At 40.6% G+C, this 61,999-nt stretch overlaps 2 protein-coding genes and 1 non-coding gene across 3 annotated transcripts; 1 reads left to right on the top strand and 2 right to left on the bottom strand.

The window, feature by feature from the left end:
- The first annotated feature begins 11,110 nt into the window (after window positions 1-11,110).
- On the top strand, window positions 11,111-38,949 carry mrps5 (mitochondrial ribosomal protein S5). Its single transcript, XM_034101247.2, has 12 exons — window positions 11,111-11,208; window positions 12,211-12,360; window positions 15,393-15,518; window positions 15,616-15,729; window positions 16,470-16,589; window positions 20,199-20,233; window positions 32,808-32,898; window positions 33,309-33,355; window positions 34,497-34,554; window positions 36,682-36,744; window positions 37,564-37,700; window positions 38,385-38,949. The coding sequence occupies exons 1-12, from the start codon at window positions 11,160-11,162 to the stop codon at window positions 38,607-38,609; spliced, it is 1,215 nt and encodes a 404-aa protein (XP_033957138.1). The 5' UTR covers window positions 11,111-11,159; the 3' UTR covers window positions 38,610-38,949.
- A 438-nt stretch (window positions 38,950-39,387) lies between these two features.
- On the bottom strand, window positions 39,388-39,480 carry trnai-uau (transfer RNA isoleucine (anticodon UAU)). The gene is given in 2 exon segments: window positions 39,388-39,423; window positions 39,443-39,480. It is a non-coding gene; the product is annotated as a tRNA-Ile (tRNA).
- A 5,589-nt stretch (window positions 39,481-45,069) lies between these two features.
- On the bottom strand, window positions 45,070-52,763 carry LOC117460040 (myelin and lymphocyte protein-like). Its single transcript, XM_034101252.2, has 4 exons — window positions 52,636-52,763; window positions 47,704-47,868; window positions 46,590-46,768; window positions 45,070-46,131 (listed from the first exon to the last, which is right to left on the bottom strand). The coding sequence occupies exons 1-4, from the start codon at window positions 52,720-52,722 to the stop codon at window positions 46,053-46,055; spliced, it is 510 nt and encodes a 169-aa protein (XP_033957143.1). The 5' UTR covers window positions 52,723-52,763; the 3' UTR covers window positions 45,070-46,052.
- Window positions 52,764-61,999: the final 9,236 nt, after the last annotated feature.

Raw genomic sequence — 61,999 nt, 5'->3', positions numbered from 1 at the left:
GTTTTGGCAGACCTTCATTGGCTTCCTGTCAGTTACAGGATCCAGTTAAAGTACGTACTTGTTGTTTTTAAATCATTGCATGGACTGGCACCACATTACCTGCCTGAGTTGTTGCACCGCCATGCTCCAGCTAGAGCAGGGGTCTCCAACCTTTCTCCACCTGAGAGCTACTTTGAAAAAATGAAAGTGGCCAAGAGCTACTTGCATCGCATTGCTTACATTTATTCACATAGCACTCATCAGTTGAATTAAGCTACTTTTGTGTGAAATTGCAATACCTAAAGCTTATCTAAAATCTTAACTTCACATCAAGGTCCAAGAAAACGACAATTTCTCACATATTAATATGGACAACATAGTAAATACATCACTGAAGATTCACATAAATGTCCAAGAGCAAATTACAATGTTTTCACTTCTTATTATGGCCCACATAGTAAATACATCGCCTTAATCACCACCTTGCAAGCATCTTATGGCACGTGTAAAATAAGTGCATTCACTCTTTTTTACAGTTAGTGAGATGACTGGCGCTGCATGGAGTCTACCATACAGGTGTATGCTGGACCCACTTAGGTTCACTCTAATAGAGTCATTCATGTTCATCAGTCGGTCTTGTTCTGTATTTAGATTTCATTCATGCCAGAAAAAGCTGCTTCACAAAGGGATGTATACAGAACCAAATAAAGCAGACATGTTTAGTGCTGCTTGGTGAATGTTCTTATAGTTTTCTGGGTCTACAAGGCTCCAGAAATGTTGTGAGTTTTGCTGAGACTTAAACTGAACATGATTTTGGAGATTTATAACCTCCATCTCCATCTCCACAGGATTGACACTGAACAGTGCAGCCATCTTTTCTTCTTCTTCGTGTTGACATGAAATTATAAACCATAATTAATCAATTGTATAGGTCTAGCCTCCCTATATCTGTGTGTGACATTTTTCCATCCTCAAAAACAAAAAACTAATACTTCTGCAGTCTAGCTGCAGCTTCAAGCAACGGTCTTCTGTTAAAAAAAGGACACTGAATGTCTTGAATGAGGCATCACACACATGACTTAAGTCTGAACACAGCAGACAACAGGAGTATTTACAACAGCATTATAAAAACAAAAATAGTGCATGTGGATGCACACTTACATTCTCTGTCTTACTGTTACATGAATCCCATGAATGTATGAGATTAAGTTAGCTTCATTATCTCAATCAGTGATTAAGTGAATAATAAAGTTTCTATCAGCCTGTCACTCTTATTAGTAGTTATTTTTCAGGAGGGGGCGGGGTTTGGAGGAACGGAGAGGAGACGGTGATTGAGGAAGCTTTCCTCCTGCCTTCACAAACTTTACACGCGTATTTATCAACTGAAAATAGCAAGAGGACATTCATACTCTGCAATCCAAGACTTGATTGAATCCACCAAAAACCTGACATTACGATAATGAGTGTTTTTCAAAAACACAAATCCCTCCCTGTGTGTCTGAGCCGCAGCGACGCGGACTGATTCAGAGCGGGTCATTCTGCCGTTGGTCCTGCTGGAGAAAGCAGACTGCTCCATGTGTGGTGTCGCGCTGTCACATCTGCTCCTTGATCTCTGCGTCACGGACCAATTTTATATTTGTGTGACAGAAACAATTCTAAAATAAAAACACTTTATTACTTTATAACGTTACTACGCTATAATCGATAATCGAGCGGCGAGCTACTGAAAAGCTGCCCGCGAGCTACCGGTAGCTCGCAATCGAGGTGTTGGAGACCCCTGAGCTAGAGCATTGCGCTCAGCTCAGCAAAATATGTTGGTGGTTCCTAGGTGCAGGAAAAAAACCAGACAGGGCTTTCAGTGTTGCAGCTCCCTGACTGTGGAACAGCCTCCCAGCACATATCCGGACTGCTGAGTCTATTGAACTTTTTAAATCTCAGGTAAAAACTCACCTCTTTGCACTGGCTTTTAATACTAGTTGAACATTACATTTTTATATTTGTAGGCCTATGTGTTTTTATTTTATTTTTTATATGTTTCTAGTTGTTGTGCTTTTTATCATGTTTTTAATTATTGTTTTATTATTGTACTCCCATTGTGTTATTTCATATTGTAGTTATTGCCTGTACAGCACTTTGATCAACTGAAGGTTGTTTTAAATGTGCTATATAAATAAATAAATAAAGATTGAGATTGATTGAGATATATAACTGACCCCTGACCATCTTTTAGTTTACACTATATCATCATAGAATGATTTTAAGCCACATTTTACAGTCTGATGAAAAAATTGTGGAACAAAAAACTTACATTTTAATTAATACATATGTTTTATAAAGTTCTTTGATTTTTAAAATGTAATTGTTCATCGTGACACGATGATACTGATCATCTTTACAAAGTTTGATTACTTTTACCATGGAGCAGTTTAGCATCCAAAAGTAAATGGTCTAATTACATAATTAAGTGCTTCAGTAAAATAAAAAGAGAAATTAAACATACACACATTTGTATACATTTATGATAAATCACAATTCCACGGATTAAATTATTCCCATATTCATTTAACTATTTGTATTCGTATATATTTATCCTTACTTAAAATACAACATCATTGTTGTACTCATTTATTCTGTCATAGTCTGCTCCATCATTCACCAGTAGTTTTCCATTCACCTGTCTCACCTGTTTTCCACACCCACTCGTTAACTCACTCTCTTTCTCTTCTGCACCCATTAGCTTCTGCCAGTATTTAAACCCGCACCTGACACACATTCTTTGCCAGATTGTACTTTGCCTCATGCTTGTCTCTCCCGCGTTCAAAACTAGATTGCCTACCCGGTTCCGACCCTGCCTGTCCCCGACCTGCCTGCTCTGCCTGTTTCCTGATCCTGCCTGTCCCTCGACTATCCTGCCTGGCCTGTTATCCGACCCTGCCTGTATCCACGCTGACCGCCTCGCTTACTCCCTGACCCTCTGCCTGTCCCTGACTCACCTTCTGCCCGCTGTCCTCCGGTGCGTTATACTGCCCGGTTGGTATTCCTCCGATCCAGTGGAATCTCCAATAAAGTATATTACCAATTCTCCTTGGTTTCTCGAGTGCTGCATTTGGGTTCTCCTTAAGATTGTGACAGAACAATCTGGCCAGAACATGGACCCAGCGCACTCCTCTTCACCAAGAGACCGTTTCGAGAGAGTTGAGGACGCTCTCCAGAGGCAGGAAGCCTCGATAGCCATCCTGGCCACCGAGGCTCATCATGCTACATATTCACAGGACCAGACGCTAACCTATTTAGCTGCGCAGCTACAGCAGCTAACGGCTACGGTGCAGCAGCTAGTGGCAGGAGTGGCCACTCCAGCGCCTCTTCCTATGCCGTCAACACCCGCTTCTGCATCACCTCTGATGGGATTTACCCCGGAGCCTCGGGTGGGCAACACTTAAGGAGGACACCAGGGAATTTGTTAATGCCTGCCCCGTTTGCAATCAGAACAAGTCTTCTCACCAAGCTCCTGCTGGTCTCCTACGACCTCTGCCTATCCCTCATCGCCCCTGGTCTCACATTTCGTTGGACTTTGTTACTGGTCTGCCACCGTCCAACGGACACACTGCCATCTTGACGGTGGTAGACCGATTCAGTAAGATGGCTCATTTTGTGCCGATACCCAAGCTCCCCTCAGCTAAAGAGACGGCGGAGCTGGTCCTGCTCCATGTGTTCCGGCTCCATGGGCTGCCTACTGATGTGGTTTCCGATCGTTGTCCTCAATTTACCTCGGTGTTCTGGAGGGAATTCTGCACGCTCCTTGGGGCCACGGTCAGTCTGTCATCCGGTTTCCATCCGCAATCCAACGGTCAGACAGAAAGAAAGAACCAGGAGATGGAGACGACCTTACGCTGTATAGTCTCCAAGAACCCAGCGGCCTGGGCTAAACAGCTGCTCTGGGTCGAGTACGCCCACAACACTCTGGTCAGTTCGGCCACCAAGCTGTCCCCATTTCAGTGTGCTTACGGGCTTCAACCCTCTGTTTCCGGCCCTGGAGAGGGAGGTTACCTGTCCGTCCGTCCAGGCTTTCATCCGTCGTTGTCGACGGAACTGGAATCAAGCCCGGAGAACTCTCGTCTGTTCGGCCAACCGGTACGCCTCCTCTGCCAACCGCCGACATTCCGAAGCACCTGTCTACCAGGTGGGCCAAAAGGTATGGCTTTCCTCCCGGGATATTCCTTTACGGGTGGATTCGAAGAAACTTGCACCTAAATTCATTGGACCGTTTGAGATTGTCAGGATAATCAATCCTGCAGCAGTAAGGCTAAGACTGCCTCGGACTCTGCGGATTCATCCCACCTTCCACGTTTCCAGGATCAAACCTGTCCGAGAGAGTGCCTTGGTTCCTGCGATGCCTCCCCCACCACCCCCCCGGATGATTGACGGCGGGCCTACGTACACTCTCCGACGACTTCTTCGTTCCCGTCGCAGAGGAAGAGGAGTCCAGTACCTGGTGGACTGGAAGGGTTACGGCGCTGAGGAGAGGTCTTGGGTTCTAGCTCGTCATGTGTTGGACCCCCGGCTCATCAGGGAGTTCCATCGGCGTAATCCCGAGCAACCATCTAAAACCGTCACGTCGATGGGCAGAGACACAGGGAGAGTCTCTCCTCTTACCGTCAGCTCTTCAGAGGAGGACAGCGAGGGGCAGGCTTCTGATGAGGATGCAGATTCCCACAGGGGGCAGGAGAGGGAGGCGGAAAGAACTTTTTCAGATGAGTATTAATCCCATCTCCCACCCTCATCTGTAGATTAGCATTTAGGGACGTCAGGAGCCGTCCATTAAGGGGGGGGTTCTGTCATAGTCTGCTCCATCATTCACCAGTAGTTTTCCATTCACCTGTCTCACCTGTTTTCCACACCCACTCGTTAACTCACTCTCTTTCTCTTCTGCACCCATTAGCTTCTGTCAGTATTTAAACCCGCACCTTACACACACTCTTTGCCAGATTGTACTTTGCCTCATGCTTGTCTCTCCCGCGTTCAAAACTAGATTGCCTACCCGGTTCCGACCCTGCCTGTCCCCGACCTGCCTGCTCTGCCTGTTTCCTGATCCTGCCTGTCCCTCGACTATCCTGCCTGGCCTGTTATCCGACCCTGCCTGTATCCACGCTGACCGCCTCGCTTACTCCCTGACCCTCTGCCTGTCCCTGACTCACCTTCTGCCCGCTGTCCTCCGGTGCGTTATACTGCCCGGTTGGTATTCCTCCGATCCAGTGGAATCTCCAATAAAGTATATTACCAATTCTCCTTGGTTTCTCGAGTGCTGCATTTGGGTTCTCCTTAAGATTGTGACATATTCAAGCAATGAATTATATAAGTACATATTAAACTAGAAAATGCATTTCCTGCTGAAAATGTGTGTGGATACTGTAAAGTGTAATCTGTGTACATTTGTTGCTGAATTTAGCTGAAAAAGCTGAATATTTTATTAGTTGAATGGTCTCTGTAAGTGTGTTGCTGAACTAGCGGAGAAATGCAGAAAAGTGAAATGATTTGAATCAAAATTGTTACAGCTCAAATGCATTGCAATGACTTTGTTGAAAACTTGAGGGTGAAATGTTAAACTAGAAGACTAGGAAAAATAGTGAAGAAGCTTAATGCAATGTGAATAATTGACATGCGCTTCTTGTTTTATTTTATATTCATCTGTTAAGGCAAGGCAAGGCAAGGCAAATTTATTTATATAGCACCTTTCAACTCAAGGTAATTCAAAGTGCTTTACAAAAAATGAAAGGCATTAAGAAAATGGCATTTAAAATCAGTCATTAAAAAGAAAAGATAATAAAATAAACATTAAAAAAAAAAATACATGAATAAAAGTTACAGTGCAGTTTAAGATGTAAATAGTTCAATTAAAAGCAGCGACAAAAAGAAAAGTCGTTAGTCTGGATTTAAAATCCCAGAAACCTGCAGGTTTCTGGGAGTTTGTTCCAGATATTTGGAGCATAATAACTGAACGCTGCTTTTCCATGTTTAGTTCTGACTCTGGGGACAGAAAGCTGACCAGTCCCTGAAGACCTGAGAGATCTGGATGGTTCATAATTTAGCAGAAGATCAGAAATGTATTTTGGGCCTAAACCATTCAAAGCTTTATAAAGCAGCAGCAGTATTTTGAAATATATTCTTTGACACACAGGAAGCCAGTGTAAAGACTTCAGAACAGGAGTGATGTGATCCACTTTCTTAGTGTTAGTGAGGACTCGAGCAGCAGCGTTCTGAATTAGCTGCAGCTTTCTAATATATTTTTTAGTGAGACCTGTGAAGACACCATTGCAGTAGTCAAGTCTACTGAAGATAAAAGCATGGACACGTTTTTCCAAATCCTGCTGTGACATTAGTCTTTTAATCCTAGTTATATTATTTAGGTGATAGTAGGCTGATTTAGTAACTGTTTTAATGTGACTGTTGAAACTCAGGTCAGAGTCCATGACTACACCTAGATTTCTGGCTTTATCTGTTGTTTTGAACATTGCAGACTGAAGCTCAGCGCTAACTTTTATACGTTCTGCCTTGGCTCCAAAAACCATTACCTCAGTTTTATCTTTGTTTAATTGGAGAAAGTTCTGACACATCCAGTCATTGATTTGTTCAATGCACTTACTCAGTGTTTGAATTGGAGCATAGTCTCCTGGTGAAATTGTTATGTAAATGTGTGTGTCATCTGCATAGCTATGGTAACTTATTTTGTTGTTTTTCATTATCTGAGCCAGTGGTAGCATGTAGATGTTAAAGAGAAGAGGCCCCAAGATGGAGCCTTGAGGTACCCCACATGTCATATTTGTCAACTCAGATGTGTATTTACCTATAGAAACAAAGTTTTTTCTGTCCTTTAAGTAGGATTCAAACCAATTTAGAACTGTTTCCGAAAGTCCCACCCAGTTTTCTAGTCGGTCGAGTAATATGTTGTGGTCAACAGTGTCAAACGCAGCACTGAGATCTAATAATACTAACACGGAAGTTCTGCCACTGTCTGTGTTTAAGTGGATGTCATTGAAGACCGTTACAAGAGCAGTCTCAGTGCTGTGGTTTGGACGAAAGCCTGACTGGAACACATCGAAACAGTTATTTAAATGCCAGAAGTCATTCAACTGTTGAAAAACAACTTTTTCAATGATTTTACCTAGAAATGGCAGGTTTGATATGGGCCTGTAATTGTTCATTACTGAAGCATCTAGATTATTATTTTTTAAGAGCGGTTTAATGACTGCAGTTTTCAGGGCCTGTGGAAAAACACCTGAGTGAAAAGACTTGTTTACTATATGAAGTAGATCTGAGGCCGTGCAACGAAAAACATCTTTGAAAAATCCTGTTGGAATAATATCAAGGCAGCAGGAGGAGGATTTCAGAAGTTGAATAATGTCCTCTAGGTTTTTATCATTAATCTGATGGAATTGTGTCATGGTGTTTGAATTGATATTAGGTGGACATAGGGACAACACATTTGCTGTACCTGATGCAGAGGCACTGACTGCTTGTCTGATTTTCTGAATTTTGTCAGTGAAAAAGGAGGCAAAATCATTGCACGCCCTGGTGGATAGAAATCCAGAGGCTACTGACACTGGGGGGTTAGTTGTTTTTGTTTTTGGTAATGATGTCAGAGAAGAAAGACTGTTGTGCATTTTTCAATTCCAAATTATAAAGGCCAAGTCTCTCTTTATAGATTTCAAAGTGAACCTGGAGATTTGTTTTTCGCCACCTGCGTTCAGCTTTTCGACATTCTCTTTTTTCTGCTCTCACGGTCATGGCCTTTCTCCATGGAGATATTTTCTTCCCAGTCACTTCCTTTACCTTAGTTGGAGCAATGGCATCTATAACATTTTACATTTTTGAATTAAAATGATCTACTAGCTCATTTACTGAGATGTTAGCAGGGGCAAGTGTGGAAGAAAAATTCTGAATAAACATTTCCCTAGTATTTTCAGTTAAATATCGCTTTGTGGTTACCTCTTTTTGAACATTTTTGTGAACAGAAATAGAGCTCTCAAAGAAAACACAGGAATGGTCAGAGAGTGCAACATCAGTCACCACAACCTTAGAGATATTCAGACCCTTTGAGATAATTAAGTGTGCCCCTTATTGTGCGTGGGCTCCGTCACATGCTGAGTCAGTCCATAGCTATCAAGAACACAAAACAGTTCTTTAGCCCCTCTGTCCTGGGGGTTGTCAACATGGATGTTAACATCACCAACAATGACTAGACGGTCAAAGTCAATACACACTATCGACAGCAGTTCAGGAAAGTCATCAAAAAAGCTTGCACAGTATTTGGGTGGTCTATAGATATTTAGGAACAGAGCTCGAGAGGAGCATTTCAGCTGAAGGGCCACATATTCAAAAGAAGCAAAGTTCCCATACGATGTCTTCCTGCATTGAAGGGAAACATTGAACAGAATAGCAACTCCACCCCCTTTCTTATGCATTCTTTCCTGACTCATAAAACTAAAGTTAGGAGGTGTTGATTCGATAAGAACAGCTGCACTGTTATTTTGTTCAATCCAGGTTTCCGTTAAAAACATAAAATCAAGATTGTGCTCAGTGATAAAATCATTGATTACAATTGTTTTTCCTGCCAGAGATCTGACATTTAATAAAGCTAGTTTAAGTTTGTTAGATACACTATCAGTAAGATTTTTTGTGACAAGCTGTGGCTGACATGGAATCACTGCTAAATTTGATAAACTCACACAAACGTTTGAGCACTTCCTGTTTCTAAGCTGATTCACCGCTCTTAATCTATTACCTATCAACAACACAGATATCGGCAATGCTACTGGCAGGCAGGGCCCCGGCATGTCCTGGAAAGAATTGAGAGTGCCATACGCCCTTGAGCCTGGACCCAGCACATATCAGTAAGAGTTTGTTGCGTTTTGTACACACACATCCTTATCAGGCTTCGGAGACTGCAGATGCTTTCTTGAAGGGAGGGGAGGTGGTTGACGTAGGGCACGGTGATGGAGACGGGGGAGATGGTGTGGGGGTAAAGGACATGCTGCCAGGGGGGGAGGTGGTTGACGTAGGCACGGTGATGAAGATGGGGGAGATGGTGCGCGTCTCTGCGGTGATTTTGGTGGGCGTCGTTGAGGAGCGGGGGTAAAGGACATGCTGCCAACCCTGCGTATCGCCTTAGTTTGGTCTTTGAACTCCAGGAAGGAATCGGTGCCAACCCTCTGTATCTCCTTCGTGTGTTCAGCGATCTCCAGGAGGGTGGGCGAGGGTGAAAGGGTGAACGGAGAGTAGAGAGAGCTGTGGGGTGAAGGAAGAGTATCCTCAGAGGTGATAGGGGGGGTGAAGGGCGGTGGAGACTCCTCCATTTGTCTCCCATAATCAAGACATTCCTCAGGTGGGTGCAGTGATAGATTTTCAAGGTTTTCTGAGCGATGTGTTGTGTCTTTCTCTTGTTTTGATTCCTCTTGTTGCTTGTCCTTGGCAGAGGGAACAGATTGATGACGTAGGCAGTTGAATACGTTAGAGATAAACAATTTCACTCCTGACTTGTTCAGACAAACTCCATTTTCCTTAAAAAGATGTCTGCGGTATCAGAAAAAGTTAAAGTTGTCAATATAATTGACAGAATGGTCAGTACAGACAGTTGAAAGCCAGGTATTCAGTTCAAACAATCTGCTGAATCTCTCCACTCCTCTTCTGACTGGCGGTAGAGGGCCACTGATGAACACCTCTGCATTTAGAGAGCTGACAGTTTCCAACAGACATTTAAAGTCTTTTTTCAGCACTTCTGACTGTTGTTTCACAACATAATTTGTTCCAATGTGCAGTACCACATTCTTCACAGTCGGATGTTCAGCCCCAATATGCAGGATCTTCTGAGCCAAGTCAGAGACCACATCCTTGGGAAAATAGAGTACTTTGGTGTTGTTCTTACTACACAGACCTTTTACATCTCTACAGCAGAGTCACCCACAATCAGAGTTTCAGGCCCAGTCGTTAGCTTTCCCTCTAGCCTTTTACTTTTGGAGTAGCTATTGGTCCTTACCCTGCTGTGTGAAGAGGACAGGTTATCCAGGTCATCAGAAAGAGATCTCCGGTTCTGTGTCAGCGGAGCGTATCTGTTCTGGATTGGCACACTCTGTGGTTTAGGAGGATTGTTTACAAGATTTAAATTCCCCACCCTCTATCTTCCATTATCTACTTCACCTTTTCTCCTGCATGCATCTTCTCCTGTAGCTTCTTTGCATTATAATTATCTTTGTTTGACTGCTCTTGATGCGATAAATCATTTCTGCAGAAATATGGGGAAACCAAGGATCTGTGGGTTTTTTATATTTGCTGCCAATCAACAGACTGCCTCTTTCAAAAATCCTCATTTATTTTTCCTCAGTATCTTTTCCACCCAGGACTGAGAGCTCATTAGATTCAAACATAATATTCAAGTCAATATGATTCACAGACTGTGTTTTATGAAATTATGGATTTCATCATGCTTAAAAACACCGTTTTTTAAAACAGCAAAGACGACTCAATTAAATCAATATAAAATTAAGGAACACAAATAGTCGTGTGTGTGTGTGTGTGTGTGTGTGTGTGTGTGTGTGTGTGTGTGTGTGTGTGTGTGTGTGTGTGTGTGTGTGTGTGTGTGTGTGTGTGTGTGTGCCACCGACACACGCACGGTTCTTATTATACATCCATGGTCACCGATCCTTATCCCTACAATAATGGCGGCAGAGTTTTTAAAGAGGAACAGGAGGTGCTGTTCTGTGTAATTGAGTAATTGAACAGGAAATGGAAATGAGTGGGATGAAAATTAATGAAGATGGAGTGGGATGACTAAATGAGAAGAGGAAGAGTTACCGTCTCTGTTCTATCTTCTTTCACATTCAAAAGATCACAGGTTGATTCGTATTGTAATGTTGAGAGACAGAAAGTTCTATACCTTTTATTACAATACGTTTGTAAAGGCCTATGGACTAGAGTTGAACATTAGGAATAGTTTCAAACTCACACAGTAGCATTCACCTAAAGTAAAACAAATATATGACAAGTATAATAATCAGTGAAATGTGCTACTTAGGCCTACACATATTATACAAAATGAAAGGAGCGAAAAATAACTTACAAAACCTATTTTTCAACAGGCATCATTCAGACGCATTGTTGTCCTCTGAAGGACCCCTCACAATTCCAACATGGCGGCGTCCATACGGGTGTGCTGTGCCCTCCGTATCTCACTGGGAGGTGAATAACTTATCTTTCTTATCCTCTACAGCTTCGTTTAAACACATACGTGTATATATTAAAGTATGCTAACTGTATTTACGTTTAAAAGTACGACTAGTTGTTTATATGTGGTTGTATTTTATGAACCGGGACAAGCCTAGCGATGCTGCAGAGCTGTCATCAGCTGTCCAGAAAATGACTTTAATTTGATAAAAAAAACATCCACAAACATTGCATAGAATTAATAATAACATCAAGTTCTTTACATGTTAGACTTTTGCGTCAAAAAAATATTAAACTCCCCGTCACTGTTACTATTTTACGTCAGGTTGAGTGTTGCCAGCAACTGTAATGCTATCTAATCCATTTGTTAAAGTAGTTTTACTATCCTTGTCATAATAGTCTAAAACTAAAGCATGGATTTGTTAGAGCTGGTGATTAACACTGCAAACGGTTATATGGGAAATATAAATGATTCCCATACACCCTGGCCTTGAAATTATGTATGATATTACCCCCACCTAACTTCATTCAATATTGGTTCAATTTAATATCGCCCTGCTTAAAAATGCATTTAGATGCCTCTGATAAAATAAGAATATATAGTGATGCAATGGGTGAGTCTATGCTTTAATTCGGCATACTTACAACATACCAGAACAGCACTTTATTTAAATTATCAAGCTTTGCCTTTACTCAGTCTCCATTTCCTACGGTGTGTAATGGATTGACAATTCTTGCCAATTAAGCGAGAAACTTGGAAGGTGGCTGATGCTGCTAGCATAATATACATTTATAATTGTGTTGTTTTTGTAGAAAGTCACTATAAGCATGCGTGTAATTTACCAGTCTAATCCTCTCATTTGTTATTTCTCAAGTTAAAGTATTGGCAAAGCCTGATGTTTGCAGCTATGATATAATCCACAGTTGTATCTTTGTATATCGAACCTGCTATGTTTATGCACATAATGCAGTTTTGTTACATAATCTTCTTACTTAATGGAGCTTTCTGTCCTCCAGGTGCAGCGTCGCTCCGCTCTTTAGGAGCAGTTCATGTTTCCCAGTTGGCGAGTCGAGCCTCGGTTGTGTCTCTCCAAAGAAACCCTGCTGTCCCTCTGCTCCCTGCAACAGCGTGGCAGCAAACCCGACATGGCAGCTTCTTCAACAAGTGTGAGTTATTAAAAAGATTATTTCCAAAATCTTGTGTTGCCTTATTGGAGAAATACAATCATAATTTGTCAGTTAAAGCAAACTATGCTTAAACCTTTCTTTATCAAAATAACTTGGTTTCCATTAGTGCCTGTAAGTGTTGCTACATGGATTTTGCTCTTTCACCAACAGCTTTTTACTTTCCATTGGCTCTGTATCTGGCCTAATCTTCAGAATTTCTACAAAATGTACTATTGGCAGACTTCTGGTCGCATTAACATACCTTGATTGAGCCTCATTTACCTGTATGGTGCAGCTTTGGGTCTTACAGGGTTCGTACGGGTGCTGGAAATCCTTGAAAATGCTTGAAATTGTACGAGGTGTTTTCAAGGATTGAAAAGTGCTTGAATTTTGGGAGTGGTGCTTGAAATTGTAAATGCTTTACTTCGCTTTTTAGATTAAAAGAAAAATAAAGAAGTCGGAGCGCACTTAATTGCTTCGCTTCTACATAAAACAGCTCCGCTGCGGCCTTCCCGCGCTATGCGCGTGACCTGCAAGCGTTTTTCTTACGTGTGACCTGGGCATTCTGGGCACGAGTAGCCTCCTGCAAAGTTTGCAAAAAATAACGATGCGAGAGTCTGCGCTGACGAGCCACATGAAAGGTACGCCGCAGTAGAGCATTTTAGATTAGGCTAACGTTGCATGTTACGTTTGTTCAAGCTAACGTTAGCTAGCTGAATAGCGAACTCGATTGAGGGATATTAATAATTTTGCAGGGGACAATCATTTCAGAGGAGCGTACCTATGTTATGTGCGTTACAGTCGCTGTGGTGTTCAGAGGATGAAGCACTCACGGCATTTCGTGTTATAGTCACAAAATATAATCTATTGATTCGACACAGAGCGATTTTGAAAGCAATGTATTTCTACTGGTAGTATGTTTCGTGCCTAAACCAAATGTGCCTTGCTCTATCGAAATCAGTCACATTGACCCGAAGACACATTTTCGTTTGTATTACTGGTCTGGGGGAAGCTCGCGAGTGTGTTTGTGTATTTTTGCGTTTGTGTACCGGGGAAACACTCACAAGAAACACCGGCTGTTGCTATGCCTGCTGTGATGTTACATTAGTCCGTTCTCTGCTTGTAATTATGCCGTTACAAGCTTCAAAGTTGTATTTATCATCTGAATTTGCCGAAACAAGTTTAATATTCTGAAAGCCAATATTTGTTTATTTGAAAACGGATGAAAACAAACTGTCTTTTATATAAAATTGAAGTATTTTACTAGTAAAACTACATTTTTCTTTAATCCCATGTAATTGTAGAATGAACACAGTCTTCCTTTGAAGATGTATAAGTCAGGAGTCTTGAGTAGTCAAAATTACCTACAAATCATTGTTCTACACATTTGTAAATATTATTTTCCACTTTTTACCATTGTGAGTCTATTTTTATGCAGGTCTGCGTGATTTCGTGGCTACAATTCAGGCTAATACGCTACCAGAGGTGGACTAAGTACTCAGATATTGTACTTGAGTAAAAGTACAACTACTCAGATCTTGTACTTGAGTAAAAGTATAAGTACTCAGATCTTGTACTTGAGTAATAGTAGAAGTACCAGAGTGTAGGAATACTCTGTTACAGTAAAAGTCCTGAATTCACAATGTTCCTCAAGTAAAAGTAGAAAAGTATTGGCATCAAAATATAGTGAAAGTAGCGACAGTAAAAGTAGTCGTTGTGCAGATTGGTCCATTTCAGAAAAATATATATGATATGTTTTATAATGATTGGTCATGAAAGTGTTCTCAAAGCTGGTGAAGGTGCAGCTAGTTTGAAGGACTTTGTGTACTGCAGGGTCGCTTGTGGATTTACTCCAGGTGGAACTAAAGTCTGATTCAACACTTGATTATATTTCACATCATTCATCCAGATCTGTGAAGTAACTACAGGTATTAAATACATGTAGTGGAGTCAAAGTACACCATTTACCTCTGACTTATGTTCACTGCCAACCTAAAAATACCTAAAAAATAGTAATCAATAATGTATGGAAAAGTTATTTGGCTGATTGTTTTATATTGGCTCAGCCAGGTTATATGGGAGGCCCAGTTTACAGTACGTACAGATCACTCATTTTGAAATATTAAACTTAGTTTTCTTTTCTTTAATTTGTCATCCTCATGTAGAAGGCTATCACGAAACACACATTTGGTTGTTTATAGCATAAAGAACATCTGATTTAATGTGAGGTAGGAAAACAATCATTTGAGTTTAAGTATGTGTATATAAATATGCAATTTACAACAGCTGTAAGATGCTTGAAAAGCTTGAAAATGCACCTTGAAAATGCACCTTGAAAGGTGCTTGAATTTGACTTTGGAAAAGGTGTAAGAACCCTGGTCTTAGTCTGTTGATTATACTTCTTACATGCAATACGCTATACCCACTTTAGGTACCAGGTCATTGCAAACACTACATCTTTATTGTATTTGAATTACAATCCCTTGGCTATAAGTCACCTGTTAGACGTCTTAGTTTCCAGCCCCTTACATTCCCCCAGAAGCCATATATCCTCAGAACAGCTGAGTTTACTGGGAAGCCTAATTCAGTTCTGCTGCACAAAATTACCCTCATAGGCGTGTTCAATTGTAAACTATAATGGCTTAGTGCTGTAGCTACACTCACTGCTGTAAAGGTGTAGCATTTAGTTATGCTATATATTTGTTATGTTATAAGAGTTGTGACCAGATGTCTCACAATCACACCCCTTCCTCCTTGTTTTCTTTTCTTATACAGACAAAATGTAGAAGATGTGAAATAACTTAAAAGCTGTTAAAGGGGACCTATCATGCAAAATGCACTTGTTCTCAAACAGGGCTTAAACAGATGGATATGAGGGATGTCTAGAATGCATGATCTGTTTGGTATTTTGAGCAAAACACATCATAGACATGTTTTTATTTGTATATATCTGAGACCCATAATGTATGCCTAGAAATAGCATAATAGGAGACCTTTAAGTTTAATCTCTTTGTTGGTATGTGTTTTTTCAGTGACAGCAGAGGAGTTGTGGAAAGGTGTGTTGGCAGAAACAGGTTCAGGAGCCAGGAAGGGTCGAGGGAAAAGGACCAAACGTAAACTGAGGAGAGACCTGAACCGAGGACAGACCGTCGGAGAAGGTGAGAAAATAACAAGAAATACTAAACTAAGTATAATATATTTTGTCGTCCATTTCCCTGATGTCTCTTCTCCTCTCTCTTTGTGTTTCCCCTACAGGTCGTGGTGGTTTTCTGTGGCCCGGTCTGAACTCTCCGGTGATGAAGGACGGGAATCAGCTGAGCATGAGTCGAAGAGGAGAGAGTGAGCAGCAGGAGATGCAAGCTGATATAGGTACAGAGACAGAAAGCACTGAACACACTCTTTAGTTTCTGGACATTAAGGCATAGAAAATGAAATTATAAATTGTGTACCAATGCACTTACTGCTCCCATAACAATACAAACCTGAAGGAACGACTTTAACAAAAAAACTGTGCGCAAATATATCACTCTATATCTGATATATAACCGGCTGCTGTTTTTTTCCATAGCAAGAATAAGTCTTTAACATTTTTGTTGTAAGCAAAAAAGCAATTATCTTATTGGAAATGATCTTTCAAGAGATAGAACTTTAAAGTGATGCTAATCCCAAATCAATATGCATCTTCTTCTTCTCCATACAACATTTTCAGAGCTGTTCCTTCAAAAAGTATTTAGAGTTGAGCTTTTGTATTTGTACTTACTAGAAAACGTTTCCTCCCCTGCCTTTGCCTCCTGTCGATCAGTGAAACAGCGGGAAACCTTTGACAGGGATGTGAACTGCCTTATTCTTGTGTGTATGCATCTTGCATGCATGAGATAAACAAAATTGGGAACCATTCCATCGAAACATATTTTTGCGAAACAGAAGCACTAACAGCTCCACGGTGTGAGATAGAAGCTGCCAATGTGTCTCCTCTGTGATCTCATTTGTTAAAAGTAATTACCAAGTTTTTTTTGACAATGAAAAATAGCGACTTTTTATGTTTTCGATGCGGCCACAGTGTGCTCTCAGGGCTATGATCTCAATCTGTTGTTTGTGTATTTGTGCAGTTCGTCAGAGGGATGAGTGGGAGAAAAAGTGGAAGACGAAGGTAAAGAGGGAGAGAGGATGGACCGGACACTCCTGGGGGGGCATCAGCATCGGATCCCCGGACCCTGGACCCAACAAAGGTAAACTAACATCCAAACAGTCTTAACCAGAGATGGCAAAAGTACTCGCATCCTTTACTCAAGTAGAAGTACAGATACTCGTGTTTAAAAATACTCTGGTAGAAGTACTGACTAAACTTCTTTACTCAAGTCAAAGTAAAGAAGTATGGGCTTTGAAATGTACTTCAGTAAAAAGTACCCATAACTAGCAGCATTTTTAAAGAGTACCTGACCTCCCTTTATATTAATAGAACAATAATGTCATTGTTAGCTAATGAATGTTTCCATGCTGAACAACGGCAACATGACAACGTTTCCATTGGTCCCTCTTCTTTAAGGCCCTGTCACACTGTCCCGAAATTGACACCCGATGGACACACGATAAAGGAAATGTTCAAATTCGGCTGTGATCGTAGCAACATCGGGCCATTCGTGAGGGCATCTAAGCCATCGTATGACCGCCGGTGGAGTTTCTCAGGCTCCGGCAGCAACTTCGTGAGCGGCAACTTCGTAAGGCACTCGTGAGGGCATCTTGTCAAATCGTGTCATCTTCGTGTTATCATCGGTGCATTCACATTCACTCTGATCGGGGCGAATGCCCGATGGCACCGAGGATAACAAGATGCCCTCACGATGGCCTTACGAAGGGCAAAATTGACACACGAATTCAACACGAAAATGAATCTTCGCAAGGTCCTTCGGCAATTTTTTGGCATGCCAAAGATTTTGCCTCCGCTCACGAAGTTGCTGCCGGAGCCTGAGAAACTCCACCAGCGGAAATACGATGGCTTAAGATGCCCTCACGAATGGCCCGATGTTGCTACGATCACAGCCGAATTTGAACATTTCCTTTATCGTGTGTCCATCGGGTTGTTTTATTGCACAACAAAATCATGTAAATATATTATGTAAATAACCCAATTTGTGTTCTGTGAAACTAAAAAGGATATAATATATTATTTTGAAGGACAGTTGACAGGAAATTGTTGTTGTTATGGAAACAACATTACGGAGAAAACGTAATATTTTCTACATATAAAGACGGATAAAGTAAAGAACAAAGTCTGAAGATATCAGTACAGTATCATAGTACTGTAACATAATTGTTTTTGGTACTTTCATTGCAGTTGTATGTCTTAAATGTAATGTAAATGTTGCCTTCGTGTGTGGTTCGGGGCCATCTTCGTGCGAAATTCACAATTCCATATTCGTGTGTCCATCGGGTGTCAATTTCGGGACAGTGTGACAGGGCCTTTAGAGAAGACCAGGAAATGATGGATACACGGATCGTGTTCAAATCAATAGGCACGCAATGACTCTAAAGAATAATGATCATGCCACCAAACACACATTCAAACTAAAGTAACCAGCTGTTTGGAAAATGTAAGAAGTAGAAAGTAGCCTACAGGTATTTGTGTTCAAAATGTATGAAGTAGAAAGTACAGGTATTTGGGTTCAACATGTAAGAAGTAGAAAGTAGCCTACAGGTATTTGTGTTCAACATGTAAGAAGTAAAAGTAAAAAGTCGTCAGAAAATTAAGTAGTGGAGTAAAGTACTGATACCAGAAAGATGTACTGAAGTACAGTAACGAAGTATTTGTACTCCACTACTTCCACCTCTGGTCTTAACTATAGAAACATGAAGACTTGTTGTGTGTGGTGGACACACGTATTCCTCTTTGCCAAACAGTAGATGACTTAGAAATAAGAGATGGATGAAGCGATAGATGGATAATGAGAGAGTGACAGGCCAGTATGGTGGCCCATTATCACTGATGAAGATGAGAATGTGACCAAAGCTTCAAGTGGGAGAATTTCTTCATTTAGAAACGAATCTCTCCGTCTGTCTGTATGTCTGGCTTCTTCTTTTCTCTGCGACACTTTCTGTATTCCTCAAACAGAACTCTGTCTCTCTATCACACAGTTTTCATTATCTCTTTCTCTCTTTCTAATATCTAGACTTCTTTCTTTCATTTCCCCTGACTCTGCACTCCTCCTCGTCCCTCCTTTTTATCTCTTTTGTCATTATCTCCATTTCCTTTCAGTTTTACACTCAGTCTTTCTCGTCATTTTTCTCTCGTCCATCTCCTTCTCTATTTATCTCTTTCCTCCCACACACTTTAGTCTTAATTTGGTCTCAGTTCTTGGACAAGAGACTAATGTTTACCTGACATATTTTATCCATGGCGATGTTTGTCCGTCCATCAGTCTGCTTTTAAGTTTATCGTAATTAGCGAATGTGAGCTTGCAAGAACGCTAAACGAAGATGAAGTACATGATTCCTGCTAAACAACAACATTCTAGCATTGTCATTGTTAGCATGTTTTTAGCTCAAATGCAGCATCACAGAGCTGCTAGCATGGCCGTAGCTAAGACTACTTCAGAAAAGAGTCGAGTGAGTTTAAAAAAACACATCACTACAGTCTTTTAAGATACTGTATTTATCTGCTAGTATAATTGACTTAAACTAGGCTTATCCAGATTCACTTCAAACTTTTGGAAGAGACTTAAAAGCACGTGTTAGTTTGCCAAACTGTGATTCAGTAAGAAAGGTAGTTTCCTGCTGTAGACTTTTATGACTCATGGCAAGAAAGTCTATATAGCCCCCTGGCGTCTCTTGATTGAACAAATCGTGTAAGGAAAATAGGTCTAGACCCAACATTATTAGTTTTTCCTCCCTTTCCGTGAGGGAGGGTTTATATCAGGACTTTGGGTTAAGGGTACAAATGTAAGGCATTGTAAAGTCTCTGAAGTCCATACAGTTTAATCTCCTACTTAATCAACCCTGAGGAACACCTGGATGTTTCCTCCTGTTCCCAGCCTGGTTATTTGTTTACATCTCGGTCATTGCTGTTGGAATTGAGTTTAGACTATTTACCTCAAACTGCTGACAGTCGAGGGACGAGCGTCTGTAGTCGCAAAACACATTTTTCATCTCCTTCTTCTTCAATCGAGTCTCTTATTTGCTTGTTGTTTATTTCACATCCTCCTCAGCCTGCTTCTCTCCTTTCCTCTTGATATTGCTTCTCTTTTGTCACCATGCTGTTAGCTGTCTCACCATCAAACACACCTCTCCTATATGAACAGACACTTTCACACACACACACTCAGAGGGCTCGATGAGTGTGATGTGCAGAGAGCTGTACCTAATTGTGTGTGTGTGTGTGTGTGTGTGTGTGTGTGTGTGTGTGTGTGTGTGTGTGTGTGTGTGTGTGTGTGTGTGTGTGTGTGTGTGTGTGTGTGTGTGTGTGTGTGTGTGTGTGTGTGTGTGTGTGTGTGTGTGTGTGTGTGTGTGTGTGTGTGTGTGTGTGTGTGTGTGTGTGTGTGTGTGTGTGTGTGTGTGTGTGTGTGTGTGTGTGTGTGTGTGTGTGTGTGTGTGTGTGTGTGTGTTCCTTTGGGCCCCTTTGTTTGTTGTTAATTGCTCAGGCTGCTGTTGGGAGAGTAGCATCCTTCAGAGGTCACTGACAATGTAAAGTGTCAACTCGTTGCGCTTGCTGCAAGGGCTTCTGGGTATTTGCAACACTCACGGGAGCCAGGTTTAATCTGTTTACAGTGTGTGTGCTTGTGCCAAATGTGTTAAGTGTACAAGCCTATTCATTTAAACGTATTTCTCTCCCCCACTCTTCACAGAAACCTATGAGGACTTCGATTCACGCGTCATCGAGGTGAGTGAATGTTGATATTAATATTTCTCAATGTGTTATTTTTTGTTGTTGCATGTAAATGGTTTGCAAAGGCTAAAATCCCTTAAGTTCCCTCCATTGGACTTCTTTGTTAACTTAAGTAACAAAGTGGCATCACTATGTAACACTCAGGCTTCTATTGGCTAGCGCTCCAATACATTGTACATGATTGGCTAAGGGTCGAGACATCTCTAAGCGGTTGACCAATCACAACAGGGCCGGCCAGCTAACCAATCAGAGCATTTTGAACATTATAACATGTAAACATGTCACAGTAGAGGGACAAAATATACAAATATGAACCTGAAAATGTGCATCATAGGGCTCCTTTAAATATATCAAACTATTACCTTTTCAACGTGCTCTGAGCTTTGGAGTGACGGAAATAAGAAAACAGCATTGACATATCACCAACAGCTGAACAATGAGTTAAACCCGTGGGAGTGAATGAATGAGACTGTACAGAACAACGAAGCAGAAAGCCTCAGTGGGGGAAACTGTTTTCAGGAAATGTAAAGTGGTGGGAGATCCAGTGTGGCGTGAACACATTGCTGGTGTTGGAGGCACATCTGCTGTGCAAGGATAAATGCAGCTGAACACTAAATGTCTACTCATTTTGCAGTGAGGGGAGATGTTAAAGAGTTGGGTTCTGACCTGCATTTGAAGTCCTTCCTGAGGCCAACAAGTGATATTTCTAAAATGTCACATTTGCATCCATGCTGAACAAAAGGCTAATACAAAAGAGGAATTTCTCTCAAGAAGTAGGCAAAATAAGCCCTACAATTAAAAGAATAAGCAGCACATCTAACCCTTGTTATACCGGAAGAGAAATCACCATAATTTGTTTTACACTTCGATGCTTTATTTTAAGAAAAACATATTGTGTTGTGTGTGTGTGAGATAAGATCTGCTGTAAGTAACAGACCCAGTTCATTTAGATTCTCTCAGTGTGGTGCTGTCTTTTACCTTCATTCAATTAACACTAATGGACTGTCCGCACTAAACTAATGGGGGTAATGCCACAAGGTCCCCCACACACACACAAAAAAAGTATTGTGTGTGTGTGTGTGTGTGTGTGTGTGTGTGTGTGTGTGTGTGTGTGTGTGTGTGTGTGTGTGTGGTGTGTGTGTGTGTGTGTGTGTGTGTGTGTGTGTGTGTGTGTGTGTGTGTGTGTGTGTGTGTGTGTGTGTGTGTGTGTGTGTGTATATACGTGTGTGTCACATTGATAGTCTTCCCCAGCCTCCCTGTCAGCATAAATAAAGGCGGTGTCACAGACATTAGGCTTCCCCTTGAAACTGACTGAAGCTTGTGTGTGTGTGTGTGTGTGTGTGTGTGTGTGTGTGTGTGTGTGTGTGTGTGTGTGTGTGTGTGTGTGTGTGTGTGTGTGTGTGTGTGTGTGTGTGTGTGTGTGTGTGTGTGTGTGTGTGTGTGTGTGTGTGTGTGTGTGTGTGACATTGATAGTCTTCCCCAGCCTCCCTGTCAGCATAAATAAAGGCGGTGTCACAGACATGAGGCTTCCCCCTTGAAACTGACTGAAGCGTTTTTGGTGCTATCTCCCTCTATAAGAGAGTGTGTGTATGCGTGCGCGTGCCACCATAAATGCAGGCCTAATGAAATGAAAAGGGCTTACTGGAATAAAAGGCTTGTCTCCCAAGGACGATGTCGCCCGCATGCCATTAGTGAACACATCCAACAGGAGGAGGGGAGGAAGAGGAGGGGCGAGGTGACGGGAGTAAGAAAAGTTGTGAGAGTGAGTTTAGGAAGTCAGGAGGTGAGAGAGAGGAAAGGACCAAGGTGTCATTAACAATAAGTCTTTACACCTACGCTAAAATATCAATCTGATCATCTCAATATACATTCAACACTATAGCCTTTTAAAGCAGAGGCTACTCAGTATTGGCATATCCAGCCTTGCAGTGGGGTGGTTTGTGAACTACCTCTCTGAAAGGTCCCAATGTGTTCATTTTGATGGACTGTCTTCTGAATGGTTAAACATTTCTAATGGTGTACCACAAGGTTCTGTTTTAGGACCACTTTTATTCTCCATATATATTAACAGCGTAGGTGAAAATGTGGATGAAGCTACTTTACATTTTTATGCGGATGATACTGTGATGTATTGTGCAGGTCCCTCCATTAAATAGGCTGGTGTTAAATTACAGGCTGTTTTTAACATTATTCAGACTCAGCTCTCTGAATTAAAGCTTCTTTTAAATGTGGATAAAACCAAGGTAATGCTCTTTTCAAAAGCTAAAAAGACACCAGAGCCTGTTTTAGATACGCAAGGAACAAAACTTGAAGTTGTTGCCTGTTACAAATACCTTGGTATCTGGCTTGATGATTGTCTCTCTTTTAAACTTCATGTCAATAACCTGCTTAAAAAGCTGAGGGTTAGGCTAGGTTTCTTCTACAGGAACAAGTCCTGTTTCTCGCTTGAGGCCAGGAAAAGGCTAGTCACTGTGACCTTTTTACCTGTGCTGGACTATGGTGATTTGTTGTATATGAATGCACCTGCCAATTACCTGAGCAAATTGGATGCTGCGTATCACAGTGCTCTGAGATTTGTCACAAATTGTAAAGCGCTTACACATCACTGTACACTGTATACCAAGGCAGGTTTACCATCACTCTCTGTACGGAGGCTCAGTCATTGGTACACGTTTATCTATAAAGCTTTGTTGGGTAAATTCCCGTATTATATCTGCTCTCTGATAACACAGAGAGTTGCAAGCAGCTATTGTCTGAGGTCACATGATGTAGTCTTGTTAGATGTGCCAAGAGCAAGGACTGTCTTCGGTAAGACAGCTTTTATGTGCGCAGCTCCACTTGCTTGGAACAATCTTCAGCAAGAATTGAAACTGAGCAATCTCATTCCTCTGCATGTTTTTAAAGCTAGGCTAAATGAAATGCATGCTGATACAATGGGCACTTGTAAATGTCTATAACTATGTATCCTGTAAATATAATGTATAATGTCCTTTATTGTTTTATGTTTCATGTGGAACCTATATGCTGCAGGTCTCCCTTGAAAAAGAGATCTATGATCTCAATGGGACCAATCTGGTTAAATAAAGGTTTGAAATGAAATGAACACATGGAGTCCCGTATATTGTTCAGGGTTTACTCCAAAAATAATGATGATGAATGTGTATTTACTGTAATATGCTGTAATATACTGTAATATGCTGTATACATGTTTGACTAATGTTTGACGTTCTTCTTAATAATCACTAAAGGTTAACAATTCACAAATAAAACAAGAAGGGTAGTTTGAGGACTTTAGATCTAACAATTGAGGCAGCCAAAATATTTATTGTTTGTCTGTCATTGTGGTAATTGTGGAGAGAATGTACAACCACTACTCATCTTGTTTACCAATGCTCAACAATTGTATATACGTTAATGATTTAAAGAATGCAAAGTTAAAATGGTGACTGACCTGGCATCTACAACTATACATTCATAATTTTTGTATTTGTACAAAACATGTTAACTTTATTAAGAAATATGTAGGGACATACAAAAGTAGAATGCGGGGGGGAAAAGCAAGGGGAAATGTAAAAATAGGCACCATGTTGTATGTTACATTAACATTTCGAACTGCAGCCTTCAAAAATGTCTGTCAGGTTTCGTCTCCGGCACAGTCTCAGTAAAATAACACCAGATTGGACCTGAGATGAAAAGGAAAGCGAGGGATGAGAGATGCCCGAGGTATCGGTGAAGAAAGAGTGATATTTAGAGGGAAAGTGATGCTCATGGCCTCCCTCCAGCCTCTTGGACAGGACTGAGCGATTTCATTAACAGAGATGGAGCGTCGTCAGTGTCACAACACGGTTTCTCATCCTCTTTTTACTCCCTCTCTCTCTCTCTCTGAGGACAATAACCTTGAAGGTTTTCCTGAAAGTAAACAGATAATAGCTGGCTGGATGCTAAAAAGAAACTTTGCAAAAACTTTTCAATTGGATTAAAAGTTTTGAGAGGACGCTCCGACAAAAACGTAATATCTAAAGTGAGGGGGCGTTAATACAGAGACTTTTAATTTGTTAAAAGCATTACCTGTATTTGTGATAAAGGCTGTTAAAGTGTTACTACCTCGTTCCTCTGTAAATGTAATTTTAAGATATCCAGCGGCAAATCATAAAGACTTTTTCTGTAATTGAAGACAATTAAAATCCCATTTGGTAATTTTTTTAATTAATGGTGCTTCTCCAACTATGTCTGATATTATGGTCTCTCCACAACAGAGAAGATTGCCACTTTCTCGATTGTACTTACAATAATATCAAATCATATATCTCCATTCAACCATGCCTTTGATCACAGTGATTTTAAGAGGGGTAGCAGAATGGTTGGTATAATATCATTATTGCATTGAATTTAGCTTAAGCTTTTATCCAAAGGGACTTACAATAAAGGCAAAAACCATCGAGATTCAAACTCCAAACAAGGAGAGTGCAGATATATTCACTCCAAGCAAGTCATACCATAGTAATTGCTGGCATGACCTGCTTGAAGTGAATATATCTGCACTTATATCAATATAGATACAAGACTATACAACTCTTTCTAAAATGTAAATAAGAAACAAAATGTAGGTTGATTTGAACTACCTCTTGAAATGATCTACAGTAACAATATAGCGGTGGTTTTAGATGTAGCTTTATTTACTGTGATACTACTACAGAGAAGATGCTTTAAATGAAACAGTGTTGAGTTGTTGATGATTAACAGAGCTCTTGTATCACAAAGCTGTATATTTACTTACATTTACTCTAAATTGCCAACAAGTACAACAATATCAATTAAATGTGAGAATATAATCTGTTGTTGTAAAATAATCTTTTACACTTGTAAAGTTTCCCACAGAGTTTAATACAGTATATGGAAAAGTATAACAAATCACCTGCATTTATTTTACCCTAATTTCCTTGAATGACACGCTTTTCCAGCCAACATGATTATTTTAAAAGTATCCGTATGAGTCTGACCACACATTTGAAGCAGCAGTGCAAGATATAGATCGTTTTAATAAATACAAACATAATTTCAGGATCTGTCAGCGGGCGGGATATCTCAAAAACTTCAGAAGAGAGTTTTATTTGGACAGTGATTGCTGTTTAAGATTTCAGACGTTTGATGATTATCATTTTTTGCCTTAGCTTTGAACTTAACACGGAGACTTTAATCTGGATCTAAATATGTTTGTAGACGCTCAAATCTCACTGACCCTCAGATTTCAAGAAGTTATATTTTTTTTTTCCTGCAAGAGACTTTATAGTACGAGATGTATTTCACATCCACATCCTTAAGGTTTACTGTTCCAACATATTTAAAAAAAATTAAAGCGTTTTTTACCTACCTTTCTTTGAGGTATAGAAACATGACAAAACAAGTGCCATACACACAATGTGATCACATGACCAACAAATTAATTGATGCTGTTTGGTCAGTCATAACAATATTGACCTAAATGTAATCTATTAAACAAAGTAGAAATGCGTAACTCTCCAACAAGAATGTATCCGATAGATCACCATATGAACACAATATGTTCTTTCTGTGGGATTCAACAGACTCTCTATTCACTATTCAGAGTCAAGATATCAACTTAAAGTCCTAGAAAAAGAATCGAGGTGTGGTTGTGCCACAGCTAGTCGGCGAAGTGTTTAGCGTTGGCGGAGGGTTGTGCTGCAGCGCCTTCTGCCTCCCTGTGGAGAAAACTCCTCCCCTGCTCAGAGAGATATGGAGAGATAGAGAGGGAGACACGCAGCAACAGATTGAGAAAAGAAGAGATGAAACGGTGAGAGCGAGTTGAAGCTTCCTCCCACCGCCAGGCTGTCTCTCGTCCATCTGCTCTAACGCTAACACTCCCAAACTGCTGCAACTACCTGTACGCCCAAACTGACAAACACAAAGCCAAAAGCTCAACATCGCTGCAGGCATTTACACACACTTATGACAAAAATAAGTCTAATTGAAACATGAGAACTTGTTGGGATTTAATTTACAAAAACAGTGTTTCTGGAGAGGATCTCTGCAGAGGTGGAGAAAAAACCCTATTAATACGGCATATACTTTATTAACAGCATTGTGTGCATGTCCTAAAATAACCAATGCGAAGCTCAACATCACTGGGAACATTTACACACACTTCTGACAAAAAGAAGACGCATTGAAACATGAGAACTTGTTGGGATTTAATTTACAAAAACAGTGTTTCCGTATGTATGGAGAGGATCTCTGCAGAAGTGGAGAGTCTACTTTGAGAGAGATGTTGTTGCCCTCCTATTTACAGGCCTGCAGCCACTGCACACAGAATATTGAATGTGTGTAATTTGCATTTGAGGGGGAAAAAAACCTATTATTACTGTATATATACTTTATTAACAGCATTGTGTGTATGTCACCTAAAATGACCAATGTCAAGCGCAACATCACCTGGTGCTCACACCAGACGAAAACTAGATAAAAGTCCCATTAAAACATAAGAAATAAGAACTTGTTTGTAATTTACAAAGACAGTGTTTAAGATCTCACCTGGAGAGACTCTTAGATAGCAAGAAATATATGTTGTTACCCTCCTTTTACGGGCCTGCAGCCAAAAGACTCACACTATTATTACTGTGTATACTTAATTGAGAGCGTTGTGTGAATCTCAGCTAAAATGACAAATGTAAAGCTACAAACACATTTCTGACAACTACGGTAGATAAAAGTCACATTGAAACATGAGAAATAACAACTTGTGTTGGATTTTAATTCACAGAAAACAGTGTTGCCATCTGGAGAGGATCTCTGCACAGTTAGAGTTTCTAAAGGAATATGTTGTTGCCCTCCTTTTTACAGAACCACAGAATTATTTCAGTATATACTTTATTGGCAGCAATGGGTGGATGTCGCCTAAAATGACCAATGTATAATAATTAGGGCTGTCAGTCGATTAAAATATTTAACCGCGATTAATCGCATGATTGTCCATAGTTAATCGCGATTAATCGCACATTTTTTATCTGTTCTAAATGTACCTTAGAGGAATATTTTTCAAGTTTTTAATACTCTTATCAACATATGAGTGGACAAATATGCTTTATGCTAATGTTTATTATCATTTGAACAATGACAAATATTCTCATGAATATTAAACACAACAACCTCTGAACATTACAAATATTCGCCTCAATTCAACCTGGAACCTCTCTCATACAATACTGTGTGTGTGTGTGTGTGTGTGTGTGTGTGTGTGTGTGTGTGTGTGTGTGTGTGTGTGTGTGTGTGTGTGTGTGTGTGTGTGTGTGTGTGTGTGTGTGTGTGTGTGTGTGTGTGTGTGTGTGTGTGTGTGTGTGTGTGTGTGTGTGTGTGTGTGTGTGTGTGTGTGTGTGTGTGTGTGTGTGTGTGTGTGTGTGTGTGTGTGTGTGTGTGTGTGTGTGTGTGTGTGTGTTCGATCGTGATCGTGATCGTTGGAGCTATGTGCAACTCAAGGCATATGCTCGAACGGGAGCTGCCTGGACGCTGCAATCATGTTGCTGCAATCATGAGTGTGCTGACTTCTCGTACAATGTCCCGCTGTCTGCTTCCTGCATCAAGTCAAGTGCTCGGCGCAGTTGTGTGGATAGGGCGCTCCTCTGTTTTCATTAAAACAGCTCCTTATATCCGTTAGCGCAGCTAGCTAGCACCAGATGCTAACAACAACAATAGCCGCGTTCACACTGCGGTACGGTAATGCACGTAAGGTCTCTCTCTCGCTCGCTCGGGCCACACAAACACACACCCTCCCGGTCCTCCCGATGGCCAGTCGGTGCCTGCCGGTGAGCGTGGAAGTGTGGTCTGCTGCAAGCGGGCGGCAGGAGCGGGGCTGTCAGCATCAGCTTGTAGATGGTATTTTAAACTCGATGCGCTCTGAAACTACGGGGCGGCCGAGGAAAAAAAATACACATGCGTTAATCGCGTTAAAATAATTAGTGGCGTTAATTTTTTTTTTGCGTTAACGCGTTATTAACGCGTTAACTTGACAGCCCTAATAATAATAATAATAGATTTATTTTGTTAGCGCTTTTGCAGGTGCACAAAGATGCTTTACAGATATGGTGAAAAGAAAAGAACAACAAATAAATATATAGTTAAAGTCAAATAATACAAAAACAATCACATGTATAGCCAAAAGCTCCAGATCACTGGAGACTTACAGACCCTTCTGACAAAACACTGCTATGAGTATATTCAAGTCCTGTTGAAACATGACAATTAATAACTTATTGGTTGTTTTTTTCTTTTATTAGCTATGAAAAAAAACGTGTAATTGGTGTAGATACCTCAATACAAGCTGTGTGTGTGTGTGTGTGTGTGTGTGTGTGTGTGTGTGTGTGTGTGTGTGTGTGTGTGTGTGTGTGTGTGTGTGTGTGTGTGTGTGTGTGTGTGTGTGTGTGTGTGTGTGTGTGTGTGTGTGTGTGTGTGTGTGTGTGTGTGTGTGTGTGTGTGTGTGTGTGTGTGTGTGTGTGTGTGTGTGTGTGTAACCAAAATAACCGCAAAAGAATGGCTAGGTATTTTAAATGCTGAAATGTAGTTTAGTGCAGCTCATTATACATCCAGTGAAGGGCGATGTGGTATAGCATAACAACTATGTAGGCCATTAAGGCGACTAACAACTTGTATTACACGGCTTAGTTGAATACTCGATTCTGATTGTAAATTCTTAACATGTGACACGTTGTTAATACATTAGTACAGACCAGTGTCAAGGACTATAATGAAGGTTGCTAAGGAAAGAAAGAGAAAGGAAAAGAGGTTAAAAGACGGAGCGCTGGACCAGAACAAAATGACTCAGGGTGCCTCTGAGATTACAAGGGGCGCAGCAGTAGTAGGTTTACATGAGCAATAGTGGCCGGCAACAGCAATGAGAAATAGCATTGATGGTCCCAATGAACAGATTATGGCATTTGTTATGTTTTGAAACCAAGCAAGTGAGAACATTTCAAGTGAGTTAAAGTGCAATCCTGAAATATTTCATACAGTCCAAAGTGGACTGTGGCAACGAAAAGCACAGAAGCTTCAAAGCTGTACTGATAAAAAAAATGAGAACATATTGTAAATCAAGGCACATATTATTTGAACCAGCTCATGGTTTGAAATGACAAACATTGAAATGCAAAAGTATTATTAAAACCATGTACTAAATCATCACTTTGGTCCCATCATATACTCTGGGAAGAGAATATTTACTGTGCTTGAAAACTGGAATCACATCATCATGTGAGGTTGACTTTGTGACCTGGAGATCATTTCAGCTGCAACATCAGCTCGTTGAGAAGCTTTGGATATGAGATCTTTCTGTAGCCATTCGTGGTGAAGGCATCTGTGCTATTGTATGCATTATTTTTGACCCAACATTTCTACAGGCATGGCAGACTATGGCACTATTTTCACATGAATATTCTAGCCATTGTCTATTTGTATACCACGAGCTGCAAAATGACCGCCTTACCCCACTGTACAGGCGGGTACTTGTTTAGATATACCTGGGCAGGCTCTGTTTTGCCGAGGTCTCCTGGCACCTGCGGGCCGCATAGGGGCGGCGTAGTTTGGTGCGACGAAGACTGCTGCTCCGGGGGCGAGGGCGGCGAGTCAGGCGGGAGTAAGCTAGTGTCACAACGGAGGGTCACGTGATGTCCCCATCTGACCTGTTGCTACGGTCTGCAGTCGATGCAGTGTTGCTGGCGTTTAGTGATGGTTGCTTTAACCATTTTCGTATAAATGATTATCCTCAGATGTGCGTCACTGCTATGGAAGCACTTTGGAAATGATGCACGCGCAGCGGAGCAGGTCACGCGCACCCGACACAATTTGTTGTTAGTATTTTTCGCTCCGTTCTCTTTTTTGAATAGAGGGTGCATAACATTCAACTGCCCCGAAGATCCCGACGTGAAGCCTCAAGGGTAAACACCAGGTTTACTAATCTACCCGCACAATGTGTATGGTGTCGGAATGTCTCGCTATGTTAGTACATTGTTAAAAAACAAAACACCATTTAATTTCGGGTTAAAATGTGTTGTAACTGCGTTACTGAGCATTGTAACGGGTAATACATTACCCACATTTCATTAGTAATGCGTTACATTACTTCGTTACAGCAAAAAGTAATATATTACTGTAACTCAATTACTGTTACACCCAACACTGATTGTGTGTGGTGCCTATAGGGTTGTGTGGGGTGCCTACCTATAGGGTTGTGTGTGTCTGTGGGGGGCCTATAGGGTTGTGTGTTGGTGTTTGCTGCCCTGACCCCAATCCTTCTGCTGTAGCCCCTGCAGTCAGATTATAAATCCCTCAGTGAAATGTGTGTTACGTAACTCCTGAAGCTGGAAGCAGATCTGGACTTTGAAGTTTTCCCTCAACTCAAACTCAGCGCTGTATTTCTGTCACTTCTGCTCTCTGCCGGGGATACAAATGTACGAGATGAAGTGTGTGTCAATGCTCAGATAAAATCTTTGAACGGCTGCTGGTGGTCCCATACGGGCGGCTCGAAAACCACAAGGCCGTAGATACAGACACTTTCTGTAGGAGACGTGGATTCATTTCACTTCTAAAAGGAGAGTAATATCCGACAAACATCGGCCATTAATGCCAGTTTTGCTCCACATCTGGACGCTGGATGTTTAAACTGGCAAACATTATGCAAGATTCATCAAGTGAGTGTAAGCTTTCTCTGGGCTCCAATTGGCTCGCAGAACAAAGCTGATTAACGCAGCTTTAAATATAGAATTATTAAGTAGTTAGAAAATGAAAATGCCTAAAACTAATGTTTGTATTCATAAGACATGAGGGTTAAAAGATTTTCTAATCAGTGCTCTAATTGTCTTAATTAACTTGGTTTAATTAACTCATAAGTTTAACTGGCTAGTTGTTGTATCAAATTTGTGTGTGCGTGTACGTGTGTACATGTGTGTGTTGTACTGTTCTTCATTACGGTTTTTGCAGAATCAGCAGTTTGTTCATCTGTTGTCAAGACACCACACACACTGACTCTTTTCATCAGACAATTACTCTCAGTCTTTCTTTCTCTTACACACATACACACACACACACACACACACACATATCCGCGTGTACAATACAACACACACATTGTTTGTGACTCTGGACAGACGGAGACCTTTCACTCTCTGCTGCTCACTTGTGTCACCCTGCCTCCTCTCCCTTTTCGTCTCTCCTCCTTTTAGTTTTCTTTTATTCCTCACTGCGTTCCCTCCTACTGATTTTCTTTCCTTTCCTTGTTTCTTCTTCATTTTGTCATCTAAATAATGTCATGTCTTAATTGTCCCTTCTTCTTTCTTAAAATCTCTTTTTAATCTCTTCTTCTCCTCCCTCAAGCCCTCCACTTCTCCTCTCTCATCCATCTCTTCTGACCTCTGTATTTCCTCCTTTACCCACTCTCTCTCTCTCTCTCCCCCCCTCTCGTTAACTCCAGCATCATCTTTCCTCCTTCCCCTAATCACTTCCCCTCTCTCCGCCACTCCTTCCTCTCTGGGTGGTGATTCAATGCTGCCCCCTGGTGATAAATTGTAGATTGTAAATCAGGAAGGACAGCTTGCTGTGTGTGTGTGTGTACGTGTGTGTGTGTGTGTGTGTGTGTGTGTGTGTGTGTGTGTGTGTGTGTGTGTGTGTGTGTGTGTGTGTGTGTGTGTGTGTGTGTGTGTGTGTGTGTGTGTGTGTGTGTGTGTGTGTGTGTGTGTGTGTGTGTGTGTGTGTGTGTGTGTGTGTGTGTGTGTGTGTGTGTGTGTGTGTGTGTGTGTGTGTGTGTGTGTGTGACAGATGACTGTTTGCTCGGTGTACTAACAGATCGATAAAAGTCACTCAAATCTGGACAGGTTTTCTGGTCTGGATTGACAACACGGACACACACACACACACAATAAACTGTCTTAACAATCTGTTGTAGTGCTACAACTGCAAATGCTTTCACCTACGCAGAAACACACACTGACACACAGACACTTCTTTTAGTTGGAACAATACCTTTATTAGCCTGGAGCAGAAACCTCAAAAACCTATGGAATCAAGGACAATTTGAAAGACTGGATTTAAATCAAAAAAGATTACATCATTATTATAACATGTACAATAAGAGTGAAAACAAGCCTCTTTTCTTTAAGTTGTTTGTTTTGGATTCTCTTTCTTCGTGTGGGAGATTTGGGTAAAAAAGACAAATAACATCAGATCACAAATGGCTTACGCTGATTGGCTGATATTTTTGCTCTGATTAAATACACTTGGTACAAACACAATGGCACACAATGAGCAATTTCACCAATAACATGTCCAACACAGTTATAGCTATATTCAAAACACACGAAGGAAACTCTCTAAGTTGGTTTGTGTGTGCAGTTGGTCTTTCTACGTGTTTTCAGCCACACACAGTGGTGTACATTTTTATATAATAAGTGTGTTAAAAAGTTCACGATCTGGGATCATGAATTAAATCTATTCTAAAATACGCAGAAGGTGATAGAAGTCAGGTTGTGTTAGTGTTTGTGGTTTATGTTTCATCTCTTGCTGTTTGCAGTTGAAGACTGTGTTCAAAATGACAGCTAAGGAGGGCAGGAAGAGGTCCATCAGCTGTCTCGTCGCCGTGGGAAACGGCAAAGGAGCCGCAGGTTAGACACTCTGCAAATTAAACTTATGTCACAGCACTGAGAATCATTTGAAAGAAATGAAGAAGAAGAAGAATGTCCTTTAAAAAAAAAAATTAAAGAACATGAATCACATACATTTTTGACAGTTTCAGTGAATTTCTCAAATTGTGAAAACAAGGTGTTCTGTGTAGATACGGGGAAATATATTTGACAGCTTTTCAGAAGTGAGCTACTAAATCAAATGTGCAGAAATGCTGAGGAAACTCTTCCACAGACTCCTGAGATCCACCTGCCTTCAACCTGTCATTACAGAGGCTGCTAGGGCTGCTTTAATACACATGTTACAATGATCATATAAGCTCATGATATATGCGTTTATTTGCAGTATTGCTAACAATGAATACCACATTCGTCTCTCTTCTCTCCTCCAGGATTTGCAGTGGGTAAAGCAGCAGACAGAAACACAGCTCTGAGGAAGGTAAGACCGCAGAGTTATTTCATTCTGAGTTAATCGAGTCAGCTTTTGTGTTAATATCCCGATGTTTCAGGGTTCTTCTTGCGGTCATTAAAAACCTGGAAAAGTCATGGAAATTCAAAATGCTAATTCCAGGCCCTGGAAAAGTTATGGAAAACTATATTTTTTCCAAGGTTTTGGAAAAGTCATGGAAATGTAACTAAAGTTGCATCAAATATAATTTACATTTTATCTAATCGCAGAAATAGTAATACTATAATGATAATAAATACTGTATCGTATAGTAATGAAACGTGAAATGGCATTTAACTGACGAGGTATTTTGCTGGTGAGAGATCTTAGTTGCTTTAGCGTGTAGAAGCTAGTAAGCCTACTATTGGATTTGTTTTAGATAGGCACAACATGTTTCAGATCTTATTTTCCTGTTCCATGTTAAAATAAACCATTTTCAGTGGTACGCTGAGAAAGAGTAATGTTTTGGGTCATGGAAAATTAGGTAAAGGTCATGAAGAAGTCATTGAATATCATTGGTGAAAAAGTGTATGAACCCTGATGTTTGTATTTTAAATTGGAATATAATTGAGTTATTAGGTCAAAGTCAGTAGTAAAATACTAATTGACATACTACAATACATTGTTTTTACCAGAGTGTCAGGGCTTTGATGAATAATAACTTCCATTTAGGCTAATTTAGTAGTGCTTTTATAGATTTTAGTCAATAACAGGACCCTTCATTTCCACCAAACCCAGATTAGGAAAACCACATTTATCATTGTTTGCATACAAATCCAAACTGCTATGTATATTATCAACAGATGTGTGTTCCCTTCAGATTCTGTAATACAAGAAAGTCTAACCAGTTTAAAATATATGCCACAAGATCCACATCAAATATACTTCTATAAATATATGCCTGTTCTCAATTATTATGTAACTCAGTATTTTCTTTACAAAAGGCTTTATCACCGGGCAGTCCCACAGAGAAAATCATTTGTGTTCTGCTTCTTATGATTTTGTAACTTAACAATTACGTTAATAAAATGTTTCTATGACTGCAGCAACTTCCTAACTTAGATGCTAATAATAATAATGATAACAAACACTTAGCAAACCAATGACAACAATGTGTTTGTGTGATCTTCAGGCCAAGAACCGAGCTATCCACTACCTGCATTACATAGAGCTATACAACGACATGACCAGTAAGTGCATTTCCCCTTTTTTTTCCTTTTAGTCTTCAACAACATCCTCATTGTTACTCAGCATGGAAACACTACCGTTTATAATGCAACACTCATTTGTTCATGTTACGGCTACCAAGTTGTTCATATTCTAACTTTATTTTTTCTTGTTTCATATCACCATATGATATCTGTTTGATATTGCCAGGCCCTATCTGGAAGTCAAAGTTTTCATTTTAATATTCATATCATTTAATAACAAGATTGTTCCGGATGCAGCTCAGTTTCCTTTGACAGATGAATTAGTACTGATCCAGCTGTGAGTCACATAGCATTGTCTCTGAGAAAATGAATGTGGCTTTACTTCTAGAAACCGAGGCGCTCACAATACCCTCTCCCACTCCACAACTCCATGACCTAAAGTCCTCTAGTTTCCTTTTCTCTCTCTTCCTCCTCCTCCTCCTCCTCCTCTCCTTCATCTCCTCCCCACTCCTTGCACTTTCCCCTCAAATCACCTGCTAGCACCTACACAAGCCACATAATGGAAAAAATGGATTTGTGAAGAGAGGTCTGAAAGTGCACTACTTATACTTCCTTATTGTGAAACGACATTTGGCTTCTTGTGCTGCTGCTGAGAGATGAATGTGTGAGTCATCGTCCAGCGCCCACCGGAGGGGAACGTTGGCTTCCTGTTTCGGCACGGTTCCAGACGAGAGGAGTCTGTATTTCCTCACAGTTTGAGCTCAAAACTGTGGTATATTTAAATTCTGCAAGTCCACATGGATGCCAGCTCTCACTGTTGGACCATCTGCACCCTGTCTGGAGCGTCATGTGATTAGTTGTTTACTTCTTCCGTCCTATTCTCGCAGTTTTTTTTAGAAAGACAAACTTGTTTTTTTCTTGCTAGTTTTGCAATCAAATTAAAATATGTGATTGATCAGGTTTTTTTTCGATCATTTTTGTCACCTTTTGTGCTCAAACACTGAATCCTCTGTCAACCTTTATTTTTACCCGAAAGATTTTTGTTTATTCGGAAGTCGATAAGCTGTAACAAATTAAGTAAATGTGTGACCTCCAGTGGCCAGATTGCATGCAGGCCACTTTAGTTTTTGGTGGTGGTCCAGTGCTTGGATTTCTTCCACCAGGTGAGGGCTGGTGATTAACAGTTTTTCATCATTTATGTTAAGCTGCATTATCAGAAAGTCCAACATCTGGATGTTCCGGACCTGGCCATAAAATGTCGTTTTTGCTTGAGAAACAAAACAAAGCGCTCCACTGACCTTCCGGTACATGTTGGCAGCATATTCCCTCTCTCCAAGGACAGGACCAGGGTTGGTTATGAATATTCATGTAGCTCCAGTGTTCAGTAGAAATGAATGAATGAGTAAATTAGAATACATTTGAATATGGCGGCATGTTTGATGCTTTGTTTTGGCGTTTTTCAAACTTTTGTTGGAAGAAATCAAAACCTCTTGGAGGAGGAATTTGCTTCTTTTTTTCTACCTGCTTTCACTTTGTCGTTGTTCAGTCTGAGTCATGCCTCACACAGAAGACGCACTTTTTCCAAATGAACCTGAACCTCCCGCAGAGACTGCAAATGTTCATCTTCCTCTGCGTGTGACATTTAGTATTGCATCTTAGATTTCCTCACCCAGCAGGACATTTCCTCTGAGTTTCAAACTTCTCTCATCCATCATCTCAGTTAATTCCTTCTACTTAACTCCTTCCTCTGATGGTGCAGCATCCAAGAGCAAATCCTCACTCATTCAGTCAAATGTATTCAAACCGGAGGGCTAATGGAGAGCAGCGAGTGTGGTGTTTTATAAGGGATGTGACACAAGAGCAACATCAAGCTGCAGTTTCCTGTACAGTTTCACCGTTTGTCAGACGTGGTTCAGCAGCTCCTGCTCAGGGATTTAGAGTCTGAATAAATAATGATCCACAGCTGCTGCATGTGGAAGGACATCTGGTGGGCAGGTAGAGAAACACAGGACCTGAGGGAGAGCAGGAGGAAAGATGCATAACAAAACACCAGAGCCTTCACTTGGCACCATGACATAATCAGACGCTTTGTTATAAGGTATATGTTCTCTGTCTTTCCAGGTCTGAATCCAGAGACTGTAACTCAGTTGTTTTTCTCTCCAACAGTTTATCATGACATTAACTCTAAGTTCAAGAGGACGACGCTCTGCATGAAGAAACAAAACGAAGGTACGTCTCTGTTCATTAAGTATTTAGTAGGTGTAGCTTACTTTTGATTACTTTATGTGACGAGGGAAGACATGTAGGCAACACCTTTTCCTTACAGGTACTTTTCCAAACCATTTCTGCATAAAAATATACTCGTACTTTTATCAGTAAAATATTAATATTCTAGTAAGAAAAGCTACTTTTTAACCGATGTAAATATTGATACAAATTGATAGTTATATTTCAAAGTTTTTATCGTTATTTGTTTGATTGCATGCTTGGACAAATTTCACCTTTTTACATCCTGAACAATGACTAGTAAAATCTCACGGTCATACAATTGGAGGGATTTGGACAATTTAAACATTGTCTCCTTTATCCCCTAAATTATGGTTAAAAAAAACAAACACAATATTAAAGTTTTTATTGTATATGTAATATAATTTACTTTATCCCACTTCGTATCAGACGACATATACCGTGAGAGAAAACGTATAAATGTCCCCCCCTTGTATCCCATGGTGATGATAATGTCTGCGCAATATAAATATCATTACCATCATTACAAAACACTCGCTGCTATATATGTGCAATATCATTATTGATAATGTGCTATGATAACGTGTATCTGCCACTATGTTTTTTTGCACCGCTAAATACTGTTAATATTTACATTAATTATGTGACCGTCTACGTTTCCTGTAGATATTTAATTGCTCTTTTTACTGCACTGTTAGTGTACAGTTTTACTAATATGCTGCTGTGTTTATTGTATGTGTGTAACTCTGGCACAACAATTTCCTTCGGGATAAATAAAGTCTTATCGTGTGTTCTCTGCAGGTTACGGTCTGCGCTGCCATCGAGCCGTCATCACTCTCTGTAAACTGATCGGAATGAAGGACCTCTACTGCAAGGTGGAAGGATCCGTCAATCTGCTCAACATCACCAGGGCCTTCTTCACCGGATTAGCCAATCAGGTGAAGTCACGTTGAGATAGTGCGAGGGCTTTCCAATGGGACGGTTTCATTAGAAAAATGTATCTGCTACCATGCAATAAAGGGAGGTCCTAAACATTTCGGATAATCAAAAAAAATCTCCAGACACTCCAGGAACACTTGATTGTAAGACAAGCTTCAAGCCGTTATCAGGGTCAACCCTAAAGCCCCACAAACTGAAATGCAATGGCCTTGAAACAAAGTGTACCACCAAAATCACACGTTTCCCCTTCTCCATGCACTTTTGAAGTTATAATAATAATATAATTAACTTTTGATTACATAGCATCTTTCGAACAAAGTGCTTTCACATAAAAATCTTTAGACACAGAAAATAAAATGAACAAAAAACCAGCAACAAAACAGAGTAAAACAAACAGAAAGTGATAAAGCATTATGACGTTCAGGTGTATAATGTAGAGAAAAATGATCAGCTGAAATATGTCTCTGTGTACATTATATTTTTTATGATACACTGCAGATGTTTAGCCTCTGGAGCTGTTCATATAACTTTCCTCTATCTCTGTTTTCCTTTCTACCATCAGACAAACCAAAGTTTTTTTGAAATTGTCTCGCTGAGATACGCGTCGCAATCACATTGATCTTCTTACCTACTTCTCCTTATACCTATTTGCATCAACATCTTTCTCTTCTTCCATGCTGCAGCAAATCCACCAGACTCTGGCGGACAGGAAGCAGCTGCACGTGGTGGAGTACCAGGCGCAGCGCGGCCCCCTGCCCGTGGTGGTGGCCAGCCCCAAAGAGGGGGCGAGGCCCGACCCGGAGCCCGTGGACGAGATCCCCAACACCCGGCTGAACTGGGACGACGTGCAGGCCGCGCAGGGCATCAAACACTCAAAATGGGCGGGGGTCAAACGCACTATCTGGTAGTGAGGGGCACTGGACTGATGGAGGGTTGTCACAATGTCTTGCTTTGCCTAGGAAAGCTGAAACGAAAAAAAAGGGGCATTTGTTCTCCAGAAAAATGTCAGTTTATGTTCCAAATCTATCAGATGTGTTGTTTTGTCATCCGAGGACAAAGGTTACTTGTTTCTCCAAATGAAGACGACACATTTGAAAACTCTCCAGATACTCCCAGAAAAGTCAATAAGAAACGCTCAGATCCTAGATATCAATGTTTTCTTTTATAACTGTAAAATCAATGTGCTTTCTCACCCTAGGATTTGTTGAAAAGACTTGTACTAATATAATAAAGTATGGATCTGTGAAAGTGTGTTTGTGATAATAACTTTTCTGTCTCTGGAGCATTCAATAATGCCGCTTGTATCTGTACTCTGACGTCCTCTGACAACAGGGAGGCTTTGTTCCTCCATAACAGAAAGAAATGTGATCATCAAAAATGATGCTGCTTAACTCATTTCAAAACATGATTTTCCAGTACAGTTGATGGCTGAAGAAATGCAGTGGTTATCAAGAACAACATTGTTTTTTTCAGGAGTTAAAGCACTCCCACTTGAGTCTTGGAAATGGAAACACAAGGAATCATTGTAATGAGATCGCGGAAGTAGTAATCTAACTGGAGTTTTCACAGGACTGAATGGCAGGCCGAGGTGTTTTTGTATCGCAATATTTAATACATAACACGCACAATGCCAACACTTTGTCAAGCAATAAACACCAGGCTTTACAGTCTACCTAGTCATAGAAGTGCTCCAGGTGAGGCTTGAACTCACAACCTCGGCATTGCTCTGCAGGAACTGTCTTATAAGTACCGCGCGCTAACCGATTGCGCCACTGGAGCGTATACCTCTTTGAGCCGAGAGAGCTCATATAATAGTTTGCAGACTTTGTGTGTTTTCTTAAATTGTTGCTGAAACTGTGATATTATAAAGGAATACACACACTCCACTCCCTCTCTAATTTCAATCCAAATTTTGAAAGCTTACAAACATTATTTTTTGATCTCTTTCATTTTAAGGTGGTGCCTATGTAGGTGCCTATGTACTTTATTTCAGAAACACTTTTTGTTATATTCCATGGAATGCTCTTAACATCCTGATAGCAATGAATATATTAAATGCTTTGACAATAAATACATAAAAAAATGTAATCTGGAAGCCGTGGCGCTGTAAAAAGCACGACCAATTATCTGAACCGGCCCGGATAAAATAACTGGATGGCCTACCTGCCTGTCAGCCTTCCATCTGTGCACAAACTTATCTCGTGCCCTCATTGGTCATGTGCGCGTTCGTGTGTGTTGGAGGAGGGGCTCTGTGAGGAAGTGGCAGATTTTTTCCGGTTGTGTATTTTCAAATTCAAGCGATCTCGAGCTGGTTTCTCCAAAATTACCTACCCCACCTTGAACTGAAACTATAACTAACACGCTGCTGATTGGTAATTGCGATTGTATTATGTTTTTTTTCAGAATCAGAAATAGGTTTACTACTATTTTAAGAAAACTATAATAACATTAAAAATTGATGAAAAATATAGTACAATAAAATATAGCAGTATTTACATTAAAATAGAATGGAATTCACAGATTCACAGATATTGTGTGTTTCGCATCCTATTCATCTCTCACACAATATTTGTCAAAAACAAAGTGAGTTTTAGGTTTTATTATTTACGACGCTTAACTTTCAGTACATAAGTGTAGAGGTTCATGAACATTGCAGTCAGCTACATGTGTGTCTTATAAAGTTGAATTTATAGCAAACAGTCAGTGTGCAGCGCGATGCAGAGCAATGCTGAGGTTGAGAGATCAACAAATTAGCAGCATATACATCTAAATCTCGTTTTTACATCTTATTTGATTTAATCTTAAAAGTAGAAAAAAGTTTGGGATTAAATCTAAACAAATACACCTCCACCCTGTAGGTAGCCTACTGATGATTGGCAATAGTTCAATTTATAATAATCAGAAGTAGCTCTTAATAAAAAATAATTGAAAGATCAGTGAGAAGTATTTTAAGACTAATTAAGATTGATGCTCACCTCCAAGGTCACCTATTATGCAAAATCCACTTGTTCATGTCTGTTATAGGCAAGGCAAGGCAATTTTACTTATATAGCACCTTTCAACACAAGGAAATTCAAAGTGCTTTACAAAAAATGAAAGACATTAAGAAAATGGCATTTAAAATCAGTCATTAAAAAGAAAAGATAATAAAATAAACATTAAAAGAAAAAATACATGGATAAAAGTTACAGTGCAGTTTAAGATGTGAATAGTTCAATTAAAAGCAGCAGCAAAAAGAAAAGTCTTTAACCTGGATTTAAAAGTAGTCAGAGTTGCAGCGGACCTGCAGGTTTCTGGGAGTTTGTTCCAGATATTTGGAGCATAATAACTGAACGCTGCTTTACCATGTTTAGTTCTGACTCTGGGGACAGAAAGCTGACCAGTCCCTGAAGACCTGAGAGATCTGGATGGTTCATAATTTAGCAGGAGGTCAGAAATGTATTTTGGGCCTAAACCATTCAGTGCTTTATAAACCAGCAGCAGTATTTTAAAATCTATTCTTTGACACACAGGAAGCCAGTGTAAAGACTTCAGAACAGGAGTGATGTGATCCACTTTCTTAGTGTTAGTGAGGACTCGAGCAGCAGCGTTCTGAATTAGCTGCAGCTTTCTAATAGATTTTTTAATAGACCTGTAAAGACACCATTACAGTAGTCCAGTCTACTGAAGATAAAAGCATGGACAAGACAAATCCTGCTGTGACATTAGTCTTTTAATCCTAGATATATTCTTTAGGTGATTGTGTGACTGTTGAAACTCAGGTCAGAGTCCATGACTACACCTACATTTCTGGCGTTATCTGTTGTTTTGAACATTGCAGACTGAAGCTCAGCGCTAACTTTTATACGTTCTGCCTTGGCTCCAAAAACCATTACCTCAGTTTTATCTTTGTTTAATTGGAGAAAGTTCTGACACATCCAGTCATTAATTTGTTCAATGCACTTACTCAGTGTTTGAATTGGAGCATAGTCTCCTGGTGAAATGGTTAGGTAAATGTGTGTGTCATCTGCATAGCTATGGTAACTTATTTTGTTGTTCTTCATTATCTGAGCCAGTGGTAGCATGTAGATGTTAAAGAGAAGAGGCCCCAAGATGGAGCCTTGAGGAACCCCACATGTCATATTTGTCAACTCAGATGTGTATTTACCTATAGAAACAACGTTTTTTTCTGTTCTTTAAGTAGGATTCAAACCAACTTAGAACTGTTTCCGAAAGTTATACATAAACATGTCCCCTCTGTGTAAAGAGACTCTGAAAGTTTCAGGAAAAAAGATTTCCTCTCTTTTTGTCCTGATCCATTTATATAAAAACCTGTCTGAAAATGAGCTGATCAGATTTGTGCCACTTTATGATGTCATAACGATTTGTTGGCTTGTATAACAATTAGCCAATCAGCAACCAAGGTAACCCCCCCTCACCTTATCACCTGAATCTCCTCCTAGAGCACCATTGTGTTATTTTTAACCAAATGTCTCTCAGAGGGGCGTGGGGAGGGGCTCCTTATTTTCATCTAAAATAACAGACAGAGAATCAGCACTTTTGAAACAGGGCTGAAACAGAGGGGATTATGGGTAATGATGCAATGATCTGTTTGGTGTTTGGAGCCAAACACTTCAGAGACATGTTCTGTATATATCTGAGACCTATAACATATTGATGAAAAACAGTATAATAGAGGACCTTTAAGATTGATGCTGGTGCAAGAGTCGCCTTAAAGGGGCCCTATGCTTTTTTGTGTTCTCCTTTTCTTGTACAGTGTTATATAGGTTTTTGTGCATGTAAATGGTCTACAAAGGCTAACATTTTCCCTCCCTTCAGGCAGGGTATTTCCCCCAAAACGACCTGCAACCTCAACACATATTTTCTTTCAGTCGTATTAGACTAAGCTGTTTGTTTTTGTTCACCTTAAAACTACCTCCACCATCACAGTTTAAAAGTAGATTGGGGGCATAAGGATAAGGCAGTTTAAAATGGATAAGAGTGTTTCTAAACAAGGGTCTAATCATTCTGGTGCAACTTTTCACAGTTTCTGTGTCCTGATAACTGATCCGAGGAGCTCCTTTTGCTGTTTACACATCCTTCACCGCCCTTATTTAGATGTGGACACTGCTTACCTGTGTTATTTATCAAATATGACTTGAATGCAGGCAATTATTTTTTTTGTCACCAGTGTTTAAAGTCAATAGCTCCTTTTTTAAAGCTGCACAGTTACAACTTTGGATTCTGTGGTATCTTACAGTATCAGCAGGATTAGAAGCCACATCTCTCTAAATGTTGAGTAAACAAACACTTCTCTTTACTTTGTACAGGTCTCTGAGCTCATGATCGGTGGTGTTTAAATGCCAAGTTATTGTAGACAAAGTGTCGACCACATCCTTACAGTGGAAACTCTCTGGAATCCAAAGTGTGACTTGAAATGGCACCTCATCACAACCCTGCCCTTGATAAATAAAAGCTCAAATAAACAACTTAGAATACATTCAGGTGTAAATAAACCTGAACAGCTTCCTCTGACAGATTCCAGCGGTCATATGAGCAGTTTCTATCTTTTGTCTTCTTCTTCTTTGAGAGAAGAAGAAGAGTTGACACATTGTATTCGCACAAATACAATATGAGAGAAACGTGAGATCTGAAGGTGCTCCGCCCATATAAGGAATGTCTTTCAATGTCTTTACATTTCACTCAAACACACACTTCTATTCAAAGAGTTTGAATTATCAATGATGCATGATGTTATAGCAGCCACTAATTAAGGCAAATTGTGGTATTTCTAAGATGCTATCAAATCATTTAGGTCATTACTATTTACTAAGGGCATTTTCTAGTAGCAGTAGAATGTGGTGCTAATTTGTAATTCAACTTTAAAACATTTCAGAGGAAAATGTTTTACTGCCCTAAATGTATTTCAAACTTTATTTTTACATAAATACATGTGTATGTATTATATACTGTATATTTAATTTAATTTACTTTAATTTACTTTCCAAAATGAGCTCCATATTGACGTGTTACTAAATACAAAAAAAATAAATCTCATATGTATTTTCTGATGATAAACACAGGGAAATGTAATACATTCATAAGAGGTATTCTGCACAATTAATACTTTTACTTTTGATACTTGAGTTCATTTAGCTGATAATACTTCTGTACTTTTACTTAAGTAACATTTGAACCGAGGACTTTTATTCGTAATTGAGTATATTTAGACTGTGGTATTAGTGCTTCTACTTAAGTAGAGGTGTGTTGCAATATTAATTGTAATAAGAACACTTTGTTCAGATACATTTAGTTAAATCAATTACCAAAAAGGGATCCTAACAGGAAGAATCCCCTCTGATTTGAAGGTCATTTCCTCTGTCCTCTGTCCACTCACCAGTTCTGGCAGGTAGAAGATATCGGGGGCCGTGGTGCAGACCCCCAGTCCGCTGGGCAGGCTGCTCATCGGCTGAGCCATGGTCGCAGCCATCTCTTCCTGACACACACTGCATACCCCTCTTCTTCTCACAGCAATCAGGGATCTCTTGTGTTTGATGTGAGCTTCTGAACTGTGAAGGGGGGGTTAAAACTACCAGGGGAGATGTGTGTGTCCTGGGGGCTTCTGGGATATATCTGAAGAAGTTTTAGGTTGAAGTCAGTTTATGACCTTTATTATGTGTTAGCTGTTAGCAAATATGCATGTTAGGTAGACCTATAATTTGAAATTCTGAAAAAAGCCTAACTAACAAATGAAAGGGCTTACAGAAAGGTGTATTTACTACTTGTACTTCTACTTTGGGCATACGGTGGTCAGGGTTTTTATTGGTGCCTCAGCATCGGAAGTTTAATTTTTGAGTTAATTTTCCATTTAATTTATTTATGATGTGTTCATGACGAGTCATGACATCCGCTCTGCGCTGGCTCTACTTTGTGATTTTGCAACTGCATTAACTCAAACCAAAGTCCCACTGTTTGGATTGGACAGATTTCAGTAATATTTTATAATATAGGAACCCATCAGAGGCTGTAAAGTATTTCCTGAAGACAAAAACGTAAATATTATTAAGCTGTCAAACTAAAGAATATATACAGAAAGTAGTAAGCCTGCAAGAGTAACATTTGGAGTGTATACAGTATATACATCTAACATTCAAAATTAGAAGCCCTCAGAGATTATTTACGTTGGCACAAAAATGTGATAAAATTGAGACTGAAACATGTTGTGATCACTTGCTATTTTTCCTCAATGTTGTACAAATAGAAATGGCTGGCTAATTTGACGTGCAAGCGATGTTTCATGGTGCAGAAAGGTAATGGTTCCCATGGTATTTAATGACAATGTGTTTCCTTATAATGGAAAATTGAAAAGTAAAAACAGGGAAACCAGGATTAATGTCCAATCAATTTATTTTCAAAGATTTCAAATAGAAAGACACCTGTAAAGTGAAATTATTTTCATTCAGATTCAAATGATAAATCATGTGGAAACATCCGAACATACTGTATATCCAAACAGAAAGAAAAGAAAGAACTTGTATCAAAATGTAATTTAAAAAAGGGGGTTAAGGGGGAAAGTTGATCCATTATACATTAAGCTTTTGCTCATTGTAAACATGGAGAAAACAAGCAGGAAATCAAGTTTTAAATATTCAAGGTTTCAGGTTTTTATCAGCCTCTGAGGAGATCTAAGCATTTTAAATGTGCTAAGATCTGCTATTAAATGTGGATGAAATGTTTTAATGACAGTTTGGTTGGTAGAAATGTTTACAGCCTGACGATTATGAAAAGTCAAATACTTTGACTTGCAAAATAAGTTTGGGGGGGGGGGTCATTGGTCCTTTTACCTGTACAGCAAAACCACCTAAAGCCAACGACACTTTATTCAAATTTTTCAGAATGATGAAAAGAAATATGTTCTGAACTTGAAAAATATCATAATGTATATCCTGCTCCTGGAAATGTTATTACATCCGTGGTTGAATTAGTTATTGACACACATTTACCTTATAGGCCTACTACTGTTTTTTTCTAATATATTATATATGTCTTTTTGTTTTGCAAACATATTTTAACTTTTCAGTCTTCTTTACCTTCTGATGAAACTGCTGCCATACTGATTATAGAATTGTGGGGTAATTATATATATTTGTAATAATATTTGTTGGGAAGACCTTGATAATGAGACCAATAAACAATTAACATTTAGCAATATTCTGGTTGTTTACCTTTCCCTCCTTCATTTGATATTTGGCATTTCGTTTTTTCTTTTAAAGTAACTCATGTTGACCTTGAAATTAAGAGACACAACAACAACAACAAAAAAGTCATTCTGTTTTTCCTCCAATGACAGGTCAGCTGGGTATTTGGTTTCTTTAAGACCTCTTCCATCGAATGGCAGAGAAAATGGTATGCATGAAGTAGAAAAGAGTGGCCAAAAAGGACATCACCTGGAAACACACACACACACACACACACACACACACACACACACACACACACACACACACACACACACACACACACACACACACACACACACAGAAAGTCAAATCATCACATTGAAGTAGAATTAAGTTATGTCAACACACTGTTTTAAAGGTCACCTAGGGTAACCATTAGCCAATAACCAACCAAGGTATAGCTTCACTGAAAAGCTGAAACATACAGAATACATCGTATATGATACTGAAAATCCCACCTTGTGTGTGTGTGTGTGTGTGTGTGTGTGTGTGTGTGTGTGTGTGTGTGTGTGTGTGTGTGTGTGTGTGTGTGTGTGTGTGTGTGTGTGTGTGTGTGTGTGTGTGTGTGTGTGTGTGTGTGTGTGTGTGTGTGTGTGTGTGTGTGTGTGTGTGTGTGTGTGTGTGTGTGTGTGTGTGTGTGTGTGTGTGTGTGTGTGTGTGTGTGTGTGTGCAGCAATGTGCAGCTTGTAGATCTTGCGAGCTTCAAGGAGGAAATCTGAGTTCAACGCCGACACAGGCGCTAATGGTGCTAATGCTGCAAATGCCTGGCCCTCCAGGACCGTGACGCAGGCCAGCGGCACCGACGCACTGAGGTAGAACACCGTCGCAACAAAATGATAACCCACATCCTGAAAAGAAACAAAAAAAAAGTTGGGCGACATGTTGATGAAGGTATGAAGTTAACCCTTTAACAGCCAGCACCACCATTTGGTTGTGCACATTTTGTGGCTTGATATCTTGTTGAAAAAAAAAAAAGTTTAAGTCCATCTGATTTAGCCATCTCTACCATTTGGTTGACATGTTGTGCACAAAAACACTTCTAGATGCAAAAAAAATTCCAAAGATTCTTTCTTGGTCTGGCAATTAAGGGGTTTTAAAGCATACGAGGACATTTCCAATAGTCTGAATGCTGTGCTCCAACTTTGTGGCAGTAGTTTCATTGTTTTTTGCAGTTAAAACTCCTGCACTTTTGGCCATCTATGCACTGCCTATAGAGCGGTGGGATGACGTATTTTGTAGGCAGACCTGGAAGTAAGCGTTGAATTGGCTCCCTCGACAAAAAGCAATAGGATTATTTCATTGGATTTCAGAATATTGGAGAAAATAAGCTCTTTGGCAAACATATGTTTATGATGTTTGCATGTTTTGTTCAGCAGGACAATCTTCACATATTAACACCCCTTTGTGATTAGGCATACATGCAATTGCCAGAAGTAAAAGGCTAATGTAAGGCTATGAAGGAACTACATCCTGGTCTATTGGCTACTCATCACCACCAAAGATGGACTTGTGTTTGCCCTGATGACGTTTTATTAGTTACTTGTTTGCAACCGCCATTCAAATTATACATAGAAGCTTCGGAAACTTAGGAGTTTACTTAGTGACATGATTTATGTTGTGTAAGAAAAAGTTAAAATCTCTTCAGCTGGTCAGATCTTATCTAAGGCATCCAACCACAAACACAAAATAAATGTGCCTTTAGGACAAAGTAAAATGCTAATTTATTTATTATCAGACTCATGTATTTGAATTAGCCAATCAGCAGGTGATGGGCGTGACTAACCAGGGCGGGCCAGCTGCTGCTCCGATTGGCTCCACAGAGGAAGATGAAGAACCAGAGTGTCGTCATCACGAAGCAGAAGACGGACACGGACATCACCCAGCCCATCGGGTTTTCATATTTAACCCCAGTCGATGCCACCAGGATCCAAACCAGACCTCCAAAAACCTGCAGGGGAGAGGTTTAAATTCATTTTACAGCTTTTTTCTTACATGACAGTAATACAACACATTTTCAAATTACAATGTTGCATCTTAAAAACTGCCTTATTTATTTTTGTATTTGGTTTCTAATTATCAGTTTTCTCCATTACATAGATTTGATTTGATTTGCTAAGTTATTCCATTGTGAGTTTACTAAATTGGGAAAAATGGGTCAGGTATAGAATATAATTAATATAATTACATTCAGTACTGTGGATAATCCCCACAGGAGTAATTTGGAGTGAAGTGTCTTGCAAAGGACACAACAACATGCTGACTGCAGAGGGACTCGAACTTGCTACCCCCTAATTCGAAGTCCGGTACAGTACCCACTGAGCCAAGGACATACTAGCGTGTTGGTCTATGTTTGATAACCGAGAAGTAGCCGAAATACACCCTGCGAGCCGGTTTCGAATCCCGCTCAATCCCTTGTATGTCAGAACATACATAAATGTAAAGGTGGAGCTTATTTATTATTTTACCACACTTTTGGGTAGGTTGTGTATCAAATCAATGGATCATTTCAGTTCTTCACCATAATCATTCGTGATTCATTGTCTGTTTATATGATTGTACTCATGTTATCAAATCAATGAAGTTAAGAGTCAAATCTTTGCCTCTGAAATGTAGTGACGTATTAAGGAGCATGCAAGGAAATACATCATTGTACAGTACTTCTATAGATGTACTTAATATAGAATAGTACTTAGAATATAAGTAATATGACAAATATGTATGAGAATTATTGTTATGTTGTGCATTTATTATTATAATTACAACTTTTAATAAATGTATTAAAACTTAAGAACAAATAATTAAGTAAAGCACTACAGTCCCAGCTGTGTGCTTCACTTTTTAGTGTCCCCATTTCCGATGTGTTTTGAGATTCATTCAGCATTTTTCATTTGAAGCATTTCGTTTATGCAGCGCTTTTCGTAAACACTGGCATGTTTCAGTAAGTTGTTGATTGTTACTCATAATGGAAGTGTTTTGGGCCGATGAGGCGTGTTGGCCATCGTACTTTATCTATTATTTTGCAATAAAACTGAATGATTTTGTGGCACAATTAAAACAGGGACTTGTGATGGAAACTTATGAAGCAATGGAGACCAAACTCAGAGAGACACGAGGAGAGCAGGAACTTTGATGGCAAACACTGATGGTTTATTTGGAGCTTCGGCCGGAGAATTCACAAGACATGTCGTGCGCCATGAGTTAACACAATAGATGCCAAACCAATTGTTTAAAACAAAAGTGAAATACAGGTCTCTATTAGCAAGCATAGAAATGCACAACATTAGAATTAATTTAGCAATTCAACAACTGACTTAACTGTTAAAGGTGTGTTAACAGGATTAAACTGTCAGCACCAGTTAATTTGGTGTTGTGACATTTACAATCATTCAGTCTAAATCACTGGGGCATAGCTTATTTAACCATTCAACTGTAACTCAACTCATAAAGTAAAGTAAAAGGTGAAATAAAAGTTGGAGAAGAGATTCGGCTGTGTGAAGTTTAAACCCGATAAGATTTAGAAAAGACTAATGATGACCACATGTAAAGAGTGTGCCGAGCCCTGAGTCAACAGCAGGTGGAGCAAATATTTATCTATAATGCATTCATTTATGACAACAGACTCTGAATTACACCTCAGATGCTGGGGGGCGGGTTTAAGTAAATGCAGGTGCTTAATGCAGAAGATTATTGTTCTCAAGAGTCAGGACAGCTTTTACTGAGCAACTTTCATAAAAATGAACCGGGCCCCGCCTTAAGCACTTTATACAGTTTATCTTACAGCAATTCATCCATTTCAAGGATGAATCCAAGCAATTTAAAATACTTTTTTAGAGCCCTTTGTGCTTCCAAGTTGTGAGCATTTTAGAGTCAAGTAGATGTTCAGTGGAGTATCTCTTTAAAGGTCAGCTATTATGCAAAATCCACTTTTTCATGACTTTTATACATAAACACGTGTGACGTGTGTCACTTTATGATGTCATAATGATTTTTTTGGCTTGTTACTTCCAAAATGTAATACATGCGCACGCAAGCACACACACACACACACACACACACACACACACACACACACACACACACACACACACACACACACTCAACACACACAGCAGCAGCCCTCTTCTTGCTACAAACTTAAATATGAAAAGGTTCAACTACGCACACACACATCTCGGTTCGCGCAGCATGCTCAGGCATAGATTGCGCAATAATGATGAGCCCGAAGGGTAAACACCAGGTTTACTAATCTACCCACAATTTTTCTCTGGTGTCGGAATGTCTCGCGATGTTTGTGAATTCTTAAAAAAAAAAATCTGGTTGAAATGTGTTGTAACTGTACTGAGAATTGTAACGGGTAGTAGTCCTATATTACACAAATGTCATTGGTAATGCATTACATTACTTCGTTACAGCAAAAAGTAATACATTACTGTAACTCCGTTACCCAACACTGATCACCAACCAATGTAACCCCCCCCCCCCTTATCACCTGTCGAGGGGCGTGGGGAGTGGCTCTTTATTTTTATCTAAAGCAGTGGTGTCAAACTCAAGGCCCGGGGGCAAAATCCGGCCCGTGACTTCATGTTATGTGGCCCACAAGAGCTTGCAAATAATATAAGATGTTTATTATAAGGTTACATGGCGATTTACAGAAGCACGTTGCCCATAAACTACATGTAGCACAATGCCTCTCAAATTTGCCTTTTTTTCTCAGAATTTGCCTTTTTTTCCTCAAAATATTCATTTATTTTCAAAATGTCATTTCTTTTTTTTGATTTTGACTTTTTTTCCAGAATTTGGCTTTTCTTTTTAAATCATTTTGTGACATTCTCACTGAAGAGACTTATTAAGTTATTACCCTATCCGATAATAATCCAATGCAGAGGCAATAATGTAATATAATACATTATTTTATATATATATAAAACTGGCCCTTTGAGTGCAACCATGATGCTAATGTGGCCCGAGATGCAATTGAGTTTGACACCCCTGGTCTAAAGTAACAGACAGAGAATCAGCACTTTTGAAACAGGGCTGAAATAGAGGGGATTATGGGATGCTACAATGATCTGTTTGGTATTTCAGCCAAACACTTCGGAGACATGTTTTGTGAGACCTATAATAAAGTAATGAAAAACAGTATAAATCGGTGGAACCTAAACTGCAGTAGCCCATATGACCTTACCTCAGCTTCAAGGTTTATTTAAAACTACTGCAAACGGCACATACATGTACAGTATTGTCTATGTTCCCAGTGTTACACATTAATATACTCATGTACACAACATTTCAAATAATAAAAAATGTCTTGTGCTTGCTGAAGGCATAGGGTTCCGAGTGTGGATGTCTCATATTTCGTCAATATCCTCTGGCTGGTTTTCTTAGCTTGAAATTGCTCCATCTGTTTCCTTTCCGTGAAAATGAAACAGACAGCTTCTTCAAAACGCCCTCTGTCAGGTTTCCTTCCCGCCCTTTTTATATCCGAGATGGGTTACTTTACCGCGCCAACCCCAAATATTACCAGTACCTTTCCATACCTGAGCAGCAGGTTATTGCATGAAAAGGTGCACTGGACAGCAGCCAGAAAAAAAAACCCGAGACAGCAAGTTAACCATGTGAGTGGATGGTTGGTTTAGATTTACACCTCCCTCTGCAATTAAAGCTGGTTTTCCACCTCCTCACACAGATGTAATCTTCAGTTCCCTGTATAGAAACTGCAAGGGGTCTATAACAGAGTCAGATGAGTTATATTCCTTTAATAAAACATTTACTTTTGACTCATGTTAATCCACAAAGGACAGTCACATCTTATGACACATTTAGGGAATAGCAGGTTTTAAGAGTTTCTAAGCAACTTCATGTCACTTCTTGACTTTTGAATGCAAAACAAAAGCATGAAAAGCCCAACCCAAACTATTTAGAGATGTTTGTAGGCCACGACTAACTGAACTTCTTGAAAGGTGGATGACTACGATTTCTTGATTATTGCAACACTTTATAGACATATGGTGCCATTCCAAACGGCTGTGAAAAGCTGAAATAAAAGCAGTATTCAGTATTTATCAAATGTTAAAAGATCTTGACAGAAAGGAATTAAAGAAAGATATGTTTAAAAAGAGGTTATAGAATCAGCTTTGGAAGTGTAACTTTTTGGATTTTCAAAAAAAAATGTGTGTAAAAGTCAGGACGATGCTTTGTTGTGACGTGCAGTGTTTGATGTTTTGTGCTGAATTTTTATAATGTAACTGTTCAGACCCAGATATAGAGCATTGTTAAAAAAAAATCCAGATATTGTTGCATCGTCACGAGGCTAACAGACAAGGATATTATATAGTATTCATCATCAATATATATTATAGTCTGCGATTAAGTTACATTGAGTTACTTGACCTATGTTATATACATTTATTAGTCGCATAAAAGTACATCATATCCATAAAAATATAACACTTTTGAAGAGAAGATACCTTTGCTTTTTATGTTTTAACAGTCTTTTGCTGATAATAGTTTTGTACTATTACCTAAGTAACATTTTGAATACAGTCATTTTACTGACATATTATTTTGTCACTGTTACTTTTACCCAATTAAAGGAACTGAGTCATTCATCCGCCCCTGTAACTAAGTCTACACAGATGAGTAAATAGAAAGTCTAATGTAAAAGAGGCCATTAAAAAAGATATATCCTTCTGCAATGAACAAATAGGAAACTCACAAACTCAGGGATGAAGAACCGGTCGGGGATGGATGTAAAGACCCGGCCGCCTGTAGGCAGAACATCGCCCATGGTGGTGGAAGCCATAGTCCCAAACACTGTGTGAGTGTGTGTGTGAGTTCCTGGAGAATGATATGTGAAACCTGTTTATTTCTGCCTTTTTAAGGCCATCATCCCCCCCCCCCCCACCCCCATGTTTCCTGCCACACTCCACGTTCCTCAGATCGAAACTTACAGAACAAGTGCTTTTTTGGCCTTGGTTTGTGCAGCAGGAAGGTGTGTGTGTGTGTGTGTGTGTGTGTGTGTGTGTGTGTGTGTGTGTGTGTGTGTGTGTGTGTGTGTGTGTGTGTGTGTGTGTGTGTGTGTGTGTGTGTGTGTGTGTGTGTGTGTGTGTGTGTGTGTGTGTGTGTGTGTGTGTGTGTGTGTGTGTGTGTGTGTGTGTGTGTGTGTGTGTGTGTGTGTGTGTGTTTGTGTGTGTGTGGGTAGGTGTGTGTGTGTGTGTGTGTGTGTGTGTGTGTGTGTGTGTGTGTGTGTGTGTGTGTGTGTGTGTGTGTGTGTGTGTGTGTGTGTGTGGTGTGTGTGTGGGTGGGTGTGGGTGGGTGTGCGTGGGTGTGTGGGTGGGTGTGGGTAGGTGTGGGTGGGTGTGTGGGTGGGTGTGGGTAGGTGTGGGTGGGTGTGTGGGTGGGTGTGGGTGGGTGTGGGTGGGTGTGTGGGTGGGTGTGGGTGGGTGTGTGGGTAGGTGTGGGTGGGTGTGTGATTGGATGTGTGGTTCTAATTTCCTGCCATAACTCCACAAACAAACTACATGTTTTACAAATGCCTTATCATTCACTAACAAACACAATGTGGTTTGCCAATACAAAACACCATTTCAAACTAATGCATTTAGTTTTGCAAAAAAATTGTGTGTCTGTATTGTTTGTATTTGTATGCCATATCCCTCAACCCTGAAGTGAGGGTCTTTGAGAATCCCAATGAGGCCACGATGCACATGGCAGCATTGATTAGCGAGGCTCATATCCATGAGGTCAGGGTGAGGCTTTTCATGATAAGCAAATACCCAAGTCTGTAATATAATCATTGCTATTGCTTTTTATTGATGTAATGTAAAGGGTCAGTTAGGCCTTTTTATGCAACCGTTAAATAATTGCTCAAATATAAGTGCTGCTGTCTTATGTTGTGTTACAACTTTGTTAAATATAGGCTGCCATGGCCACGGAAACCCCTGCCATCCCTCTGAAAAAGAAAAAAAAGTAGGAAGAGACCCCTTTCTAATCCAGTGGTCACAAGCAGACGTGAGAAACAACGGGAAACACAACGCTCCGCATCAGGTTTGTTCTTCATGATTTCTAAGTCTAAGAATAAAGATAATTCATAAAAAAGTTATTTTGGTGTACACAGTATGAAATTATGTAATCTAAAGATACCTCTTGACAAGTCAGTTGCAATGTTTAAAACATTTTCAAATTAAATCAAGATATTTTCAGAGCCTGTGACTGATAATCCTTGCTTGTGTGTTGTATCAAATCAAATCAAGTTTTATTTATATAGCACATTTTTAAAACAATGTTTGGTCGAGCCAAAGTGCATACATTAAAAATACTTTACAATAAATACACTTTACAACAAATACAACAGCACAGTTTGTACAGAATATCAGAAAACGACACCCTCTGTCCTTACACCCTCACATCGTACAAGGAAAAACTTCCGGAGAAAACCCACAGTTTAAACTTTAAAGGGAAAAAATGGGAGAAACCTCATCTTGTGCGTAGACGGCTCTGCTAAGATTGTTCCCTAGTGTAGGTTTCATGTTATGTGTTTAGATAGGTTCCTGTTTTATTTTGATAGTCTTGTCTACCCTCATGTGTCTAAAGTACGTTTCCTGCCTTGTCTGTTTTCCCGCGGTTGTGATTGTCTAATTGTCTTCACCTGGGGCCTATACTACGAAGCTGGTTCAACCTAACCTGGATATGTTTGAGTTAGCCGGTTGGCCTAATCCAAAACATACGCGCTCTCGCTAAACTGTACTACGACGCTGGTTATCAAGTGGATCGCTCAAGCCAGCCGTGTCCTATCTAGTTAGGTGCGCGTTCACATGAAAGGGGTGGTATTTGGAGCATTCGACCAATCACAAACATGGAGAAACGCACTGACAGCGCAGCGTCATACTTCCTGAATGAAAAGTGAACTTTAATACTAGTCAAAAATGAAGAAGTTAAACTTTAAACATCCATGACTTAAACACTTTATCCAGGATCAAAGCCACAGAGCTGCACCTGCAAGGTGAATACAGCTGGCAAAAGAAAAAGTGTTTGAATGCGTACATTAACAGGTTTATGATATCACTGCCCCGTCTAAAACACGATCTGACTTCAATTACATTTGTCTCGAGTGTTTCGTCAACTTAATGTGTTGCTTAAAATAATACTTCTGCATACAGTATGTGACACTGAGTGTTGCACGGCCAGATACGGCTCAGCTGACTCAGATAAGGAGAGATATGATACATTATGAAGTGATATGCGCGGACTGTACTTAATGTACTCTGATCCGGTTACTTATGTTGTGGCCGATATTACGTAAGCTTTCTTAACGCTAATGTTATAATAGTCAGATTGCTCTGAAGATGGGAGGTGATATTCTATTAATGTTCACGTTCACACAGTCGGTGATTTTTGCCGGCCGTCTTTCCTGCAACGGCAGCTTTTCTGTATTTACTTTCTCCTGTAATATGACTTGATCGCTTTAAACTCCGCACACTGAGCTCTGATTGGTCAGCAGGCGGTGTTTTCACTGAGTTGAGCTCTTAGCCTGCAACCTAACCTGGGGGGTATACTGCGAAGCAGGATTTTCGCTTAGCCGGCTAAATTCAGGGAAAACTCCGGCTTTCCGGTCATCCGAAGCTCGTTCTCTTTTTAGCAAGCTAGATCTCCATGGTAATATATGCTAAGCAGCTAACCTGGTCGGGACCAGGGGCCTATACTACGAAGCTGGTTCAACCTAACCTGGATATGTTTGAGTTAGCCGGTTGGCCTAATCCAAAACATACGCGCTCTCGCTAAACTGTACTACGACGCTGGTTATCAAGTGGATCGCTCAAGCCAGCCGTGTCCTATCTAGTTAGGTGCGCGTTCACATGAAAGGGGTGGTATTTGGAGCATTCGACCAATCACAAACATGGAGAAGCGTACTGACAGCGCAGCGTCATACTTCCTGAATGAAAAGTGAACTTTAATACTAGTCAAAAATGAAGAAGTTCAACTTTAAACATCCATGACTTAAACACTTTATCCAGGATCAAAGCCACAGAGCTGCACCTGCAAGGTGAATACAGCTGGAAAAAGAAAAAGTGTTTGAATGTGTACATTAACAGGTTTATGATATCACTGCCCGTCTAAAACACGATCTGACTTCAATTACATTTGTCTCGAGTGTTTCGTCAACTTAATGTGTTGCTTAAAATAATACTTCTGCATACAGTATGTGACACTGTGAGTGTTGCACGGCCAGATACGGCTCAGCTGACTCAGATAAGGAGATATATGATACATTATGATGTGATATGCCGCGGACTGTACTTAATGTACTCTGATCCGGTTACTTATGTTGTGGCCGATATTTAAGTAAGCTTTCTTAACGCTAATGTTATAATAGTCAGATTGCTCTGAAGATGGGAGGTGATATTCTATTAATGTTCACGTTCACACAGTCGGTGATTTCTGCCGGCCGTCTTTCCTGCGACGGCAGTTTTTCTGTATTTCCTTTCTCCTGTAATATGACTTGATCGCTTTAAACTCCGCACACTGAGCTCTGATTGGTCAGCAGGCGGTGTTTTCACTGAGTTGAGCTCTTAGCCTGCAACCTAACCTGGTCCCGACCAGGTTAGCTGCTTAGCATATATTACCATGGAGATCTAGCCTGCTAAAAAGAGAACCAGCTTCGGATGACCGGAAACCCGGAGTTTTCCCTGAATTTAGCCGGCTAAGCGAAAATCCTGCTTCGCAGTATACCCCCCAGGTTAGGGTAGGTAGGGTAGGTTAGGTATGCAGAAGTATTATTTTAAGCAACACATTAAGTTGACGAAACACTCGAGACAAATGTAATTGAAGTCAGATCGTGTTTTAGACGGGGCAGTGATATCATAAACCTGTTAATGTACGCATTCAAACACTTTTTCTTTTGCCAGCTGTATTCACCTTGCAGGTGCAGCTCTGAGGCTTTGATCCTGGAAAAAGTGTTTAAGTCATGGATGTTTAAAGTTTAACTTCTTCATTTTTGATTAGTATTAAAGTTCACTTTTCATTCAGGAAGTATGACGCTGCGCTGTCAGTGCGCTTCTCCATGTTTGTGATTGGTCGAATGCTCCAGATACCACCCCTTTCATGTGAACGCGCACCTAACTAGATAGGACACGGCTGGCTTGAGCGATCCACTTGATAACCCGCGTCGTAGTACAGTTTAGCGAGAGCGCGTATGTTTTGGATTAGGCCAACCGGCTAACTCAAACATATCCAGGTTAGGTTGAACCAGCTTCGTAGTATAGGCCCCTGGTCCCGACCAGGTTAGCCGCTAAGCATAAGTTACCATGGAGATCTAGCCTGCTAAAAAGAGAACCAGCTTTGTAGGACCGGAAAGCCGGAGTTTCCCCTGAATTTAGCCGGCTAAGCGAAAATCCTGCTTCGTAGTATACCCCCCTGGTGTTGTCTGTCTAGTATATAGTTCTCGTCTTCCCCTGTCTCGTTGCCAGATTGTCTTCTGCGTTCCAGCGTAAGATCATTTTGTCATTGTCCATAGAGTTATTATCGTCCATAGAGTTAGATTAAGTAAGTAGTTTTTGTAGTTTTTTGATAGTATAGGTTAGAAAGTTTATTGAGTGTTTGTTTTGTTGCTTTATGTATTCAGTCAGTGTGTTATGACCTGTCTACATTAAAACACTTTATTTTGATACTTTGTCTCTGCATCGTGCATTTGATTCCACGCCCTTGTACAGCCTTAACACCTCAGGAAGAGCAACAGAGGAGGGATCCCTCTCCCAGGACGGACAGACGGGCAATAGATGCCGTGTGTAAATTGTAAAGATAATACATGTTACAGCATATAGACCAAATGTTAGGAAATGCATGTGTCTGTAATAAGAAGATGAATCCACGAGGATGTCAACAATCCTGTGAGAGCCTTCAGGGAAGCAGCATGATGAGAAAAATGTGTACCTCGATTTGGATAAAACTATGCCAAATGTTAATTGTCATTGTGATACTGTGGTCATATTTTCTTAGTTTCATTACCTGCAGTCCTTACGGAACATGTTCATATTCAAATTAATTGGTGTAATTTTAGATTGTTTGAAGGGTTAAGCAAAAATGACTGTCTCTGCAGCTTCACTAGCCAGAAGAGACGATCCTGCATGAGGAAGGCCTTCAGCTAGAACATCAAGAGTTTGGTATAGTCTTGGTGAGTATATTGATTATAACAGCAGTTGACTGGCACTACAGTTTTTCCCAATTTGTCATAGTTAATCATTTCAGTTCATTCAGTTCTGTGGTTGGTATGATATGTCTGTTAGTCTGACATTAACATATATACAGAGATTCACTGTAGATCAGGGGTGTCAAACTCAATTTCATCGCGGGCCACATTTGCATTATGGTTGCACTCAAAGGGCCGGTTGTAACTTTAAGACGATATAAATATATAAAATAATGTATTATATGACATTATTGCCTCTGCATTGGATTATTATCGGATAGGGTAATAACTTCATAATTAACTACATCTGAAGGCGAATATCCAGGGCAAATAATTGCAAGTCACTTCATTGCGCATGTCACAAAATGAGATGCATTGTAGGACATGTTGTTTATTGGCAATGTGCTTCTGTAAAGTGGCAAGTAACCGTATAATAAACATATTATATTCTTTGAAAGCTCTTGCGGGCCACAAAAAATGAAGTTGCGGGCCGGATTTGGCCCCCGGGCCTTGAGTTTGACACCCCTGCTGTAGATAAATAACATGTTTCAGTTCTGTTTGAAATAAATTTGTTAATAACTATTATTTAAAAGCCTCATGTTCATTTAACCATGAAACTAATATAAAACTGACAAAGTTAGTTGTGTAGAAGACTGTAATGGTTTCTCTGCCAGGTGTAGAAAAGTGATGAAAAATGACATAAATCATCTTAATTCTTCCAGATATGTAATCGATATCTTTAGAAAAGATTTGTTGATTTAAAAATGTATATTCGTCTCAGTTATCAGTGAGATCAGGGAGCTTTCTCAGTGGATACATGCTTGTTGACAGTGCAGGAGGTTTTTGTACGGCCACTTAATGAGTTTGTATCACTGTGGTACACTTTTGGTGGAGGAACCAAACTCATCGTTGACCCTAAGTACCAGAGATTTGTATTTTATACAACTTGTAGCACCCAACAGCAGTTCAGAGTATTCGGCCTTCTTGGAGACCCTGGAAAGAGTCCTGTATGGGGCTCCTGAAGGGGACTCCTTAGTCTTGCTGGGAGACTTCAACGCACATGTGGGCAATGATGGAGACACTTAGAGGGGCGTGATTGGGAGGAACGGCCCCCCTGATCTGAACCGGAGTGGTGGTTTGTTACTGGACTTCTGTGCTAGTCATAGATTGGCCATAACAAACACCATGTTCGAACATAAGGATGCTCATAAGTGTACGTGGTACCAGAGCACCCTAGGCAGAAGGTCCATGATCGATTTCGTTATCGTATCATCGGACCTGAGGCCGTATGTTTTGGACACTCGGGTAAAGAGAGGGGCGGAGTTGTCAACTGATCACCATCTGGTGGTGAGTTGGGTCGAGTGGCGGGGGAAGCCTCTGGATAGATCTGGTAAGCCCAAACGTGTAGTTCGGGTGAACTGGGAACGTCTGGAGGAGGCCCAAGTTCAGGAGGCCTTCAACTCACACCTCCGGCGGAGCTTTTCGTGCATTCCTGTGGAGGTTGGGGACATTGAACCAGAGTGGTCGGTGTTCAAAGCCTCTATTGCCGAAGCCGCAGCGGGGAGCTGTGGTCTCAAGGTCCTAGGTGCCTCAAGGGGCGGTAACCCTCGAACCTCCTGGTGGACACCGGTGGTCTGGGAAGCCGTCCGACTGAAGAAGGAGGCCTTCAGGGATTTGTTATCCCGGGGGACTCCCGAGGCAGTTGCAAGGTACCGACAGGCCCGAAGGGCAGCAGCCTCATCCGTGGCCGAGGCAAAGCAGCGGGTGTGGGAGAAGTTTGGAGAAGACATGGAGAAGGACTTTCGGGCGGCACCAAAGTTGTTCTGGAAAACTGTCCGACACCTCAGGAGGGGGAAGCAGGGAACCATCCAAGCTGTGTACAGTAAGGATGGGACGTTGTTGACCTCAACTGATGGAGTGTTGGGGCGTTGGAAGGAACACTTTGAGGAACTCCTGAACCCGACAACTCTGCCCTCTATGTTAGAGGCAGAGCTGGAGTATGACGGGGGATCAACACCAATCTCCCGGGGGGAGGTCACTGAGGTCGTCAAACAACTCCACAGTGGCAAAGCCCCGGGGGTGGATGAGATCCGCCCGGAAATGCTGAAGGCTCTGGGTGTTGAGGGACTGTCATGGTTGACACGTCTCATCAACGTTGCGTGGAAGTCGGAAACAGTACCGAAGGAGTGGCAGACCGGGGTGGTGGTTCCCCTTTTTAAAAAGGGGGATCAGAGGGTGTGTGCCAATTACAGAGGCATCACACTACTCAGCCTCTCCGGGAAAGTTTACTCCAAGGTACTTGAAAGGAGGGTCAGGCCGATTGTCGAACCTCAGATTGAGGAGGAACAATGCGGATTCCGTCCTGGTCGTGGAACGACGGATCAGCTTTTTACTCTCGCAAGGATCCTGGAGGGGGCCTGGGAGTACGCTTATCCGGTCTACATGTGTTTTGTAGACTTGGAGAAGGCGTATGACCGGGTTCCCAGGGAGTTACTGTGGGAGGTGCTGCGGGAGTATGGGGTGAGGGGGTCTCTACTCAGGGCCATCCAATCTCTGTACTCCCAAAGCGAGAGCTGTGTCCGGGTCCTCGGCAGTAAGTCAGACCCATTTTCGGTGAGGGTTGGCCTCCGCCAGGGCTGCGCTTTGTCACCAATCCTGTTTGTAATATACATGGATCGGATTTCGAGGTGTAGTCGTGGGGGGGGGGGGGTCTGCAGTTCGGTGGACTAAGGATTGCACCACTGCTTTTTGCAGATGATGTGGTTCTGATGGCTTCATCGGTCTGCGACCTTCAGCACTCACTGGATCGGTTCGCAACCGAGTGTGAAGCGGCTGGGATGAGGATCAGCACCTCCAAATCTGAGGCCATGGTTCTCAGCAGGAAACCGATCGACTGTCCACTCCAAGTAGGGAATGAGTCCTTACCCCAAGTGAAGGAGTTCAAGTATCTCGGGGTCTTGTTCTCGAGTGAGGGAACAATGGAGCGTGAGATGGGCCGGAGAATCGGAGCAGCGGGAGCGGTACTGCAGTCGCTTTACCGCACCGTTGTGATGAAAAGGGAGCTGAGCCAGAAGGCAAAGCTCTCTGTCTACCGGGCCATTTTCGTTCCTACCCTCACCTATGGTCATGAAGGATGGGTCATGACCGAAAGAACGAGATCGCGGATACAAGCGGCCGAGATGGGTTTCCTCCGCCGGGTGGCTGGTGTCTCCCTTAGAGATAAGGTGAGAAGTTCGGTCATCAGGGAGGGACTCGGAGTTGAGCCGCTCCTCCTTCGCGTCGAAAGAAGCCAGTTGAGGTGGTTCGGGCACCTAGTTAGGATGCCACCTGGGCGCCTCCCTAGGGAGGTGTTCCAGGCACGTCCAGCTGGGAAGAGACCAAGGGGTAGACCTAGGACCAGGTGGAGGGACTATATCTCTTCGCTGGCCTGGGAGCGCCTTGGGATCCCCCAGTCAGAGCTGGTTGATGTCGCCAGGGAAAAGAAAGTTTGGGGCTCTCTGCTGGAACTGCTACCTCCGGGACCCGACCACGGATAAGCGGGAGAAGATGGATGGATGGACAACTTGTAGCAAATATATAACTTTCATTAATTATTAAACTAGACTCAACTTCACATTGTTTTGGATTCCATTTTTATATTTTTTTATTAAGCTCCTCTTGTAATCTGAAAGGAACCTTTGCAGACATCTATATTAATTGTTCGTTTCTTACAAATAATTGTTTTAGTTTATTTTCTATATTATCATAACAACTTTATACTAAATGTTTTTATTTTTTAAGATTTGTTAAAGCGTGACTTCCCCGCCACATTCAGTTTTACATTTGTAGTTCACAATATTGTATTTATTTACATTATTTATCTATTGTCTATTAAAATATCAACTATTTTGTTGAA

The sequence above is a fragment of the Pseudochaenichthys georgianus genome, chromosome 15 (assembly GCF_902827115.2).
Source record: "Pseudochaenichthys georgianus chromosome 15, fPseGeo1.2, whole genome shotgun sequence".
Classification (NCBI taxonomy): Eukaryota; Metazoa; Chordata; class Actinopteri; order Perciformes; family Channichthyidae; genus Pseudochaenichthys; species Pseudochaenichthys georgianus.
This window is presented reverse-complemented; position numbering and strand designations above follow the sequence as displayed.

Excerpts from the sequence above, each read along its gene's own strand:
- mrps5 (XM_034101247.2), top strand. The coding sequence starts at position 11,160 with ATGGCGGCGTCCATACGGGTGTGCTGTGCCCTCCGTATCTCACTGGGA. Across the intron at positions 33,356-34,496 it reads GAAACACAGCTCTGAGGAAG|GCCAAGAACCGAGCTATCCA; the intron begins GTAAGACCGCAG and ends TGTGATCTTCAG. Across the intron at positions 37,701-38,384 it reads TCACCGGATTAGCCAATCAG|CAAATCCACCAGACTCTGGC; the intron begins GTGAAGTCACGT and ends TCCATGCTGCAG.
- LOC117460040 (XM_034101252.2), bottom strand. The coding sequence starts at position 52,722 with ATGGCTTCCACCACCATGGGCGATGTTCTGCCTACAGGCGGCCGGGTC. Across the intron at positions 46,769-47,703 it reads GCAGCAGCTGGCCCGCCCTG|GATGTGGGTTATCATTTTGT; the intron begins GTTAGTCACGCC and ends GTTTCTTTTCAG. Across the intron at positions 46,132-46,589 it reads TACAAGCTGCACATTGCTGC|CCAGGTGATGTCCTTTTTGG; the intron begins ACACACACACAC and ends GTGTGTGTGTTT.